The sequence below is a fragment of the Ictalurus furcatus genome, chromosome 6, assembly GCF_023375685.1.
Source record: "Ictalurus furcatus strain D&B chromosome 6, Billie_1.0, whole genome shotgun sequence".
Taxonomy (NCBI): Eukaryota; Metazoa; Chordata; class Actinopteri; order Siluriformes; family Ictaluridae; genus Ictalurus; species Ictalurus furcatus.
Window position 1 is genome coordinate 6952504 of NC_071260.1, and position 72089 is coordinate 7024592.

The 72089-nt window shown below is 40.0% G+C and overlaps 2 protein-coding genes and 1 non-coding gene across 7 annotated transcripts; 2 read left to right on the top strand and 1 right to left on the bottom strand.

Moving 5' to 3' along the window:
- The first annotated feature begins 5598 nt into the window (after positions 1-5598).
- Positions 5599-17043, top strand: LOC128608563 (integral membrane protein 2B). Its single transcript, XM_053626377.1, has 6 exons — positions 5599-5782; positions 10648-10779; positions 12230-12445; positions 14081-14191; positions 14643-14793; positions 16229-17043. The coding sequence occupies exons 1-6, from the start codon at positions 5702-5704 to the stop codon at positions 16315-16317; spliced, it is 780 nt and encodes a 259-aa protein (XP_053482352.1). The 5' UTR covers positions 5599-5701; the 3' UTR covers positions 16318-17043.
- A 1055-nt stretch (positions 17044-18098) lies between these two features.
- LOC128608562 (serine/threonine-protein kinase Nek3) lies at positions 18099-59041 on the top strand. 5 transcript variants are annotated; one of them, XM_053626374.1, is made up of 23 exons: positions 18741-18755; positions 19162-19285; positions 21020-21075; positions 21671-21767; positions 29073-29170; positions 29293-29376; positions 29719-29789; positions 30971-31057; positions 32399-32453; positions 34151-34351; positions 35192-35267; positions 40603-40712; positions 49611-49852; positions 50045-50123; positions 50279-50380; positions 50495-50575; positions 50895-50975; positions 51077-51163; positions 51248-51337; positions 52598-52826; positions 53165-53287; positions 56559-56718; positions 58685-59041. In XM_053626374.1, the coding sequence occupies exons 4-23, from the start codon at positions 21671-21673 to the stop codon at positions 58848-58850; spliced, it is 2319 nt and encodes a 772-aa protein (XP_053482349.1). In that variant the 5' UTR covers positions 18741-18755; positions 19162-19285; positions 21020-21075; the 3' UTR covers positions 58851-59041. The 5 variants fall into 5 exon arrangements, with proteins under 5 accessions (XP_053482346.1, XP_053482348.1, XP_053482349.1 ...); XM_053626371.1 differs by lacking the exon at positions 21020-21075 and having other exon boundaries at positions 18099-18755; XM_053626376.1 differs by lacking the exons at positions 18741-18755; positions 19162-19285; positions 21020-21075; positions 21671-21767 and adding exons at positions 25042-27211; positions 27560-27636; positions 27756-28034.
- trnal-caa (transfer RNA leucine (anticodon CAA)) lies at positions 47027-47139 on the bottom strand. The gene is made up of 2 exons: positions 47102-47139; positions 47027-47072 (listed from the first exon to the last, which is right to left on the bottom strand). It is a non-coding gene; the product is annotated as a tRNA-Leu (tRNA).
- Positions 59042-72089: the final 13048 nt, after the last annotated feature.

Below are 72089 nucleotides of genomic sequence, written 5' to 3' on the forward strand. Positions count from 1 at the left end.
TTTTACTTTCACACTATCCATTGTTACCCAGATGAGGATGGGTTCCTCTCTGAGTAAGATTCCTCTCAAGGTTTCTTCCTTATTTCATCTTAGGGAGTTATTCCTTGACACCATCTTGCACAATAGGGATAAACTCACACATTTAAAATCTGTATCCTGTGTTTATATGTTTCTGTAAAGCTGCTTTGAGACAATGTCCATTGTTAAAAGCGCTATACAAATAAAATTGAATTGAATTAAATTTAATATATAATTGTAACAGCTATATGAGCTTAATCAATATTGTATTCTACATAATCATGACAATCACGGGCAAGTGCTGAACCAAATGCATGCTCATGATTATGAACACAATATTTGATTTTTTGATGTCAGGGAAAGGGACACAGAATCTTTTACTCCATCCACTGTTAATGTGGAGGGAGCTGTTTGGTTCTGTAGTCTGTAGGAGAGTGTTTCAGGATTTGATCATTGGCAAATGAATGGAGTGATCATACAGAGATCACTAGTTAGTGTAGATTGAAGGGACTGAATTGTGAAACATCTCTCTTGAGGCAGGTAGGACTTAGTAAGTCCCAGAGGATGGAGATATATATTTTCAAATATATAGAGTATTTTCTAATCAAGTAAATGATATAAGTATGTACTGAGTTAGAATATCCTGTATATTCCAGTTGGGTAATGTTCAAAAATCCTGTATCTTCCATTAGAGGAATGTTCAAAAATCCTGTATCTTCCAGTAGAGGAATGTTTTCATCAGCATTTAACCTTTTTGGTTAAAAACAGCCAAGTAATAAACCAGCATTTAGACATATTAAGTGTATACTCATGTATGAAATGTTTGACTCAGTAAGTGCATTAACCATCTCATATGTAACCAATGGATAAGATAATTAAAGAAATATTCACAGAAGCGTATTAGTCTGGAATGTCTATGCTTATGCTTAAGCCCTATGACCGGCTTGGCCTAAGAATGACTTGAGGTGAAAAAGTTAATGTTATCAAGGTAAAGGGTTAAGGATGCTGAAACAGCTCAATATGGAAGCCAAAAACAGCATTTAGACATAGGATCATGTTGTAAGAGTGAATTTTGTAAGAATAAAACCTTTTAAAAAAAAAACCTGACTGGACCACGATTATAAACAACATATGGCCAGAAGGAATTAATTGTGGCAAAAATGTCAGGTTGTTTCCAAAGAAAAAAGGGGTAAACACCATCTAACTGAGCTCAGTTTCAGGATAGTATAAAAGCCTGTGCCATGATTGTATGATTCAGACTGTCTGCAGACGGATCAGCTTTATTTGACCTAAATAAAGTTTGATTTCTTTTGACATCTCTAACCCCTTGTCTCTGGACATTTTTTGATTTAGACTGGAGAGATGTTCCACAACAATACGCTTACATTTAATGTTGCAATGGAACACAAACAATCACTGGGGTGAGAGAGAGAGAGAGAGAGAGAGAGAGAGAGAGAGAGAGAGAGAACTCTCTTATTGCAGTAGTGCCACAAAAGTCACTACAGAGAAAGTTTCTCTACCTCTTTTTTTTTTAGGAAATGGTGGAACCATCACCTCCAGGGTCCGGTTCCCGCCGGGGCCATGTGTGTGCGGAGTTTGCATGTTCTCCCCGTGCTGTGGGGGTTTCCTCCGGGTACTCCGGTTTCCTCCCCCAGTCCAAAGACATGCATGGTAGGCTGATTGGCGTGTCTAAAGTGTCCGTAGTGTATGAGTGGGTGTGTGTGTGTGAGTGTGTATGTCATTGTGCCCTGTGATGGACTGGCACCCTGTCCAGGGTGTACCCCACCTTGTGCCCGATGCTCCCTGGGATTGGCTCCAGGTTTCCCCGTGACCCTGAAGAAAGAGTAAGCAGTCGAAGATGGATGGATGGATGGATGGTGGAACCATTTTACATTTCTTCTACCTAAAGTTCACTTTAATTTCTTTAATCCAAGTTCTTTCTCTGTTATTTTAAAGTTTTTTAACATATAGTTCAATAATGTAACAACAGTTAACACAAGCTAATTATGTTCCCTCCTTGTGTCACTATGGTAACTTAGAAGACCATCATGAGTTAATGATTCCACCACAAAATTAGCTAGAATTGACCACTCCAAAATTCTTCAAATTCTTTTGTCTGTTTTTATTAGTGGGTCAACAGTAAAGTACATACAGTAGCGACAGGATTTTCATTGGATGAACTATTATTTTAAATTATCAAATCTGTTTATGGAAATATTAAGAAAACCTTGTCTTATGTGATTGTATTTATACTTGTTTAAGTATGTGACTAAAGTGTGTTTAGCCAGATATAGAAGACTTTCATCAATATGGGGATGCTATGTGATGACTTCAGGTGCTTCCGATTGTATTTAGATTGTCCTTTGGGTAACATTTTGTTATATAGTATATATATAGTGTGTTAGATAGACACACTGATAGACCATCAATTTACTAACCCAGCTGATATTAATTTGCACAGATAGGAGGTACAATTACTTACAGATTTCAGCTGGTTCCTTGCCTTACCTTGCCTTGGAGAACTGCTTTTTCTTAGCATGTTCAATACTTTTTTTCTGTGTCATTCCACTTTATTACACATAACTTTATTTATAGACTTTAATGTTGTGAATTCTTTATATTTCTGGATATCTTGAGTTAATACTGATGTCTGGTGAAAATTTCATGTGAATAACCTAATTGGAAATATATTTATGTATTATTTATTTATTTATTTATTTTTCTTCCAGATAGCCTTTAAGAATGCTTTTGACAAAAGAAGTACATACTGAAATCACTCGTGGCTTGATCAGCAAGCTGACGCAAGGTTGCGATGGAAAAATGCAAGCACATTACACACGACACTGTTGCCAAACTTATTAACAAATTCAAAAAGACTGGAAGTGCTGCGGACCAACCAACGTCCATGAACATCCAATGATGAAAGCACATCCGACGTGGTGCTGGCAAACATACTCCCCTATGTATGGAGACTTTTGGGACACCATGTATTAATATTTTACTATATAAGGAAAAAATATACAGTATGTATATGGAAAGATACCAATAAAATATATTTTAAAATACAAATTTATTTGAATGAACCTTTTTCATAAAAAAACAAAACAATTTAACAGCAATAATATGGTTATATATTACAGTAATTTTTTTTTTTACTCTACAGGACAATTACAGCTTGTTACTGTATTTTTTTTTTTTTACAGTAATATATTCCAGTCACCAATTACAGTAATTAGTACATAACTGTAAACAGCCATTGCAATAGCTTATGCAAGCTTTTACAGTAACTTATTGGTAACAGTGTTGGCAGTAAGTTACTGTAAAAAAAAAAAATAAAAATCCTGGTAAGAACTCTAACACTCTAACAGTGTGCCAGAGTCATTAGGTTCCTTATCACTGGCAATAAGACCAACAGTATAATGCTCAGCAAAACCAATACCTAATGAATTAATTATATATGCCACACTGTGTTAAAATACATTACAAAATGCAATCTAGACCATAAAGGTCTATATAAGTGATTAATTGCACTAAAATGAAGTACACTTAAACATCTCTAAACATCCTCTAGGTGCCTACTTACCATCTGTGATGTAAAATTATTGCACACTAATCATATAATGAATAAAACATGCTGATGTGCTCAGGCCTTTATTCTGTGTCTGGGGTTGTCAAGTGATGGACTATAGTCATAGATGTTCGAGCTAAGAACACAACAAACTGTTTGGAAGAATACCATAGAGGAAGTTGTACTACACATGAACCATGTTTGAATGCTAACTTGCTATTACTGTAAAGTGATTTGTCCTGTCCAGTTTGTTTACAGGGATGGGATAAATGTGTTCTGGAGAGCAAATTTGAGGAATAAAAAAAAAAGAATCCTTTTTCTACATAAATGAAAAATAGTCAAATTAAAATAAGAATATATACTGTACAAAACATGTTTGTGCTATTTGTGTATTTGTGTCTACAGTGTAAAGAGTCTCATACAAAAAGTTCTAAAACACCAATTTTGATTTTATGAGCACTTGAAATAACAACTTTAAACAAGTCTTTATTATTCTATACACCTTCATGGGAAAACAATTATATTAATTATTAGTAATAATATTATATATAATTATACATAATATATTAATTATTATTATTTGTAATGTGTCATTTTCTTATTATCTAAGTACACTAAGCAAGTGGCCAAACATTTGTAGACCCCTGACCATCACACCCATATGTGGTGTACTGGTAAAACACCGTTTGTTTCAATGGTGTCCTGTGTATACATTACGTATATGCTGATACTGTAGGTCTTGACACGCAAGAATGAGATGCAGTCACTTTGATGAATATTTGACATTCGTTTTCTAATAATAAATTTAAAAGAAATAAAAGAAAGTATTGCAAGTCCCACAAGCATGCCATTCCATGCTGCAGAGACATCTTGCAGTCAATGTCGGTTGTGCAGGTATCAGCCCCCCCTTCTGGTTTGGAATAGAGAAAATAAGAAAACTTACCCCATTGCCTATAGGAGGAGCACACACTAGCAAAACATAAATGAACCTAACCAAGAAACTTTGATAATACTTAAAACATTTATTAAAGAAACAAAAAAATTTATATATGGTGCCCACATGTGGTTTTTCCCCAAAATGTTGCCACAAAGTTGGAAGCAAACAACTGTATAGAATGTCTCTGTATGCTGTAGCGTTACAATTTCCCTTCACTGGAACTAAGAGGCCCAAACCTGCTCCAGCATGACAATGCACAAAGGGACCTCCATGCAGACATGGTGTGTAAAGATTGGAAGAAGGTTGAAGAACTGGAGTGTCCTGCGCAGAGCCCTGACCTCAACCCCCCTGAGCCTCCCTACACAACATCAGTGCCTTAACTCAACCTAACTAATGCTCTTGTAGCTGAATGAACACAAGTCCCCACAGTCACGCTCCAAAATCTAGTGGAAAGCCGTCCCAGAAGAGTGGAGCTTATTATAACAGAAAAAGGGGGAATAAATCTGTAATGGGATGTTCAGCAATGTTGAAATGCCATGCAGCTGGTGGGCTAGTTACAAAATTAAGGTGTTTTTTTTTTTTGGAGGAAATTTGACATATATCCAACAAAGTTAAAATGGTGTGCTACTTAAGCAAATGCGAGACACGTACACCACTGAGAATACTGGAGTAAAGGGTTTAATCTATGGAATATTCACAGCATGCCTTTTATGGTTGGGGACCCTCAGGGGTCTCTGAAGCACAGTCAGAGGGTCCCTGAATTGGAAATCACGACTCTTCATATTCCTATTTATTATATTTATTACTGACTTCTTGTAGCTATTAGCTGATTTGACTGGACGCTAAAAAATAAAAGATAAGTGGACATGTGTTCAGTCAGTGGATAGTTCAGGAATAGAAGGGTTTATGGCTCTAATAAATATAATTAAAAAAAATCATATATATATATATATATATATATATAATAAATATGAATTTAGACATTTAAATAACCTTAAATAAACTCTGCTGCACAGCCATAAGCTACTGTCACTTTAATCTTCAACTTCCGTGTGTGTGTGTGTGTGTGTGTATGTGTGTGTGTTCATATCTGCGTCACAGCAGAACCTTGTTGCTGGCCGGGGAGTGAAGAGTAGACGCGGTGTTTCTTGTGTTTGATCTTTTCCAAATCATCCATCATGGTCAAAGTGACCTTTAATTCGGCTCTTGCCCAAAAGGAGGTGAAGAAGGACAGCGAGACGCTTATTCCCGATGACAAGGTAACGATTTTTTCCACAACAAACATCTTCATCAGACAGAGACGTAGACTAAATACACACATGGTGTTTTCATGTCTTTTCTCCGCCACACTTTGATCAGTGGATGACGGAGAGTGTCTAAGCTTTTACTTGAACATTTGTACTTTGATCCTGCCGCATGTCCGTGTGATCTCACACGGCTCTCTGTAGGGTGCAGAATGCTTTCATTTCATAGCCCATGTAGTGCACTTGTGCAGGGAGTAGGGACTGATTTGAGATTCTTCCTGTCAGGCTTCTCTTTTTTGGTTCACTAATTGTAGGCTGAATTGTTATACAGTTAAAATGGCAACCAGGAAGACTGATGGAGGCCGGTTTTCTTCTCAAAGCACACTCCCTCATACACTCTCTATAAAATAAATAAAAGTGTACTAAACGGTACCATTCCTTGTTGCTATTGTGTATCTTTTACAAGAGATATGGGTTCCACCCCAGCAACAAAGAAAGGTACAGTCTAGTACCATTTTTTCCTGATAGTGTAGGGAGGGAAAACCCAGAACTCTTTCTGGTTTGTCCCTGTGAGGAACCTTTTTTTCTTCTTTAAATTGTATGTGCTGTCAATAGTAAACCCTTTCAGACAGGTAGAACCGATTCAGGAAGCTAAGAAACCTGAATTGTCCCCTGAGGAACAATTCCCTCTAAGAGTGAATATTAATCACAGGTTTGTACAAAGCTAATGTTTCTTATTTAACACGTAGTGAGCTATGCAAGGTGTGGGATTCATTATGCTGTACATTATATCATAAATAGAGTGAGTTCCACAAGGGTTCTAGCTTTCTGAAGGTTTCTTTCTTGAGAATTGAAAAGAAAGCTGCTTTCTAGTAGAACCTTTAAACCTAACCATTTTAATAAGAGCTTTTAAACCCAACCTTAACTTTTAAAAAAAAATAAATACATTTAGGCTTAACCATTTTAAAGAGTCTTTAGACTTGACCTTTTTTAATGAGCTATTAAACCTAAATTTAAAAATATTTTTAAAACTTTTTTTTTTTTTGCTATGTAAAAGAGTGTAAACGTGTGCTAGGTAAAAAAAAAAAAGGTTCTAGTACTCTAAAGGTTCTAAGCAGAAACCATTTGGTCATTAGTGCTACTAGACACGGTGTAAAAGCTGTTATTCTATTGCTTTTATTATTGCATTGTTTATATATTAGGCTGTAAATTAAGCAAAAAAAAAATCTAGGTTGATCATTCAGTCAGTCACTTACCACACACACACACACACACACACACACACACACACAAAGTTGTTGAGAAAGGCTGATTTGTCTGATTTGGCTTTCGCTTATCTGGGTGTTAATGTTTAACACATTCCAGCAGGAAGTTATTGGATTGAGTCATGTTATAAATTAGGAATCTTTTTTTTTCTCCAGCTGTGTGTATAAGAACATTTATTTCTTTGCAATTGTGTGTGTGTGCGTGTGTGTTTGTGAGTGTGTCCAGGTCATTATGTGAAAAGCAAGAGTTGTATTTAGTCCTAATTGAACTTGTGAATCCGTCATTTTGTCGTGTGTCTGCGAGAGCGGTTCTCTCTCTCTCTCTACCTCACTCACACACAAAAAGAATCAGCAGTTTCAGTTACATGCAAACAGTTTTCATGACTCGTCTCAGAAATGCCAGACGCTTTTGAAATGCAAAACTTGTTAGGGCAAGTTTTTGCATGCATCTCTCTCTCTCTCTCTCTCTCTCTCTCTCTCTCTCTCTCACACACACACACACACACACACTCACTCACTCACTCATTCTCACACACACACACACACACACACAGTGTGTGAATAGTGTTAGTCAGAAACATAGTAGAAAATAATGCTGATGGATATATTTCTGTCAAAAATTTCAAGTGTAATTAATCATATAAATAAATACTCTATAAAAATGTGAAGTATAGCTTCAAATTCTCCAAGGTAAAGTATATAAGGCTACAAGTTGCTAAAAGTAGCCTAGGAAAGTAAAATGGCAAGAAAGTTTCACAAAATAAAAATATGTCTTCTTCTCTTCACACTGATTTTGGTAACTGATGGTCAATCACCGTTTTCCTTCAGAAAGAAACAAAGGAACATGGGGGAACATTAGCTAAGTAATAATTCACAACAGCTTTGTTAGCATAACATTTATAATAATATCTATCTGAATAATTCATACCTATCTGCCTTGATCAATATAAAGTGTGTGTAACAGCAGATAGATTACACCAGTGTGTATTAGGTCTCATTCATGTTGTCACCTATTTGTCCAATTTAGATTTATTAGAAGTTTACATCTACTTGAAGAAGCCTGATGCTTAAAAGTCACCATGTGAATTTATTAATATATGATTATAGACAAATGAGAGATTTTCCTTTTAAATTTGTGAGACTCAAACAAAAACTCAAGTGTACAGATACTTAAAATCCAGACTTTAGTAAATATGCTTAGTCACTTCCACTTCCCCCACCCCCCCACCCCCCCCGGCATGTGACATTAGCATTAAATTATTATTCTATTGTTTTTAAATCGCGTATACTTTCAATGTTGCACTAAAGTTACCTTAGTTTTTAATGATGACATGGTGAGGAGGATTTATTCTTTTACTACTATTTAATGGTCAATCATATCCAGTGTTTCTTCTTTATATGGCTATTAAGTAGTAATCAAAAATATTAAAATAATCTGGAAAAAAAAATCAGGGGTTGAAATACAGACTATATTTATAATAAAAATAATAAGAATTAATAATAAAATGAATAATAGAAATTTGCTTTGACATTAATTTGTTTTTTTTTCATGATTACAAATTTACTTCCTTAAAAGAAAGCTATAGAATCTTGTTTATTTGAATAATTAAAATGTTATTTGTTTAAAACAATGAGAGGGTTTTTTTTTTTATTTTTTAAAATGGCCATTTCTGTGATTAATATTATACATGTAGTTAATATGTTGGATATTAAATACTTTAGTTGCAGTGTAATTGGCATTGGATTGTACAATGTTTTAATGTTTTATGTAATGTTTATATAATGAATAAAACACAACGTGGCATATTGTTTTGGATATTCAAGTAATCAACAAGGGGGTGGTGTTTTATTCTTCTTCTACCATATTTACCACTATTACAGTTTGTAATTAAGTTGTTAATATATTGCACTTTTAGCCATTTGTTATGTTGTGGGACTTTTGAGATACAAGTTAATTCCTGTTCTCATTTGTGTTATCGCAAATGTATACAGTCGTTTCCTCACCAGCTTCCCCTTTTTCTTACTTTTGAAGTTAATAAGAGTAATAATAATAAGGGGACGAATGTTCAGGACGTGGAGCCCTTTTCCAGTTGCTGTGTACCATGGTGAAGTCTGCACTTGTTGCACTTGACTGTAAATTGTAAGAGTTAATGTTGTCTACGCTGTCTAAAACTAAAGATTTTGGTGAATTGAGGTACATATTATCCACATTACTAATATAGACACTGCAGAATTTACTAATAGTTTTAGAATCATATCTTTTATATAGTATATGTTAAATGGGAGCTTATCCTTTTTAACAGTTTTACACATAAACACATGAGTAATACGCTGATTTAAAATAAATTAAGCCCTGACCTACTCGAATTTATGCTATTTAATTCAATTTATTTGTGACTGACTTTCTGCTGTTGTGGATGGTCCCACATTCATGACCTAAGGATTTACACTTCCCAAACACAGTTTAACACTCACCCGTTCTTCAGTAGATAACTGAACTAGACACTGTAGACTTAAGTACCTGTAGTACCACTGTAGTACCTAAGATCTACTGCTGTACTCATAAAGACTGTGATGCTCATAATGGACGTACTTTCAACACATTTACAACTATTTCCAATTATATACAATTGTAGAAGAGTAATGATTTATAATCGCACTATCCGGTGTCACCCTCAGAAAGAAGGACTCCCATTTCAGCCTGGTTCCTTATAAGATTTCTTCCTCATGTAGTCTTGGAGTTTTTCCTTACCGTTGTCACCTCTGGTTTGTTCCTTAAGGATCTAAATCTAGTCATTTACTTTACAATATCTATTGTGAAAGCGCTATACAAATACAATGGAATTTAATTAATCCAGTACAAGAAAATACCTGAAACATCTTGTTTCCTTTAATAAAATAAATGCACTTTGGTTTTAATCCAAGTCTAATCTAGCAACATATTCAAATGATCCTGAAAAACTATTATTATGTACATTAGGTGTGTTAGATAATAAGTGGACCATGAATTTAACTGGTTTTATTATGTCAAAGAGAAGGCCAAATATGTATAGTGATGCACACATGATACCAAAAATCAAGACATTTTTGTAATAAACAAAAAAATGCATATAAGTTACTATTAAGCTCACAGACACCACAGATAAAGACATTTAAGAAATCCTCTGGGATCTGATTGGAGAGAGAGAGAGATTGGGTTGGGTTGGGTTGGGTTGGGTTTTTTAAAGACTGGGCTTGGTTGTCATTCCCATGTACAGGCATGCTTTCTGAACGGATTATTGCAACATGATCAGGAGCCTATACTTGAAGGCTTTAATGCAGACTCCACATGCACACATAATTGGTCGTTGTTTTTAATCTGGTCTCTTTGCATACGGGTGTGTCACCCTGTTCTGCCAAACAAAGCTTCCATTTTTCAGCCTCTGGTCATGGACCAGGAACAGACAGACACTCAGCCACGGCATTATATAAACACTAGAATATTGTTATTGTACATACTTCTTGTGTTCTGTTGAATGAATAGATTAATTTCACAACTTCAGTGACTTTCTGATGTGAATGTGTTCTACACAATGAGACCTGACCTACAGGAATATGTTTGGTTTTTGTCTCTAGGACCCTGAGGCGGCGCAGGTTGTGGGTCATCCGTCAAGGGTGTGGTGCTGGTGCTTCTACCTGGGACTGGCCCTCATGCTGTCAGGTGTGGTCGTGGGCGGAGCTTACCTGTACAAGTACTACGTGCTGGAGGTGAGGTCACTGCGTGAGAATTTTCTCATGTGTGTTTGATATCCTCAGAGAAGAGAGTATATGTTTTCTATCACAAATTTGGAAATAAGTGTATATCTACATCTACAAAAGAAATACATTTTATTCACAACTGTGAATGGAAAAGATCACTTACAGAACAGTTAACATGATGAAATGGTAGACTTTTTCTCCTTATGTACTGGTTTTATCATGAAGACGCTTTAGGTTGCTATGGGAGAAGAAAAAATACACCTCATAGCACACTTAAGCAGGATTTTCTTGAGAATCAGTTGCATTAGTCACTAACATGAAGATCCACCACTCCTACTGAACTTTATTTTCTACTAAGACAAATTGCTTTTTAGCTATTAGAGGACATCGCTGTATGAAATTTTGAAATACTTTTAAATGTCCTTTTGACACATTGTTTGTTATTTTGCTTTGTATTCAATTCAAATGGGAACCACTTCTAACCCACTCTTACAAGAGTGAGGAATGTAGATTAAGAAGTTAATTGTTATTGACTTCCACAGGTAATATTAAGTGACTTATTACACCATATTATACCACAGTGTTGTTGAAGTCTTGATTTCAAGTGTTGATTAATTTTCTATAACGTCAGCTCTGACAGTAATTCTGGCTATAATTCAAGTTCGGGTTTGTTTTATTGTCAATATGTTTCCAGAATACAAAGTAAATGAGAAACAGTGAAATTCTTGTACTATAGTGGCGCATGTATGGTTAACATGACACACGTACAATAGACAGCAGCATAAAGTGACAAAACACAAGTGAGATTTCATGTGGAACAAATAGTGCAAATTGAATAATAAGAAAAGAAAACAGTGTATAATACAGTGCTATGAGGATGAGTGTAAACAACACTGAATTGTGCAAAAATATTAATAATTGGTCATTTTAAAGAGAAGTATTATGATTAATAATCAAATATTAATACCCTCATTCTAATTTTGTTACTGATTCTATAGTAATAACTTACACAGCGACTTAATCAGCTAAGAATAATAATAAAATGATTAGAATTGTGTTATTAAACGTAAAATCGTTGAAGTTTTCTGCAAAGAGACATTTATTTAACATTTATCGAAGGAGTCTCCAGTGTCAGCGCTTTGCCACGGGAAAGTCTTTAGGATAGAGGAATTTACGCATTGGGGTTTTTTGGTAACGTGACAAGATGTTGACAAGCTGTGTTTTATTGTCTTAGTAACTTCAAGAGGGAGAAAAAAGACAACTGTTTATAGCTGTGATAATTTGGGGGCATGCTGTTATAGTAAAATAGTCAGAGTAACAGTCTCATACCGCCAAGTCAGTGACTATTTTATATTACAACAGCATGCCCCCAAATTTTTATTCCTTTCTTATGTTTTATCATCAAGATATCAGAGTCATGTGTTCATTCCCGTGTTTGTGTGTGTGTGTGTGAGTGTAGGAAGGGCAGGTGTTTGTGTGCGGCATAAAGTACCGTGAGGAGAACTACAGGATCCAGGAGGAGAATGATGATTTATTGCAGGAATGTGACCTGAGCTTGCGTAGGATTGACGAGATCGTGCGAGTGCTGCAGGACGAAGAGGTGGAGCTCATCAACGTCCAGGTGCCCAATTTCAGCGACAGTGACCCGGCCATCATTGTGCACGACTTCAAACGGGTGAGGAACATTTGCACACACAACATATTATTCAAATTGTTTTGATTACTTTTCATTTATTATTATTATTATTATTATTATTATTATTATTATAATTATTATTATCAGGCTGGGGGAGTAACGGAATGCTTTTAATGGCATTACATAATTAGGATACAAAAAACTGGTAACTGTAATCTGTTACAGTTATGTCAAAAACAAAGTAATCAGGTTACAGGTACATTTAGTAAAAAATGGGAATACTATCAGGATTACATTTTTTTGTCATTTAAAAGCAAAGAAATTAACCTTTTGACATAACACAATGTAGACAGCTGCTTGATTATAGGTCTGATTCTCTCTTGCCAGTTGTGGCTTACATGAGCAACGTCCTGGTGCATGTGCAAATTTGTTGTTCTCTGACATGCTTTTGTTAGAGTGACCGTACGTCCTCTTTTTCAGACCTTAAAAAAGCGTCCAGCCGGGATTAGTTTCATTATGATGTGCTTATGGTCTAACACTACGTGTGCTTTAACCCCTCTCTGTAATTCCCGTCTTCTCGCACACCAATTGGTCGATTATAAAAGGCTTGCAACAACTATTGGCCAAATTCCTGCCCCTCAACCATCAGTCTACTCTCAGCGAACGCACGAAGGCGAAGCGCTGTTGTATACAGTGTCAAACAGTTGCTTGATGATAGCAGCAAATGACAGCTGTTCTGAGTCGAAACAGTGCCCATGGCCATATAAGGTCATATTTAATTAATTTTTTTATCATATTGCTTCGTATTGCATGGCCATTCAAATGTGTAAATGATGGCAGAAGGTACATTTGTGACTTCTAATATTTTATTCCATGGACATTCAAAAGAATGTAATAAAATAAAATTTTATGGCGAGGCCTGTTCTGAGTGGAACCTGTCCTGTTAAACCGCTGTATGGTCTGGGCCACCATGCTTCAGCTCAGTGTCAGGGTCTTGGCAATCTTCTTATAGCCTAGGCCATCTTTATGTAGAGCAACAATTCTTTTTTTCAGATCCTCAGAGAGTTCTTTGTCATGAGGTGCCATGTTGAACTTCCAGTGACGAGTATGAGGGAGTGTGAGAGCGATGACACCAAATTTAACACACCTGCTCCCCATTCACACCTGAGACCTTGTAACACTAACAAGTCACATGACACTGAGGAGGGAAAATGGCTAATTGGGCCCAATTTGGACATTTTCACTTAGAGGTGTACTCACTTTTGTTGCCAGCGGTATAGACAGTAATGGCTGTGTGTTGAGTTATTTTGAGCAAATTTACACTATTACACAAGCTGTACACTCACTACTTTACATTGTAGCAAAGTGTCATTTCTTCAGTGTTGTCACATTAAAAGATGTAATCAAATATTTATTATATAAATGAGGAGGTACTCACTTTTGTGAGATACTGTATATACTATATAATATAGTGTGTGTTTGTGTGTGTATGTGCATATATATATATATATATATATATATATATATATATATGTATATATATATATGTATATATATATATATATATATATATATATATATATATATATGTATATATATATATATATGTATATATATATATATTTATAATAGGCTGTATATATGTGTGTTTGTGTTGTGTTGTGTGATTCTCAGAGGCTGACAGCGTATTTGGATTTGACTCTGGATAAATGCTATGTGATTCCCCTGAACACGTCCGTGGTCATGCCTCCTCACGACTTGATGGATCTGCTGGCCAAGCTCAAGGTGAAAGAATAATTACTGTTTATTTACATTCTTTATTAGTTACTGGACTGATTATCTCAATCACATCTGAGAATAAGGTACTAAAAGGTACTAAAAGATAAACATACACTGTACGCCTGATTTACTAAAGAGGTGGACATGTACATGTGCAAACTACTAACATGCTCTCTGTAGGATTTTGCTTGTGTATCATAACGAATATGCAGTTTGGTGTGATTTCACCGAAAAGTGCAAATGATGTCAGGGCAAAGTGGGTACCTGGAGTGTGATTTAGTGCAGCCTGAAAGAATTACTTTTGTGTGTAAATTAATGTACCACCAGAGTGCAGGAACTAAATTTATATTTAATTATATTAATATTATAATTCTATTTAATATATGCAGTAGTGAATCTGGGCTTGAAAACCCAAGTATAAATTTGTGCTCTATTTTTTTTTTGTGTGTGTTTCCAGGCCGGCACCTACCTGCCACAGACATATCTGGTGCATGAGCAGATGATTGTGACTGAGAAGCTGGATGACATCGAGCCCCTGGGTACCTACATCTATAAAGTGTGCCAAAACAAAGACACGTACAGACTGCAACGCCGAGACACCATACTTGGTAGGAACACAGACACACACACAAAATGACTGGGCCATTCCAAAATGTTGCTCTTCTTCTTCTGAAGCCATTCCTCTGTTGACTTTGGGTTGTTATCAGGCTAAGTAAAATTAGCATGTAAATAGCATGAGAGTAAATTTTACCCCATCTTTAGCTGTCTAACAGAGGCCTGCAGGTTTTGTAGATTGGTATTTGGAGCTATCCATAATCCCCTCAGCCACATAGAATGATGCTACCAACACCATGCTTCACCGTGGGTATGGTGTTCTTTGGGTGATAAGCTGTCTTGTTTTTGTGGCAAATATTTAAATCTTTTAGAATTATGCCCAAAAAGTTCTACTTTTATGACAGAAGCACATTGCAAGAAAAACGACAAAAACATCTTGGAGAAAAACAAGGAAAAAAAAAAAACTGTTACAATGATCTAGACTGCTCACTGACATTCTGTCTTAAGCCAAGTGTGACGTAAAATTTGACTAATACTGTCAACACCATTTGTCAGAATCTTGTTGGTAATCATGTAGGCTATATTGTAAAAAAAAAAAATAGATCAGTTATGTGTTTTTATAAAATAAAATTTAATAAAATTTATCTCATATTCACAAGATGGTTTTCTAACAATAAAGAGATGTTTTTAGTAATGAGATGTTTTTTTCTTGTAGTACCGCAATGTTTTTTTTCTCATTTTTCTCGTAATCATGAGAGGTGTTTTGCATAGTAACACAAAGTTTTTTGTAACAGGATGTTTTTCTTGTAGTAACGCAAAAAAAAAAAATTCTCATAGTAACGAGATGGTTTTTTTGCAGTAAGGAAATGTTTTTTCTCGTAGTAACATGATTTATTTATTTTTTTATAATAATGAGATCTTTAATCGTGTAATGACATGCTGATGGGGATTTTTTTTTTCTTGAATGGCAGCTGCGCGTCTCTGTATTAATTCCTTAATTTTCTCTCTATATAATATATAATATTATCAGCCATCCAAGCCACTTCATTTATTCAAGATGGTTTAGTTTCACATTTCCTTCCTAATAGTAATTACAATGACGCATGGTTGTCAACCAAAATTCGACAAAATAATTTTATTTCAACCTTGGGCTTGAATTCCAGAGAAATGTGTTCTGATGTTTATTTACTGGCATACATAAACTACTCATAAAAGAAACCCACTTGGTTTTACTACATTGTATTTGTCAAATGTAGTGACCAAACCTTGATGTGTGTTACTAATACGCACCAGCATTATCAGTGAGTTAGGTCACAGCACAGCAAGCAACGAGCTGAATTCATGTCTCTTGCGGTAAATACTGAAAGGTTCCATCATAGAATGATAATCAAATAAAGTTATTTACATATCTTTTTCTGGCAGAAATACACACACCCACACACACAAACACACACACATGATATCCTGTTTCTGTATCTGAATAAACAGGTCTGCAGAAACGTGAAGCTCTGAACTGTCACAAGATCCGGCATTTCGAGAACCACTTCGCTGTGGAGACATTGATCTGTGAGCTGTGAGGAGAAACGTAATGAAAAGAAGATGAATTGAAAGAAAGAGAGAGAGAGAGAGAGAGAGAGAAAGCAAGAGAAAGAAAATGATTTTTTGGTTTTATTTTCAGTTTTGTCACTTTTCTGTTGCACAGTACTCATGTTAATGTTGTGAGTCATTTAACGATTGCATTAATTTCCATTATGCTTTAAGCTTTTCTAATTCTTCTTCATGGGTAACATGTTATAAAATTGTGTGTGTGTGTGTGTGTGTGTGTGTGTGTGTGTGTGTGTGTGTGTGTGTAAAGAGAGATAGAGAGAGAGAGAGAAAGAGAGTGCATGTTTCATCAGGATGATATAAGCTTTATATAGTTTATTTTTTATTGTTGATTTCTTCTTTTGGTATTGGATGCTATTCAGTAACATTTAGATATGAATTAGTGAAAAATAAACATTTGAGAAATTTTAGGATATTCAAATATATCTTGAATGTATATGTATATTTTCAAATTAACAGAGGATATTCTGGCATGAAGGTAAAAATGAAAGTAATTTTTATACCACTGAACCATGTTGTGCCTGTGGCTTTAACGGTTGAGAATAAATTACTTCTAAATTTCTCACATCCTAATATAACATTCATAATCAGATAAATGTGTGTAGAATCACACAGTAAGTGTAATTCTAATTTATATTAATAGCATTTCTGTAAAAATAATAATAACAACAACAATAATAATAAAGTCTTAAACTGTCTTCATGGTGTGTTGTTCTTTTCTGATGATGCTGACTCTTGACGTGTGTGTGTGTGTGTGTGTGAGAGAGAGAGAGAGAGAGAGAGAGAGAGAGAGAGATAAGTTTATCATACAGTGTGCACATGTTCACATATTTACGCAGTAAAGTCTCCAACACACACAAACATGCAGTCATGTAGGCAGTTATGAGACTGTGATGTGTAGCATATATACACTCATGGGCCACTTTATAAGGAACACTCACTCATTGATGCAATTCTCCAATCAGTAAATCGTCTCACAGCAGAGCATTGTGAGACGATGGGGGGGGTTATTTCATAAACTGCTGATCTCCCGGGATTTTCAAAACAACACTCAATGTTCAGAGCTCAAACCTTGAGGCGGGTGAGCTACAACAGCAGAAGATGACATCGGGTTCCACTACTGTTATCCAAAAACAAGAATCTAAGACTATCATGGGCACAGGCTCACCCAAAACTCAACAGTTGAAGTCTGCAGAAATGTCACCTTTCCTGTCACCATTAATTGTGAGCAAAAATTAATGTATGAATCCTGAGCAGAACTGATGTTTCTTGGCTTTGGAGCTTCAAAACCAACTTTAATTAGCTGCCACAAAGCATCATTATAACTACTATTGGCACCATGTGTTCTGGTAAGATGTGACCAAACATTTTGGCCATTTTGGCATGTTTGGTGACAAAGTAGGACTGCATTTAAGGAAAAGCACCTGATACCCAGTGTAAAATACAGAGGTGAGTCAGTGATACTTTGGAGATGTTTTGTGCCTCTTGTGAAGATTAATAGCATCATGAATTCTTCTATGCACCAGGATATTTCAGCCCAAATCTGGTTGCTTCTGCCAGGAGGTTAGGACTTTACCACAGATACAGGTTTCAACAAGGTGATGAACCAAGCAGACTTCCAAACAACACATAAATGGTTAAAAACAATTGATATGTACACTATAGACTGAAGCTACATAGCCCACTAGTTTTTTTGTTTGTTTGTTTGTTTTTTTGTTTGTAGCCACTATTTCAGTGTCAAAAAAAAAAGAATGCTTAATTTAGTTTTGTTAAAAAGAGGGGAAACAAAAGACAACATAAGCTTAAAGAATAGGAATATTATTAACAATACATTTTATATTGAATTTTAATTATGTCCATTACACATATCTCTAGCCAATGTTCCTGTCTCACTCGTTACTTTGTCCCCAGAAAACTATTTATGTTTGGAAAAAAAACCCCATATAGCGTTAAAATAAAACGGTGTCTGAATATGTTTATCACCCACTGCATGTTTTTATCTTGAATCCACACTGCCTGCATCGCTTATACACTAGAGTCAGTGCAACATGGCGGATGACTGAAACTGTTTTTTTTAAAAATAAAAACAAAAAAACCCCACTTCTGATGATTAACCTTTATTCGTTTTATATTGGCCCATTACATTAAACTAAAAAATAATGATTAAGAATAATAACAGTAAGCTTTGTTTTGTTTTTATATTGCTGAGCTGTTTCCGGCTGAAACTACAAGTCCCATAGAGCCGGTTAGTCACGTGCGGTCTGTACGCCCCGCTCACGCGCACGCACGCGTCATCACGTAGCCAGCTGCTCTGTGCGTGTCTTTAGTCTCTTATTTGTCATGAATTTCACGATATTTTTGGCATTTCACATTGAAAATGAACCAGGAGTCTGAGCTCCTCGTCAGCTCGGTGAGTAACCGCTTTTGTTCCGCTCAAATAAAGATGTAATTTGTTGAATTTTTAAATACTTCAACGAAACTGTTGCCCCGTTGCTATGGTTACGCACCAGCCACGCTCAACTTCCGTCCATTTTTAATCTTAATTTTTTTTACATAACTTTTTTTTTTATTATAATTTACTGCTTCTGTCGATGACTATTTGTAGCAAATGCATTTAAATTATTATTTAATATTATTATTTAATATATTTAATATTTAATATTATTATTATTATTATTATTATTATTATTATTATTATTATTATTATTAGTATTATTATTATTATTAGTAGTAGTAGTTGTAGTATTTATATTTTTTACTTTTATTATTATTATTATTATTATTATTATTATTATTATTATTATCATTATTATCAGGACGATGGAGGAGTACATGGTTTTGGGTCAGGTTGGAGAGGGCGCGTTTGGGAAAGCGCTGCTGGTCAGAGAGAAGATGGGTTCAGGACGCCAATGTGTGGTGAAGCAGGTCAGCCTGTCCCGGGTGAGAACTTCTATTCCCTTTTGTGTCACACTTCTCCATTTCTTTATTAACTTCATTAACTTTAGTAACTTCATTAACGTTTACCTTATTGTAATATTTTTTACCATAATATTTTACGTTAATATTTAATATTTACACAATTACACAATTATTTATGGTGTATATTTCTAATTTTGGTGTCTGTGGACTACCTAAATGCACTACTATGCACTTATTTACTGTCTCATATAGGCTACAACCAAAGTTTTATTTCTCTTGAAAATCACTAATCATACCCTTGTTTGTATTATGTGTTTGTCTTTATGTGTTACACAATGCATATTTTGCAATGTGAAATAATCAGACACTAAAATCTCTCCACAGCACCTGTCCCTAGACCTGACAATATTAAAATTAAATTTGAACAAACACACAGCATCCCTGACCAGGATGAAGCGGTAACTGAAGATGAACGAAAGACAGAAAGATATAGCAACTGCAAAAAAGGAAGTGTAATGACACCAGTGTAGTGAACTGTAAAAACAAAGGTGGTTTATTAACAGTGTACAGTTTTAGCACTCACTTTCACATGCTTTCACTTGCTTTCGCACTTTCGCACTAAAATATTATAGCTATATTATAGAAAAATTATAGCTACATTTATACATGCTGCAATTAACCTAAAGCTATTTTTGCTCAAAAACTGTAATTTAATGACAAACATGCAAACGCATGTAGAACCTGTTCAGGATCACCTTCCAACAAGACATAGACACTACAGATATTGCCATAGCTACAATGAATTATAGTTCCTTTTTATTAAGTTTGTATACTGTGTCTTTCTTTGTAATTAACACTTTTATTGATTCACAAGTTGACACAAAGAGACAAACAACATATATAATGAATCAAACTATTTTAACATAAATCCCCACTATAACCCCTCCCCCTACCAACCTCCCACCCCACCCTGGTCCCCCCACGAACACCCCTGTGGTCAATAGAATATAAACTCACATATCCAATAAAATAAAATAATAATAATAAAAAAAAATACACACAATTTAAAAAAAAAGAAAGGAAAATACAGTAATCATGTATAATCATAGACTAAACTCTAAATTATACTCTCCACTGCCCCTCATACTGTGTCTTTCTTTCATTCATTCAACTTCAGTTACTGCTTCAACCTGGTCAAAGCCCAGACCTCAGTCTTATTAAGAATCTGTGTCAAGACTGGAAAATATTTCTGTTCACTGAAAGCCCAATTTGACAGGTCTTGTGGAATTGTGCTAAGCTGAATGGCCAAAAAATATCAGGATGAAAATGTGCAAACCTGATAAAGCCATATCCCAGAAGACTTGCCGATGTAATTGCAGCCAAAGCTGCTTACTGGCACAGGAGGGTTAATACTTATGAAAGTGAGAGATTTAATTAAACTTTCACAGTAAATAATATTTTGCACCTCAAAATATTCTGTAAATTGAATTGTAAAAATCAGATTCCTAGGACGTGAATCACTGATCTATATATATATATAAACTGGATAACTAATGACATCACCAACAGTGATGCTACTGTGCCGCCATCTTTGTATTCCCTAACATTCTGAACTCACTATGGGTCATAATCACTAATCTATATATATAAGATCAGTGGTCAGAGCTCTGAAGCATAAAACAAATATAAAAATAGAGCAGATATTTGCATACAGAGAATATTTAACCACATGGGATGATGTGTGTTTCATTTCAGTGTTTTTATAGAGATTTCACTCCGTGCTGTTAGAATATCAGCTTTGTGGTCAAAAGGTAAGAACAGAGAGCTTAGCAACAACCGGAGGCTAAACACTAAAACAGTCACACTTAAACACCAACACTTCAACACAACTGTAATCTACGGAGGGAAAAGATACAAAAAAATAATTACTTTATTATACGAATGGTCATTAAATGATTAGGTATTTTGTACAGTGTTTGTGTGTGTGTATGGGGGGGGGGGGGGGATTCCCCACTCTACATGGGGATAACGACGCATTTGAGCTTAATAGGTACATGGTCTGTATAAATTACAACCTGTGGGCACTTCTGTCACATCCTATAGCAACATTGTTTTGTAGTTAAAAGCAGCACATCAGGTCATCTTGTCTGCTGATGGTGCCCTCTGTCTGTAGGGAATCGTAAAATGGCCGCCAGAGCATTTCTGGTGGCTTCACCTACTGCTGGTAGTTTAGAATTCTATGAGCCATCCATATATATATATATATATATATATATATATAAAATCTGTGGGGTGAATACTTGTTCAAGGCAGTGTAAATAATAACTTATTTTAGTACTTATTGGAAATCTCTCTCTCTCTCTCTCTCTCCCTCTCTCTCTCTCTCTCTCTCTCTCCCTCCTGTAGATGTCCACTCGAGAAAGAGAAGCAGCCATAAAGGAAGTGACTTTACTGTCCAAAATGAAACATCCTAACATTGTGGCTTTCTTCCATTCATTTAATGGTTAGTGCAGTGCAGTGAAGTGATATGTCACTCAGCTTTAATTAAACACAGATCTGTTTAACTTAAACAGACACACACCTTGCTCTCTGTGTTTATTTGCCAAACGTGAATCATTTGTACAATCAGAAGACAAATACTTCTATATATAGGGCATTTATTATAAAATCTTTCACATGTAGGCCTTCACATACATACATAAGATAAATAAAGGCACATTATTTAAGTGTTTGAGGCTATATTTGAAAAGAGGAAGCAGTAATGTTTTTGGGAGTGCGTAACATGGTTTTTTCACAGTAGAGGAAAAAAAAAACCCCTCCTAACTTTTGCACTAACAGTCACTGTCATATACTGAATAGTAATAATAGTAATGAGCTTTAAAATTTTAACAGTTCAATTCAGTTTCACAAGCTTTATTTGTAACTGTATTTGTAACACTTCTCCTGGGGGGGGAGGCAGGCTTGCGACAACTCAAAAGGCCCTTTATTCTTTATCTTTTACTTTCTCTTTTAAGTGGCTTTATTTTCTAAACACACACACGCACACACACACACACACACACACACAGCTCTGTGCTGATTGGGTCTCTCTGTTCTCTCTCTCACTCTGCTTCTGTTGGAGACAACTGAAAGCAAAAAGAGACACAAACAAATCAACTCTCACAGGTGGAAGCTCAGATATTGTACTTCCACCCGTCCAACTGTCCAGTTGTGAGTACTGCTCATCTCAAGGATATCAGGATAGCCCTCAGATGTAGGTGCCATTGCCAATAATTACTATAAATGATTATATCACTGAAAAGGGTGCAGCATGAAAGGAGAGAGCGGAAGCAGGGAGATTTTTTGTGGGTTTATTTTAATGATATAAACAAGATTCCAACAATCAAACATGAATAGGGAGATTGCTTCTGGAGTTGACCAGGCCAGAATATCAAACAAAAAGTCACTACCGATTTCAACCCTTATTTTCCTAAAACAAAAGAAAAGAAAAGAAAAATACAATCACCTTCCCTGACAGCCTATCCCAAAACAAAGATCAAAAGTGGGTAAACAAAAATGGCATCAAACTCCTTACTTTTCCCGAGTTTATATTCAATATTTTACAAGCTATTTACAGACCAGAGCAAACTAATTAAGAGGGCAAACCAAACACAGCGTCATTAATCAGACAATGGGGTCGAAATACCAAACAGTTTCTTACTTACAATATCTAACTCCCAATCAGAGCTTTAAATATCCAAACTTTGTCTTAACAAACAGTCAAACCAACGATACTCCTGAAGGAATTAACAACAGGGCTTATGATGCATGCCTGGAATCAACTGCACCAATCAGGACGGACCATTCATTAATTAGCCTGCAGGAGCCAACCAGCACTGTACCTGGACACAAACACGTCCGAAATAGAGTGAAAGAGAGGAAAAAAGACAAAAATAAAGGGTCGTAATAATCATCTAAATATGCAGCAGCATATTGTGACAGCAGGCCTGCAGACTACACACACACCGGCTCCTCCATACGCAACTGCCAGCCGGGTGCTGAATGGAGACCACTTGTTTGTTTGGGACAGCAAAAGAGCGCGCGGCTACAAGGTGGGGTGGCAGAAACACACGGCTGGCAACTGATGAGTGGAGCGGCTGTTCCTTACCCTCCTGCAGAAGACAGGCAGCTATAAAAGGGAGCAGCAGGCAGAGAGGACAAACAATGGGAAGAAGAATGCTGGGCTAACATCTTCACCCCCTTTCTGTTGTGGGAGGTCCAGTGCACTTACCACGGCCTTTTGCCCGACCAAGCTTCCCATTACCCGACACTAAAAGCTGAGATTCTGAGCCACTGTGGTCTCTCCCCAACAATGCAGCGGAGGGACAACCTGCTACAGCTTGGCCAGGGCCAAGCTCCAAGATGGCTGGGGCATGGTCTGCACTGGGAGAGAAGACTTCAGGATAGCCACCCCGCCTATGGGACACCCCCATGCCTACCAAGCCAGACTTGGCCCCATCCCAGCAAGATCTGGATCTGACGAAGGACTATTGGCAAGTCACCCTGGCCTCAGAAGCAAAACCTAAGACCGCCTTCAGCACTGCCAGCAGCCACTGGCAGTACCGGGTTCTCACCTTCGGCCTACATGGGATGCCAGCGACCTTCCAGCATCTGATGGAGATCGTCTTAAGGCTGCACTGCCAGTTCGCTGCTGCCTACTTGGACGATGTCATCATCTACTTCTCCACCTGGGCCGACCACCTCTACCACCTCAGGGAAGTACTCGGAGGCCTCCGGAAGGCCTGGCTGATGGTTAACCCAAAAAAATGCCATCTGGGGCTGACGGAGGCTCAGTACCTGGGGTACTGCATCGGCCAGGGCCTGCTGAAGCTTCTCTAGCTGATATATATATATATATATATATATATATATATATATATATATATATATATATATATAAAATGCATCTGAAACAGGACTGGGGGCTGTCCTGTCCCAGACTTTTGATGGGGAAGAGCACCTGGTCCTCTATGTCAGCAGTAAGCTCACCCCTACCGAGCAGAAGTACGCCGCCATGGAACATGAAGCCCTTGCAATAAAGTGGGCCATGGAAGAGCTCTGGTACTACCTGGCAGGACATCACTTCACCCTGGTCACTGACTATGCCCCCCTACAGTGGATGGCCCAGAGTAACCCAGTGGTTCCTCTTATTGCAGGAATTCTTGTTCGAGGTCCAGCACTGAGCAGGGGCCCAGCAAGGAAACACCAACAGCCTCTCGAGAAGACATGCCCTCTGGACTCAACTCTCGCCATCAGTAAGCTTGCAGCTGGGGGTAGGAACTGTGACTGCGGGCCTGTAGCCCACACACACAACACAAACCATGCTCCTTGTGTAACTGCCATCCGAGTGCTGAACTACAACCCCATTTAAACACCCAGTTTAATTTGGACAGCAAAAGAGCAGAAATATTTAAATTCTGAATATAGATTTTAAATGTATGCATTTATCCCTAATGAGCAAGACAGAGGCGATGGTGGCAAGGAAAAACTCCCTAAGATGATGTGAGGAAGAAACCTTGAGAGGAACCAGACTCAAAAGGGAACCCATCCTCATCTGCTTGACATCAGTACAATTATATATATATATATATATATGTGTGTATATATATATATATATATATATGTGTATATATATATATATATATATATATATATATATATATATATATATATATAAAAATCCCTTCTATAAATGTGCTAATACTACATGGTGAAATAGTTCATTTATGTAACCAGGAAATTCATTACAGGTTTTACATGAAGTCTGTTTTGTTGAACTTATCCACTGTTCACTGATGGAGATCTGAGTGCAAAACTGTTTGTGGTAGTTGCAGTCCTAAGCCATTGTAGCATAACTGTTCATGTGAATTGAGGTCCAAAGCCATCGTTATGGTTTTTAAGAGGTACCATCAGTAATCTCAATGATCTTTAGGCTGCACCATGCGGGTTTGGATCTGGTTTTGGGGGAATTGGTCCCTGTTTCCATGGTGCAGGGATGGGGAATGGGTGAGGTGAATTTTGAGAGAGAGAGAGAGATGGAGAGAGAGACAGGAGATAGGGACTCACCTCCCTTTGGATATGCCGCCAGGTGATCCTATGCCAGCTGGACCTCCTCATCAATCTACGCCGGCTGGTGGCACTGGTCCCACCTCGCCATTCCCTATAGTAGGTTGGTCGAAGAACTGCTCCAGTACCACAATGTTGATCTCTTCCTCAGCACCGTATCCTGGAGATGCAAATGTTTGGCTGAGCTCACGGAGGGTCCTCGCGTGGAATTGTTGACGGTGCTGTTCAGGGGTGCGGCCAACCCTTGCAGAATTGCCCATTTCAGGTCGGGTACTCCAGGATGTTGGCAACCAGCAGCTGCTGGGATGTGAGCTGGGCTTCTCCAGTCAGGAGCAACAATAGGTGGGCAGTGCACTGGGCATCAGGTCAGCCCCACGGTTCCATGGAGCGCTCAAAGAGCTCTAAGAACGCTTCCGGGTTGACCTGCAATCTCATCTTGGCGAGGGCAACATGTGGCATGAGACCGCAGCTGGAATACTTGCTTGTCTGCTGCTTGGGCCTCAAGCAGATCCTGGATGTGCTGCTCTTGGTCTTGTCTCCAATGGAGGAAGGCCTGATGCTGGGTCTTGTTGAGGCTGGTGAGGGACCTCACAATCTTGGCCAGTGGTGGTGAGGACTCCATGTCACTCTTCCTCAATTTATCCTGGGTTTCAGCACCTGTGTGACACTTTCCCAGGTTCAGGCAGAAATGAGGAAGGTGGAGGCAGGCTTGGAATAACTCAAAAAGGTGCTTTATTCTCTGCTCTTTACTTTCACTTTTCAGCTGTTTTATTTTATCAACACACATGCACCCAGACACATAGCTTTGTGCTGGTTTTCTCGAGGTGCCTGTCTCTCTCCTTTTTATCCTTGCCTTGGCTCACTGCAAGAGAACACACACTCATTAGTAGAATTCCCTGCAGGTGTGCATTCCTTACCACTGGGTTCCTTCCTGTCTCTAGTGTGTTGCTTTTGCATTGTGCACATTCACTGCGCTGTATTGAGCCATGATTTCTTATAGCGGCCCGTCTCCATGGTCAGTGTATGTGCTGAGTCTGTACTTATAGCATCCTGTCTTAATGGCCAGTGTGTGTGCGCCGAGTCTGTACTTATAGCAGCCTATCTCTAACAGTGACAGCTCTTGTGTGTGTGCTGAGTCTGTACTTTGTCAGCATGGTTCTGTGTTGGTGTTCAGACACTGTGTTCAGATAGTCAGCTACAGTTTACTGTCGATTCAGGCCCAGATAGCGCTGCACTTTACTTTGTGCTTGTGTTTGTTTGTTCCAATGGGTGATGTAGTTTTGATTTTGTAGTGTTATAATTTGGTGAGATCTGATTTTTCTTGTGTTTGACTGCTCCTGATGTAGAACTGTTTAGTGTGTATTAGTGAGCTGAGGTTCAGGCCCAGCCAGGTGAGGAGACCCTTCTTTCTGTTCAGCTCTTGGCATTGCAGGGCTTTGTAGTGATAAGTTTGGGGGTCACTGTGTTTAAGGTGGAGCCGATATTTGATAGATCTTTTCTGAATTTTGAGCAGTAGTGGGAATTAGCCTAATTGGAACAGCACACTCCTACCTCAACCCTCTCCTGAAGGCTTACGTTCCCTCATGCAATCTGCGATCAATCAACGACCGACGCTTAGTAGTACCTACTCGGTGTGGCTCAAGGTCCTTTTCGAGAACATTCAAACTAACTGCTCCTCAGTGGTGGAATGAACTTCCAACCTCAATCCGGACTGCAGGATCTCTCACCATCTTCAAAAAACAGCTAAACACCCACCTCTTCAGTGAACACCTTCCCAAACCCATTAAAAAATCTCACTCTGGCACTTTGCTTCTTCTGGAACTCAATTAAAGAACTTGTATGGTAGCACTACTTGTATTGTTCTCTGCTTGATATATCGCTTTGCTTGTATTTTCTCATTTGTAAGTTGCTTTTGATAAAAGTGTCTGTTAAATTAATAAATGTAAATGTAAATGTAATTCAGCTTTGCAGCCATTCTTTGTCAAACTTGTAGAATGGATTTGCATAAAGGGTGTTTGCCCCTTTCTGTAAAGTTTTGATTTGTAAGTGGCCCCTAGACCTCACTACTGTACAGCAGAATTGGTTCAATTTGAGCCAGATTCAAATTGGAATTTGATTCCAAAAAAATTGCTTTGATTAAAAAAAACCTATTTTTTTTTTTTTTTTTTTTTTTTTTTTTAAACTGTGTAGAATGCCCTGCATGCTTTCTCTGTCTGGTCATTCACTGCTGGAATGAAATTTCTTGTGGAATTAATTTTCAATCCTGGGTAATTGTATTCTTTAGAATTTCTATATTGTGTGTCCATACAGTGATGTGTGATGTGTTTCCTTGACATCTGAATCTTTTTTTGAAAAATAATAGTTTTGGTCTTGTTGGTACTGTTAGGGCCCAGGTCTGACAGTACTGCTGCAGCACGTCCAGGTTCTGTTGTAGACTCTGAAAACTGGGGAACAGGAGGACCAGGTCATCTGCATACAGCAGGAATTTGACCGCTGAGTCATGTAGAGTGCGACCGTGAGCATCTAAAATGAAGGCCAATTCATTTATATGTATATTAAATAGTGTTGGGCTTATTCTTTATACTCCCACACATTGCTTGTCTTTTGAGTGGTCATTTCTGAGCCCGCTGCAACTGACACGGAGAAAATGCACGCAAGATCTGAGGTAAAATAAAAAGATTTTGTTTCTGCTCCAGATACACTTTTAAAAATAATGTATTTTTTTATGCATTATTTTAATGTGTTATTTAAAATCTTTTGTGTATAATTGACTATTGTTTGGCGACTAGTAGCAGCTGTACCGTTTAGTCGACTAGTCGAATAGTCTCGCACATAGTCTCCCTAGTTCAAATAATACTAGGGTCACAGTACAGGCAAACAGGGTAATCATCAGAATCTATAATCATAAAGATCTCAACACAGAAGTAAAACTGGTAACAGGGACCACAGGAAACTAAGGCTCAGATACGTACACTACAGTGAGAGAGACTTTGCAACAAGATAAAGAAACATGAGGGTATATAAAAACAAACTAACCCTAGGGATGAACTGAAAACAGGTGCACACATTGGGTAACAGACCAATGATGGCACAAGGGTGGAGACACCATAACACTTTCATAATGTAAGGATAAACAAAAGCACATGAAGTGAACTCAAAACTACACAAAAATGCAGCACACACCACACTTTGAACCGTGTCATTTGCTGAGATGGCGAATTTGTACAAAAGTTATATAGTAGAAAACAATAAATGTAGCAACACTGATTTAAGAAATCTAAATAATCAGGATCTCTGTAGGTATTTCTGCCCACTCTGTGGCTATACAATTAGGAGACTGTAATTACACTCTATTGACAATTAAACTAGACATTTACCTTTAATTGTGATGAAGCAGAGTTACTGTTGCAATCCTGAAGTTGATTATTTTACTTACATTTAATGTTGTGGTAAGTCAGTGGCTGTAAATCCCAGGTTTTAATTGTCTGGGTCAATCGCCATGAGCATAAAAAGCGCGTGATGTTTTATTCTGGGCAAATCTGCGATGGCTTTGATTACTGAAGAACAATTAGGAGGATATTTTCAACGTGGATTTTGACTATAAATCAGAAATAAGCTGGAGTATAATGCAAAAAGGATGGTTATTACCTGTGTGTGTGTGTGTGTGTGTGTGTGTGTGTGTGTGTGTGTGTGTGTGTTTCAGAAAGAAATACTCTCTATATAGTGATGGAGTACTGTGATGGTGGGGATCTCATGAAGAAAATCACTTTGCAAAGAGGACAGCCATTCACAGAGGAACAGGTATATGTCTTACACTCTCTCTCTCTCTCTCTCTCACACTCATTCTCTCTCTCACTCGTAATAATTGTCTGTAATTAGTTTGAATGAATTCTTAAATAATTACTCCTGTCTCCTCTTTACAGATAATAGACTGGTTTGTTCAGATCTGTTTGGGTCTGAAGCACATTCATGACAGAAAAGTTCTGCACAGAGACATCAAAGCTCAGGTACACACTTCTTACATTTAATTTTTAAGGTGGGCGAAATATCACAATAATAAGGATCACAATATATTTCACGATACATGATATATGGTATTCAAATAGGCAGCAAAACCGTTCAAAACACTACATTTAAATCACTTGGGGACATGCAGTTTTAGGAAAATAATTAGTGACAGGGTGGTGTGATGTGCGATGACACAAAGTGGAGTTACTGTTACCACCACGGGGTTGATAATTTTCCTATAACAGGATGTCATGAAGTGATTTATAAGCTTTACATTGATAGAAATTATTGTTCATTAATATAAAAAAATTTTCTTGTATTGTTTTTATGAAACCTGGTAGAACATCTTTCTCACTCAAGGAGGGACAAAAGTCAAACTCGGAGATTTTGGCATCGCAAGAATGTTAAACAAGTGAGTGTGTGTAATATGTTATTCTGTGTGTGTGTGTGTGTGTGTGTGTGTGTGTGTGTGTGTGTGTGTGTGTGTGGGGGGGGGGGGGGGTTATAGGTGTTTTTTATAATTGAATTAGGAGTGGTGGCTTAGTGGTTAACATGTTTGCCTCGCATCTCCAGGGTTGGGGGTTCAAATTCTGCCTCCACCTTGTGTGCGCGGTGCTTGCATGTTCTCCCCTTGCCGTGGGTGTTTCCTTCTGGTACTCCGGTTTCCTCCCCTAGTCCAAAGACATGTGATGTAGGTCAGTTGACATCTCTAAATTGTCTGTAGTGTGTGATTGTGCCCTGCGATTGGTTGGCACGCCATCGAGGGTGTCCCCCGCTTTGTACCCTGAATACCCTGGGATGGGCTCCAGTCTCCCCTGCAACCCTGTATAGGATAGGCAGTATGAAGATTGGATAGATGGATGTGAATGATACACTATTAATCATGTTTAAATGAATCCTATTTGAATTATTATTACGTTTTTGGATTTCCTTAATTAATTTCATATAGTGGACTATGATATTTGTGATCTTAAAGTAATTCTGGATTTTACTTAAACATTAAGAATGTTACTCATTCTAATAAGGTTTTTGATTTCCCTCAGTCACAGACTGATTGTAACAAGTTCATGTTGTTTAGAGCTACAAGGAAATGGAAGAGGTGTACTTTGGAGACAGCTGATTGGCCACATAGAAATTCACTGTAATTGATTTTATTATTAATTTATGTTACTTCTTTTTCCTGCTTGTCTCTGAGTACTGTATATTTAATCTGTGAAGCCCTCAGTGAGCTTCTGCACCATTCCAAACCTTTCTGAATGACTAAATATTTTACATGTGCATTTATCAGTATTTTAAGATGTAGGGGTATACCCTGGAGTCCTGCCGAAATTCCCCCATTGGCCTTTCTCTATCATGGTCTCCTAATAATCCCCATCCCTGAATTGGCTACATCACTCTCTCCTCTCCACTAATAGCTGGTGTGTAGTGGGCATTCTGGTGCACTGTGGCTGCCGTTGCATCATCCAGGTGGATGCTACACAGTAGTGGTGGTTGAGGAGACCCCACCCCCCATACTATGTAAAGCACTTTGAGTGTCTAGAAAAGCACTATATAAATGAAACTGTAACTAACTCATGTCTTTTGCTGGTGCAGCACAACAGAGCTGGCAAGAACATGTGTTGGGACACCATACTATATTTCTCCAGAAATCTGTGAGAATAAGCCTTATAACAACAAAACGTATGTACTGTGACACATTGCATGTTGTGTGTGTGTGTGTGTGTGTGTGTGTGTGTGTGGGTGGGTGTGTCCGTCCATCCATATAAGGGCGGATCTAAAATTTACCTAAAAGAAAATGTGCCTGATCTGTCATTTAGTTCTTTACAGATCACTGTATAATAATTATGGAATAAAACACTTGGGGCATGCAGTTGTAGGAAGCGAATTAACGATGAAGTAGTGTGATGACAAGTTTACAAGTTAGTTTACAAGTTTGACGCATACTGTATCTTAGCTCTTGTCTTCAAATTGAAATACTCACAACCCTGTCCATGGAATATCCTTAGTCTTTCTTTATTCTTCAAACTCAAACTTTCTTTCAATTGTTGTACAGTATAATCCACTTGTTTTATCACATCTTCTCAACAATCTGTTTGTTGTCTAACATACTGTAATCCCTTACAGTCAAAAGCTTGTTTTCTCCCAAACGTGTACATCTTAATAGCCTTTTTTTTTTTTACGTGCGTTACTTAACGCTGAACTAGCATACCATTACTGAGCATGCACAGTAAGAACCAGTGAGAACAAAGGAAAGATAAACAATGTTAAATGTCTGCTTAACACAAGTAAAATATATCAATGAATTTAAACAATGGAAACCTGAAATAAGACTATAAAATATTATAATGAATTTAAACAGTAGAAACCTGAAATAAGGCCACTACACTAATTATTTTCCTATGTTCCAAAGTGTTTTATTCCGCTTACACCACAGGAATTTGCCAACCATTACAACTGTTCATTTAATAAAGAGACATCTTACTTTTTATCTGTTTATAGTTACGTTTATTTTTGTAGTTACTGTTAAATATTTAAATTACAGTTGTTCTCTTGCCAGCCTATCATTTTTTTCTGTCTTTTGTTGTTAATACGAAAAAAGGATCACATTTAATATAAACCTTTGATATGAATTATATGCTGTTTGAGCTACTGTTATAGAAAATTCTTCACCTTCAACACCTTCTGACCTGTATAGGTCTCTGTATATTCTATCAAAATAAGACCCTGTACAAGTCTTGATAAACAAGCTGTAAAGTGTTAAACATACAGTGTGTGTTTGTGTGTGTGTGTACGGTTTCTCATACACAGACGCCACGTAGTGCTTAGAAAGGAAGCTGGCAAAGTTGAGAAACCACAGGAACTTTTAGCAGCTAAGATGAAAAACTAGCTCTGTGGTTCTCTCTCTCTCTCTCTCTCTCTCTCTCTCTCTCTCTATATATATATATGTATATCTTTCTCTCTCCTGCTCTCTCTCTCTTGCTCTCTCGCTCCTCTGTATTTATATATGTCTTTGTTCTACAGAGATATCTGGTCTCTCGCCTGTGTCCTCTATGAGCTCTGCACACTAAGACACCCAGTGAGTGCTAGAACAAACCACTATTTGCAGTCGCATACAATACACACACACACACACACACTCTCACACACACAGAGACACACACACACACACACACACACACACACACACAGACACACGTGCACACACACACACACACACACACACACATCCTCATCCTCCAATCTCACACACAAAGCCACACACAAAGCCACACACAAAATATGACAAACATATTATAAATTATTTATAATCCCACTATCCAGTGTCACCCAGAAGAGGATGGGTTCTGTTTTGACTCTGGTTCCTCTCAAGGTTTCTTCCTCATGTCATCTCAGGAGGTTTTTTTTTTTGCTTCTAGTTTTTTCATTAGGGATTTAAATCTAAATCTGATTTCTAAATTTCAGTATTGTAACAATAAATAAAATATGCAAATAAAATGTAATTGAATTAAATCAATATCATTCAGGAGCACATGTACACCAAAGAATTAGACACACTAGATTAAACATATATTTTTCATTGCCTTAAAGAGGTTTTCTTAAACACTTCTGGGCGAAATTTATTTCCAAGACAAATATAAATAGTGAAGTTAATGACCACGTGTAAATTTATTTCTGAATCAAAATGCACATTTTCTCCCCCTTAAAGAGAAATTTTGATTTCTCTTTAAATTTTCATTAACATAACTTAATCTCTTTAACATAACTTTTGATTTCTTTAACACTTTTTGAGGTGATTGTATAATTACTTGCGACTTGACTTGGACTCGTGAAAAAATTACTCAAGACTTGACTTGGACTTGAAGATAGAGACTCATGAAAAACACAAGTCATTTTGGTTTGGCATTCCCGATTGCGTTCTTTCTTTACTACCCCACATGATAGCATCAAATTTTTCTATTCATTCCTCAGTCATTCATTCTCTATCAGTATGTGCTACAGCAGCAAATATCCCAACAATTAATCTCTAAACACACCAAGCCAGGATTATTATATACACGTGTGATGCATCTGAAGGCGCGTGTTCATCACCCATTGGAAAAGTGCTGTTATATACATGAACAACAAACAATAACAATATAGCCAAGCCTTACCTTGTGATGATCTTCTTGTGATTTAATTTGAAAAGCGATCAATTAATCCAATGGGAAGTTGTGGTGTTACACAGCTATCAGGGGCTTGCTTGCTGTCCCTTTTCAACAAGTACAAATGTTTCCATGTCCTTTTCATGTTTAGTTTTATGTTTTCATATTTCAGTTTTAATATTTCAAAATTGATTTAGCCTCATACACTGTTAATTACAATAACTAGCTGAAAGAACCATTGCTAAAAATAGAACAAAGACTTGAGACTTGACCTGGACTCCACCACAAAGACTTGAGACTTGACTTGTACTCCACCACAGAGACTTGAGTCTTGCCTTTGACTTGGACCTCAGGGACTTGTGAAAATGTCTGACACACACACACACACACATAAACCCATACACATAGAAACTTATGAACACTTACATTTACTGTACTTTCATTCATTCATTTATATTATATATTTATATTATATTATACCCAAACTATAATAATCCATAATAATAATAATAGAATGTCAGTAATTTCCTGCATATCATATCAGATTTTTTAAAGATTGTGTTTCTGATTATTGGATCAGTGTGGGTGCATTTGCTTGTCTGTGATACTGCGTATGTGTGTGTGTTAACAGTTTGAAGGCAGCAGTTTGAGGCAGCTGATCATGAGGATATGTAGGGGGCACTACACTCCAATATCACAGCGTTACAGTGCTGAACTCAGGCTGCTGCTCTCACAGCTGTTTAAGGTCAGTCCCCGAGACCGGCCCTCGGTCAACTCGCTGCTGAAACGCCCACTTCTGGTCAAACACATCAGCAAGCACCTGGACCCACAGGTAACACACAAATACACACACAGACATAGTGTTGTTGTGCTATATGAGTGTTAGTTTTAAAGTGCTGATATCTTGGTGACCTATGACCTGTTCATTTGAAAATGCAGTTTTATATTAACCTTTTTTTTAAATTCCTTACAATCGGTCCAAATAACCTGGAAGATATATATATATAGAACCTGGCAAAAAAAAAATTCTTAAAAAGCAAGGCATTAAGCCATTGCCTTAGTGTATTAATTCGCTGATAAATCTCGTTTGGAAAAATGACTTCTGTTCCTGAAGGCTTGTGTTTAGATCCGCCTCCTGTCAGTCATTTTATAGACACTTTATGGGCCACTGTAGATCCTGGGGCGGAGCTTCATGAACATGGGTGGAAATCATTCAAATATGGAACCCACCTAAACGTTGAAGACCTAATCTATAAAAAAGAAACTTACCTAATGCGCCTTTAATTCTAAATACACAAAAGACACATTAACATATAGAAGTTGATTAAAAGTAATAAAATACAAGTAGTCCATGTAATGAACCAGAATCAGTAGAAGAGGGAGGATGTGTCTGTTGTTAGGCAGGCAATGGTCAAAATGCAAAATGGTCAGAACACAGAAATAGGCTACCAAAAAAAACATGACACAACTTGAGAATGGCAAGACTCAATGGCAAATATAAACTGAAGAGCATGTGCCCAACCCAGGAAGTAAACAGGAAATGAACAGCTCATTATTTTACCTCTGCTGGCAGGGAGGGGTACTGTCTTGGGTTGTTGTGACAGACACATGATTTTCTTTTACACTGTGTGTGTGTGTGTGTTGTGGGTTTCTGTCTCTGGCTGTGTTGCAGTTCATAGAGGATGAATTTAGTCACACAGTTCTGCACAGAGAACCTGTAGCACAGCATGTGAACAAACATACTGCAGGTACCCAACACTGTCCTACACACAGCACACATACTCTACCCCAAGGGTGTCTAACCTACTTAATTACAGTACAACGAGGATTAAAATTTAGAACACGGATTAAGTTAAATCTAAAAATGAGCTATTGTCTGCCCCACTAGGGGGCAAAATAGAGTAGTAAACTCATAGCTATAAACCTGGCTACTAACAAAATGTGCTAATGATGGGTAATTGTTTATTAGCAAGTTTCCAGAAACAGTTACTAGATTGTAACACTACAAAATGTGGAAAAGTACAAGAGAGTGAATACTTATAAGGAATGTATATGGACTTAATCTGCTAAATGCATTTTTTTGGTCCAACCTACTTGGAATAAGTCTAATGTGGCCTGTTAACTAAAATGAGTTTGACCCCTGCTCTACACTGCAAAAACAGTATTTTTGTTGTAGTCCAGATTTTTAAAAATTTATTTATTTGTACTATTTGTACTATTTGTGACGATGGGCCGGAAGCCGGCGCACAAGAGACAAAGATTGTTCCTCCTGCGACTGCCGTGGTGGTGCTGAAGAGACAGCTCTGCTTCAGCACCACCAATGTTTTGGACGGCCGGAGAGCACATGGCGGCTGGGCGGGGTCGCCGACACACACACGGCCGGTGAATGGCGCGCAGCACGGAAGAATTCCACCATCCAGCAGGTGAGGGGTGAGTATAAAAGGGTGATATTCCGCTCGCAAAGGGAGAGAAGGCTCTCAGTACACACGACTCTGACGCGAGCGAAGACTCTGCCCCCTGGCTGCTACCGCGGCGTTGCCTGAAAGCTGAACGGAACCCCCATCACTCCCGAAAACCCCAGCGCAACCCCGGCAACCCCGCGCACACACGCGCGGGCGCACCCACACCCCCCTTCACAGACTATCTTGAATAAAGATTCTCCATGGGCAACACTAAAATGGCCTCCTGTGTGTCTGCACTCCGCCCACCGCTGGCTAAGTTCCCTACACTGGTGGAGGATGTGGGCATGAGCACAGACCCACCCACCTGAAGAAGAAAAAAAATTTAATAGATAATGTCCTTTTTCCCCCCTTCTTTCCTCTTTCCCTTCTTGGTAAAGCCTCACACTTCACACAACACACAAAAAAAAATTGGATCCCACACTGCAGCATCTTATGGAGTTGAATCTCCAGCAGCAAGCCATGACACAGCAGCTCGCTCAAAGTCTGCAGGTCGCAACCCGGGAACTGGTGGCCCTGAAAGCAACGACCCCCGCAGCCACCACACCTCTACACGATCCCAGCCGTGAGGTCCGATGCCTGCTTCCCCCACTGACCCCCGAGGATGACATCGAGGTCTACCTAGAGGCCTTTGAATGACTCGCCCACCGCGAAGACTGGGGCAGCAGCGAGTGGCCATGCATCCTCGGCCCGCTGCTCTCCGGAGAGGCGCGCACGGCCTACTACGCCCTCTCTCCGGAGGAAGCAGCAGACTATGAGGAAGTGAAGAAGGAGATCCTGGGGTGGTGTGGGCAAACCCCCCACCAAGAGGCGGTGGAGTTCCACCGGTGGAGCTATCGGCTGGAGGTCAAGCCACACGGGCAGATGGACACCCTCCTACGCATAACCAAGAGGTGGCTCCAACCCGACCTATATACTGCCACCGAGGTGGCAGAAAAGGTGGCCATGAATCGATTCCTAAGGGATTTCCTGCCCACAGAACGCCAGGTAGTGGGAATGCAGGCGCCGGGGACGCCCAAGGAACTCCTAACCACCTTGAAGCGCGCCTTGGCCACCCTTGAACTCGGCAGGGAAGGACGGCGGTCCCGCAGCCTGCTCAGAATATTCCCACCACACCGGCCCGAACGCCAGCACTACCCTGGTGGTGGTGGGGAAACACCGAAGCCAGCCCGCCTACGGGACACCCAGGGACGAGCCCATGCCGACGGAGCCAGACCTGGAGACACCAAAGAAGGCCCAGAAACCCTGGCTGGCTGGGTGCGCCCTCCACACGCCGAACCCACCAAGAGCCCCTACCCTGACTGTGTGGGTCGAAGGGAGCCCGATCACCGCCCTCCTGGACTCCGGGAGTACAGTGACCCTCGCCCGGCCGACAATCCTGCCAAAAGAAATCAGCCATAACGGGACTATCACTGTAACCTGCATCCATGGGGATGCCCGGGAAGTCCCCACGGTTGAGGTCCAGATACCAGGTAAAACATGCACCTGGACACTCCTAGTCGGCATCATCCCCGACCTCCCTGTGCCGCTGCTTCTGGAAAGAGACTGGCCAAGGTTCCCGGCCAGCCCAACTCCCAAATCCAGGAGGGCGCCCCAGCGAGCGAAAGAGACACGAGCCCGGCATGCCTGCTTGGCGCAAGATGAGGGGGACCCCACAGTAAGCCGCACACACACTCAAACCCAATCTCGTCTGTGTTCCAACAGGTAAACCGGCAGGGGAACTTTGGGCGGGAGCAGAAGGAGGACGACCGCCTGAAACACTGCTGGGCCCAGATGCGGCAGATAGAAGGGGTCGACCAGAATCCAAACCAGAGGCTCCCCTCCTCCTACTTCCTCGTCAGGGGAGGCCTCCTGTATCAACGGGCCAGCCGCCGAGGGGAAATTGTGGACCTCCTGGTAGTCCCCAAGACCTACACGCAGACGCTGATGCATGAAACACCCTAGAAAAGCTAAAAGACTGCTTTGTCTGGCTGGGGATGGATGCAGAGGTCCGGAACTTCTGCCAACAGTGCCCCCAGTGCCAGCGCACCGCCCCACGGAGGCCCCCGCCAGCTCCCCTTATCCCTCTGCCCATCATAGGCATCCCCTTTGAGAGGGTCAGCATGGACCTCATGGGACCACTCCCCAAATCCGCCCGGGGCCACGAGTACATACTCATCATCCTGGATTACGCCACCTGATACCCCAAGGTGGTGACGCTCCGCAAAGCCACCTCCCGTAACATCACAAAAGAACTGATGCTTCTGTTCAGCTGCGTGGGGATACCAAAGGACATCTTGACCGACCAAGGTACGCCTTTCGTCTCCAAACTAATGTCTGATCTGTGTTGGCTGTTGCAGGTTAAGCACCTAAAGGCGTCCGTCTACCACCCACAGACAGACGGGCTCGTCGAGAGGTTCAACCAGACCTTGAAGCAGATGCTATGATGGGTGGTAGATGAAGAGGGAGAAATTTGGACCTCCTCCTACCCTATGTCCTCTTCGCCATCCAGGAGTGCCCCCAAGCCTCCACGGGCTTCACCTCCTTCGAACTCCTCTTCGGACGGCAACCTCGATGACTGCTGGACGTGACCCGGGAAGTCTGGGAGGAACAGCCCTCCCCGTTTCGCTTGGTTGTCGAGTACATGCAGGAGATGCAGGGGAGGATTGACTGAGTGGCCCCATTCGTCCAGGAGCATATGAGAGCCGCCCAGGAGGAGCAGAAACGAGTGGACGACTGCCCGGCACAACCCCTGAAGTTCCAACCTGGCGATCAGGTGCTCCTACTGGTGCCGAACAGCTCCTGCAAGTTCCTAGCCCGGTGACAAGGGCCATACACAGTCCTCGAGCGGAAGGGGGCCATAAAGTATCACCTGCAACAGCCCGGTAAGCGAGCGAAGACACAAACATACCACGTGAACCTGCAAAATAAATGGGTAGAGCCGGCGCCAGTAGTGTCTGCGTTTGCGGCACAGGACACAGGTCATGACGAGGGTACCTTGGTCCCGCTGGGTGAAGACCTCACTCCCGGGCAAAGACAGGAGCTATACGAGTTGGTGGGTCAATTCACGGATGTGTTCTCTACCTCCTCAGGGATGACGCAGATGGTCCACCATGAGATCAAGACCCGGACGGGAGTGGTGGTGCGGCAGCGGCCCTATCGGGTCCCGGAGGCCCGCCGCAAGGCTATCAAGGAGGTGATCGGCTGAATGCTGCGGGACAACATCATCGAGGAATCCAACAGCCCCTGGTCCAGCCCCATCATTGTCGTGCCGAAGCCCGATGGAAGTATGCGCCTAGGCAATGACTTCTGGAAGCTGAACCAGGTCTCGGAGTTCGACAGCTATCCCCTCCCCCGAGTGGACGATCTAGTGGAGCGATTGGGGAGGGCCCGGTTCATATCCACCCTGGATCTAACCAAAGTATACTGGCAAGTGGCCCTGGCCCCAGAGGTGAGACCAAACATGGCCTTCAGCACGGTGAACGGCCACACGCAATACTGGGTCAAAACATTCGGGCTCCACGGGGCACCCGCAGCGTTCCAGCGACTGATGGATATTGTCCTGCGCCCCATCGGGCCTTTGCAGCTGCCTACCTGGACGATGTGGTCATCCACTCCTCCACTTGGTCGGAACACCTGTTCTACCTGGGGGAGGTCCTGAAAGAGCTCCGGAAGGCTGGGCTGACACCCAAAAAGTGCCACCTGGGGCTGACTGAGGCACAGTATCTTGGGTACCGTATTGACCGGGGCCTAATAAAGCCCCAGATGAAGAAAATTGAGGCAGTAAGGGACTATCCCCGGCCTACATAAAAAAAAAAAAAAAAACAGGTACCTGCCTTCTTGGGGTTGGCGGGGTACTACCGCAGATTTGTGCCTAACTTCTTCTCTGTAGCCTCCCCCCTCTCAGATCTCACGAAGAAGGGCCAGCCGGACCGGGTGAAGTGGTCGGCAGAAGCAGAGCGGGCCTTCCAAGCCCTGAAAGAAGCCCTCAGCAGCGCCCCAGTGCTGAAAGCCGAACGGAAGCCCCGTCACTCGGGAAAACCCCAGCGCGACCCCGGCAACCCCGCAGACGACTGAGACCCTCACCGCATGATCGCACTCCAACACACACACGCACACCCCCCTTCACAAACTATCTTGAATAAAGATTCTCCACGGGCAACACTAAAACGGTCTCCTGTGTGTCTGTGCTCCGCCCACCGCTGGCTAAGTTCCCTACATATTTTATGTCAGCAATATTTTCCATAAGTATATGGCATATTTTTATGAGTATATTTTATGAAGTCTAAAAATGTTCCTGTGGTAGAAAAGTGCCTATAAGTTTCCAAGTAGCAGTATTATAGCACATACATATGAGACAAATTAAAACAATACTTGTACTAAGTAAAATGTGAAGTGAAGTAAATGTTACAAAACGAAAGTTGATTTTCCTATAACGACATATTCTGAAATGGTTTATTTATCTTACTGAAATACAGATTATATATATATTTTTAAATTAAAGAACAACACTATCCATTTTTTGTTTATAGTTATATTTAATGGGGTTAAGTTAGGTCTCACTCATGCTATAGCAGCTATAAACAGGCATTCTCTCACCAGAATCTTTTTGCACTTCCTTGAATCTTTCTCTCTCTGTCCAAAGTTACACCAAGGCCTGGTCCAGCAGTAAAGCCTAAGCATCCACCGAGCAAGCTGCCTCCCAGACCAGAGCGAAGATGTGCAGTAACCAAGCCTTGCATCACACAGAATAAAGTATTGTTCTTCTTCTTCCTCCATGTTTTCACTTTATGGTTAATATCCCGTCTAATATTAGGGAATTGTGTGAGGATATGACCAGTGTGTCAGTTTTAGCCCCTTGAACTGAAAATGTTGGGTTTTTTGTCATACATGTTTAACTTATACATTTGAGCACACTGGCCAGGTCCCAGTTGACTTTAGTGAAAGATTACTGTAAGCAGCAGGTAGACATCTTGTCTGGTGACCATGTAAAGTAGAGCTGGCATTTTCTGAACAGTTTTTACAAACTAGACCAGTCTCTTGCATTTAGTATCATACTGTAGCTACATTGTTTATTTTAATGTAAGTCATATTCACATCTGAAACTTTTTGATAGTGGTAGAGTGTCAGTGATTTTTTTTTTTACTTAACATGATACAAATAGGGGGCACACTATTTGTTTTGCTCTCATCCCTGGTTTGTGCCAGTAACCCAACATATACCAATACTGCCTTACTGAGCTCCAAAATAAAACCATATTTCTACCATATTTCTGTACAAACTGCCATACAATTCACAGATCCTTTCTTAAACTTTTACCTGGTTAAGCCATTTGACTACTGATCGGAAGGTTGTGATTTCAAATCCCAGAAAAGGTCAACTTCCCTTAACTTCTCGATTGTATAAATGAGCTAAAATTCAATGTCCTTTAACTTCTGTAAGTCCCTCTGGAATAGGGTATCTGTTCAATGCTGTAAGTATAAATGTAATGTAACTCGCAGCAACACTATGTCCCGCGTTTGTAGTAGATTCTGATAGTGTATCCAGTAAACTAGAATTTTCACAGAATGGTGCAAAAAGCAAAAACATCCAACAAGCTGCAGTTATGACAGCAGAAATGCCTTGCTGGTGAGAGCAGGCAGAGGAGAATGGCCAAATGACCACTTTTTACAACCGATGTGAGCAGAAAACCTCTCAGAATGCACAACATATTCAACCTCGAGGGGGACTGGCGACAAGAGCAGAAGACCACATGAGGTTAACCAAGAACAGGAATCTGAGGCTACAGAAGACAATAGCATCCAGTACTGTTCAAAAATATAAAAATATAAAATGCAATATGGTATTTGCTGTATATTTGGAAATAAATGAGCAGATTATTATGACTAGGGGTAGTCATGGTGCAAGGTGTAGAGGCACTGCCAGCTCTCCCTTGTGTAGTATTTGTTACAGTTTATTCCAGGTAGTGGGAAATGCCATATTAGACTGATAATTCAATTGCATACTATATCTAGTTCAGGGAGTATTCACTATTACAGTGAATTTTCAAAGTCAAAATGAATTATTGGTCAACAAGTATTTTGAAGAAAAGCAAAAACTGAAAAATGCTGCTTCTTACATAAGTATTATATTTAAGAGGTTGGACATCACAGTAAGCACTGTTGGATCAATATTGAGGAAGTGGAAGCTGCATCACACCACCCAAGCACTACCTAGCCAAGGCTCTCCCACAAAACAAGACAGAGACTTAAAGATCTGCTGATATTATAATGAAATTTGGTAAATGGCACCGACGCGAGCAGCAGCTGGTCACAGCAGCTCCTGCAGCTATTAATTTTAACTTATTTTTTTCACCTCTTTCCGACTTTCTATCGTTCTGGTTTTATGCCAGACTTTTTATTTCACCTTATTGTCTATATTTGTGCCTGAATTTGTCATTTTAAACGTTTTTCTTGCCGTATTTTGGACCCACCAAGATTACTCGGACAATGCTTGTTTATTCAAGGGAGCAGCTCCTGATGTATCAGATTAGAGCAACGGCCTTGCCGACGGACATACCAGCGGCGCTACAGAGGCACAGGTGAGGGATGAGAGCAAGCACGAAGGTTAGAGAGAAGCGGGAGAGAAAAAGGAGACTCAAACCTTGCCTTCCATCAGTTGTTATGGGGAATGTAAGATCGGCCAACAAGACAGATGAGATTGCACTGCCGTGAGCACAGGGAGGCCAGTTTGTTGTGCTTCATGGAGACATGGCTAACAGGGAACATTCCTGATTCTTTGGTAGAGCTAGCTGGCTTCACACTAGTGCAAGCTGACCGAGGAAAACAGAGCGGTATGAAGAAGGGAGGAGGTATAGCTGTCTTTGTTAACTCAAATTGGTGCCACGCTAGACACATAATGGTGAAGGAGAGCATGTGTACGCCAGATGTAGAACTACTGGCTGTGGGACTGAGACCATACTATTCGTCCAGGGAGTTCTCTCACGCCATTGTTGTGACTGCGTACATTCCACCATCGGCAGTAGTGGCATGCGCCTGTAACATCATCCACTCCACCACTGCAAAATTTCAGACACAACACCCGAGCGCACTCATGATAATTAACAGGGACTTCAACCATGTCCCCCTCTCTAAAACCCTTACAAACTTCACACAATATTTAAAATGCAAAACAAGGGAGAATAAAATCTTGGACCAGCTGTATGCCAATGTGAAGGGGGCATACAGCTCCACTGCCCTTACCCCTCTGGGCAGATCAGACCACAACTTGATCTACCTTGCATCTGTGTACAAGCCTGTAGTCAAACAGCAGCCTGTCACCACCAAGTTCGTAAAGGTGTGGCCAGTGAGGCCGAAAAGGTCCTGCAGGACTGCTTCGACACCACAGACTGGGACCTGTTCCTTGAGGATCACGCAGAGGACACTGAGGGACTCTCCCAGTGTATTATGGACCACATACGCTTTTGTGAGGACAGCATTGTACCCACAAAGAAGGTCCGCTGTTTTTCAAACATCAAGCCATGGATCAACAAAGACATTAAAGCCCTCTTAAACAGGAAAAAGAGAGCATTCATGGAAGGAGACAATATGGAGGTCAGGTCCAAAAGGAGCTAAGGAGGGAGCTGAGGAAAGCAAAAACACAGCTACCGGGAGAGGCTAGAGTGCAAGCTGGAAGAAAAAAAAAACAGCACCAAAGAGGTATGGGAGGGCATGAACAGGATTACTGGGCTTAAAAATTCCAGACCAGCCATGGAGGGCAGCATGGAACATGCAAATGAGCTAATCCGGTTTTTCAACAGGTTTGACTCAGCCCCCACCCCTGAGAGCTCAAATGGACATTCGCACACTCCTGATGATGTGGACAATACAGGAATAATCACAAACACAGGCACCCCAATGACCCCCTCCCCCTCCACCTCATTAATAACATCAAGCCAGGTGAGATGGGAGCTATCCAAGCTCCCAATCAACAAATCTATGGGCCCAGACAACATCAACCACAGGCTGCTCAAGGTGTGTGCCACACAGCTTGCAGGTGTGTTTCAACACCTCTTCAATCTTTCTCTAAGGCTGAAAAAGGTGCCCCAACTGTGGAAGACCTCCTGCATTGTTCCGGTGCCCAAGAAAAGTCATCCCAGTACCTCAAATGACTACAGACCTGTGGTGCTGACCTCACATGTCATGAAGACCTTTGAGAGACTGGTCCTGAGGCACCTGAAGCTGATCAAAAGTGACTCCCTTGATCCGCTGCAGTTTGCATACCAGATTGGCGTGGACGATGCAATCATCTACCTACTGCATAGGGCTTACTCACACCTGGAGAGGATGGGAAGCACATTGAGAATCATGTTTTTCGATTTTTCAAATGCATTTAACACCATCCGGCCCCCCCCTACTTGCAGAAAAGCTCTGGGACATGCGGGAAGACCACAACATGGTGGCCTGGATCATGGACTATCTCACCAGCAGACCACAGTACGTCCGACTGCAGGGCAACCTGTCAGATGTGGCGATGTGCAACACCGGCACACCTCAAGGAACTGTGCTTTCACCCTTTCTATTCACCATATACACCTCTGACTTTAGCTACAACTCTGGTACATACCACCTCCAGAGATTCTCTGATGACTCCTCCATCGTGGGTTGCATCAGTGAAGATAAGGAGGAGGAGTACAGAGGCGTAGTGGAGAGCTTTGTCAGATGGTCTGAGGATAACCACCTTCAGCTGAACATCTGGACTGGTAGGAAAACACTGAAGCTCTCTACCGGAAGGGACAGAGCAGACTGTTATTTCTAAGGAGGCTCAGGTCATTTGACGTGAGCAGCAAGCTACTGCAGATGTTCAATGAGTCTGTAGTAGCCAGTGCCATGTTCTTTGCTGTGACATGCTGGGGAGGTGGAATTAAGGCAGGGGAGGCTGACAAACTCAACAAGTTAGTAAAGAAGTCCAGCTCTGTCCTGGCAGAATTGCTTTAGCTCTGTCATATTCTTTGGACGTCTCATGTGTATGGCTTTCTTCAAGTCATTCCATAGGATCTCTATTAGGATGAGGTCTGGGCTCTGACTTGGCCACTCCAAAAGGTGGATTTTGTTTTTCTGAAGCCATTCTGTTGTGGACTTGCTCTGGTGTTTTGGGTCGTTGTCCTGTTGCATCACCCAACTTCTACATAGTTTCAGCTGACGTACAGACATTCTCACATTATCCTGAAGAATTGTCTGATATACTTGGGAATTCATCTTCCCCTCAATGATTGCAAGCTGGGCAGGCCCTGATGCAGCAAAGCAGGCCCAAATCATGATGTTTCCTCCATCATACTTTACGGTTGGGATGATGTTTTCATGATGATATGCCGTGCCCTTTCTACACCAGATGTAGTGCTGTGTGGTTTTTCCAAATAGTTCAATCTTAGTTTCATCAGTGCAGCAATGTTCTTTTTAGTAAGCAGTGGCTTCCTTCGTGGTGTCGTGCCATAGATACCCTGCTTGTTCAATGTTTTACGTATTGTACACTCATGAACAGAGATGTTAGTCAGTTCCAATGATGCCTTCAAATCTTCGGCTGTCATTCGGGATTGTTTCTTTACCTCATTGATGAGTCTTCGTTCTGCCTTTGGTGTTATTTTGACTGGGTGTCCACTTCTTGGTAGAGTAGCAACAGTCCCAAAGTGTCTCCATTTGTAGAATGTTTACCTATCTGTAGACTGGTTAATTTCTAAAGTCTTTGAAATCACTTTGTAACCCTTGCCAGCTTTATGTAAATCAACAATTCTTGATCGTAGATCCTCTGAAAGCTCTTTTTGGAGAGGCATGGCTCACATAAGCGTGTGCTTCTTGTGCAGCGCAAACTCCAAAAGTTTGAGGGGTTTTTATCAGTCAAAGTAGCTGTAGTCCACACCTCCAAACTCATTTTCTTAACGAGACTCCAATTAGCTTTTTTGAGGTCATTAACTCAGGGGTTCACATATTTTTTCCACAAGCACTATGAGGTTTTTTGGTTGTTCTCAATATAGACATGAGGGATCAGAATTTGAAAGTGGAAGGTGCATCACACCACCCAAGCACTACCTCTACAAGGTTACAGATTACAGTGGTTGAGAGTGGATTGAAAGTACACCAGACAACCCTTTCAAGAGCTCTGCATAATTGAGGACTGTGTGGGAGGGTGGTGAGAAAGAAACCATTGCTCAAGAGCCACATGAAAGCAGAATAGTGAACCAGTGAACGTGTTTTTTGTGGGTTTTGGTGTGATGAGACCAAGATCGAGATACTGTATTTGGGCAGGTTTCGAAACACCATGTGTGGTGCAAACATATATAACACACCTAACACAGGCCATACCTCAATTAACACCATCCCAGCAATGATATGGTGTGGGGAAAAATATGATCACGCTCTGGGGATGCTTTTCATCTTCAGAACTGGTGGATATTACAAGAGAACCTGCTGCAGTCTGCTAAAAAACAAAAATAAACTAAAAGCATGGAAGAAATTTTACCTTTCAGCAGGGCAATGATCCCAAACACTAAGGCCAATGCAATGCAGGAGTGGTTAAAAACAAAAAGGTGAATGTTCTACAATGGCCAAGTCAAAGTCCAGATCTGAATCCCTTTGAGAATCTTTGGCACTATTTGAACATTGAAGTCTACAAACAACGTCCAACCAACCAGAAGAACCTGTAGCAAATCTGCCAGGAAGAATGGGCAGAAATCACTCTCAAACAGTGTGCAAAGCTGGTTTGCACTTACTCCAACAAACTTAAAGCTATTTTTCCAGGAACAAGTTTGTTCTACCAGTCTAAGTACTAGTCTGAAGGTTTGCTTTAAGATCATATTGGTTTGCAATAAAAAAAAAATACTGGTTGGAACAATCTGTGAAAGTGTCATTTGTAATCCACAAAAATCTGATTATTTTTCTTTTTCAAGGCACTGAATAGAAGTATTCACCCCACATGAACTTTTCCAGTGTTGGATGTCATCTTCAATTTAATACATAAATATAAAACTATAGTCATGTTAAAATCCTTATATTTATATTCAAAAACAGGGTTTAAAATTTTTTTAAAAAATCTCATGTCAGAAGTGGGATTCGAACCCACGCCTCCAGTTGGAGACCAGAATCCTCCATTAACCAGGGGAAGGGTTGAACCTTGAGTCTGGCGCCTTAGACCGCTCGGCCATCCTGACACTGGAGAACAGGTTGGTGGTGCTCGGACTTGAACTCAAAACCTTCAATCAGATGCACAAATATATATACGGTGGTAAGAAAACGTGTGAACCATTTGGGCCCTTAGACCGCTCGGCCATCCTGACACTGGAGAACAGTTTGGTGGTGCTCGGACTTGAACTCAAAACCTTCAATCAGATGCACAAATATATATACAGTGGTAAGAAAAAGTGTGAACCTTTTGGAATTTGAATGAATGAATGAATGAATGCCTTTTTTCTGAATAAATTTGTCATAAAATGTGATCTGATCTTCATCTAAGTCAAGGGTATTGAGAAATATAATGTGCCTAAAACAATAACACAAAATAAATTCTGATCCCTCATCCCTTTATTGAACACTCTCATTGAACATTCAAAATGGCAGTGGAAAAAGTAAGTGAAACCCCCCCCCCCCCGGCAGCAATAACCTCAAACAGGCGCTTCCTGTAGCTGTGGATCAGACCTGCACATCGTTCAGGAGGAATTTTAGCCCATTCTTCCTGGCAGAACTGCTTTAGCTTGGTCATATTCTTTGGACATCTCATGTGTATGGCCCTCTTCAAGTCATTCCATAGCATCTCTATTGGGTTGAGGTCTGGGCTCTGACTTGGCCACTCCAAAGGCGGATTTTGTTTTTCTGAAGCCATTCTGTTGTGGACTTGCTCTGGTGTTTTGGGACATTGTCCTGTTGCATCACCCAACTTCTACACAGTTTCAACTGACGTACAGACATTCTCACATTATCCTGAAGAATTGTATGATATACTTGGGAATTCATCTTCCGTTCAATGATTGCAAGCTGGCCAGGCCCTGATACAGCAAAGCAGGCCCAAATCATGATGTTTCCTTCACCATACTTTACGGTTGGGATGATGTTTTCATGATGATATGCCATGCCCTTTCTACGCTAGATGTAGTGCTGTGTGGTTTTTCCAAATAGTTCAATCTTAGTTTCATCAGTCCACAAAACATTTTGCCAATACCGCTGTGGAGTGTCAATGTGCTCTTTTGCAAACTTCAGGCATGCAGCAATGTTCTTTTTAGTAAGCAGTGGCTTCCTTCGTGATGTTCTTCCATAGAACGCTGCTTGTTCAATGTTTTACGTATTGTACACTCATGAACAGAGATGTTAGCCAGTTCCAATGATGCCTTCAAATCTTTGGCTGTCATTCGGGGTTGTTTCTTTACCTCATTGATGAGTCTTCATTGTGCTCTTGGTGTCATTTTGACTGGGCGCCCACTTCATGGTAGAGTAGCAACAGTCCAAAAGTGTCTCCATTTGTAGAATGCTTGCCTAACTGTAGACTGGTGAATTTCTAAAGTCTTTGAAATCACTTTGTAACCCTTGCCAGCTTTATGTAAATCAACAATTCTTGATCGTAGATCCTCTGAAAGCTCTTTTTGGCGAGGCATGGCTCACATAAGCGTGTGCTTCTTGTGCAGGGCAAACACCAAAAGTCTGAGGAGTTTTTATCAGTCAAAGTAGCTGTAGTCCAAACTCATTTTTCTTAACGAGACTCCAGGCGTGCTAAAACCTGACTCCAATTAGCTTTTTTGAGGTCATTAACTCAAGGTTACACATACTTTTCCCACAAGCACTATGAGGTTTTTTTGGTTGTTCACAATAAAGACATGAAAGATCAGAATTTATTTTGTGTTATTATTTTAGACATATTATATTTGTCAAAATTTTATGACAAATTTATTCAGAAAACCATGAAATTCCAAAAGGTTCACATACTTTTTCTTGCCACTGTATACAGGTGATGGAATGGGAAAGTGTGAGCAAAATAATCATCACATGTCATTTGTGAAACAAAAGTAGTGTATTAACTTGACATTTTATAAGAAATGGCACAGTGTACAGTAACTGACTGATGAGTATTTTTTAGATGGCGCATACAGTGCCTTCTGCGAAACCCCTGAATTAGTTCTGGTGCAACCAGGTGCCATAAGAAGTCACAATTAGTTGAATGGAGTCAACCAGTGTGCAATTAAAACGTCACATCACCTCAATATAAATACACTGGTTCCTGGAAGATCCTATACTTTGTTAGAGAACATACCTAAACAGACGGCATCATGAAGATCAAGGAACCATAAAAACAAGTCTATACAAACATCTAAACAAAATAACCCAAACTTTGAATATCCCAAAGAGTGACACAGAAGCCATTATTTAAAACTACCATAACAGGCTAGTGACCTAGCCCTGATATTCCTACAATACCAGTGTATATACCCTTTAAACTCAATGTAAAGTTTTTCAATTTAAGCTTACAGTTGTACTGTCACTGTCCAGTAACATACAAATGTGTGTGTGTGATTTCATAACACAATGGAAATTGTGTGTGTGTGTGTGTGTGTGTGTGTGTGTGTGTGTGTGTGTGTTTTATATAAAACTCATAAAGTAACATGAAATTTAAAGTCCTATTTTGTCTCATTCCAAGAAAGTGGCAGGCCAAGCAGCAGTGGTAGAAGTGGGAAAGGCACGAGCAGGAGCACCCGCTCAGTTTGAGACCAAGCCTAATGCACATCTGCAGCATTACAGGCAGCACTGTAACCATCGGGACCAACTGCAGCACCAGCCATGTGTTCATCAACCTCCTTTTCCACCTCGTCTTGCTGCACAAGAACCCATGGAGCTGGAGAGGCCGGCCAATAGACTGAATGCTCTGGAGCCATACCAGCTGTGAGTGTGTGTGTGTATGAGAGAACTGAAAAATGTGTTTTATTATTTTAGTGGACAACAGATGCATTTGGATGGAGATGGGAGGATTAGAGTTATGTCTGTATGTTAATATGTAAGACAGATGATAATGGATGGAAAAGGGATTGACAGATAGCAGATGGCTCTCTTGTTTCTTTATGTCTCTTTTTCTAGTGTGGCAGCAGCAAGGGAGGAATACCTACAGAGAAGACAAGAAGCCAGCCAGTACAAACTCAGAGCCGAAAAACAGCTGGTAAGATGCGTGCAGGCACACACACATGCACACACACAAACACACAAACGCACACACACACACACACACACACACAGACGTTCACACGCACACACACAATAGTTTCACTGTTAGTCTTAAAACTCTTACGTAGCCTTATATCGTACTGTATGCAGGGGCTGAGGCCAAGTACAGCAGATGCTGAACGGTACAAATGCCTTGATGAGAGAGCCACTCCACCTCAGCAAGGACCACATGACAAAATACAGGGACAACAGGTCTCTAGGACTGCCATTTGGTTGTCTTTTGAAATTATAGATTAATGAATTGTTCATGCAGTGTGTGTGAGTATATGGTTTTGTGTGTGTGTGTGTGTGTGTGTGTGTGTGCAGGAGTATCTCAGGCAGTTACAGCAAATCAGGCAACATTATCATGATGAGATCAGAGAGATGAGGCAGAGAGCCTATGTTGAGGTAACACACACACACACACACACACACACTAACTACAGAACAGTGGACCCTCCAAAAAAAAAAAAAAAAAAAACACCGGCAGGAAAGGCACTCACTCGAACAGTAATTTGTTTCTACCCACCAACAATAATTCTGAATTAACCCAGATAGATCAATTCAATAATTCAGTCACTTGAATAACGGAGCCCACATGAATGGCTTGGAAGCCCAAGCCAATAGAAAACAAAAGAGAAATTAGTCTCTGTTTAGGGAAATGTTAGCTACATAAGTTTCATAAACAACCTGATTAATTTCCTGCTTTCATTGTACGTCTCCTCAGGTCCAGCCAAATGTAGCAGGTGCATACTTGTTGGAGCGGCCTACAGAAAATCACACACATCCACCCAGTGAAGAGCAAAAGGTAAGCACACACACACACACGCACGCACATATGCATGCACACACACGCACACACGCACACACACAAACAGAGACACATAAGCTTATTGCTTTTCTCTTTAGCCCACAGATATGGAAAAAGCTCTGAGGCAGATTCTCAAGCAGAATCAGAAAGAGAGGAGAGAGCTGCAGAAAAAATATAATGACAAGGTAGCTACATTCTTCAAACTGTAGATGTACACATGGGAGCCTTCACTGTTCATCAGCACTGAAGGTCTCCCCTCTGTTACGCAGAAAGGAGTCATGTTTGAGATCAAGCTGCAAGGTGACATAATGCAGGGTGAAGGAGACAAAGAACCACAGGAAATGAATGAAAAGAATGAGGTAAAATACTACTTACAGTAAAATACCCTATAACGTATTACGTTATATATGATGAACAGCCATAACATTAAAACCACCTGCCTAATATTGTGTAGGTCTCCCTTGGGCCACCAAAACAGCTCTGACCCATCAAGGCATGGACTTTGCAAGACCACTGAAAGTGTACTGTGGTATCTGGCACCAAGACATTAGCAGCAGATCCTTTAAGTCCTGTAAGTTGCGAGGTGGGGCCTCCATTGATCAGACTTGTCCATCACATCCCACAGATGCTCAATTGGATTTAGATTTTGGAGAATTTGGAGGCCAAGTCAACACCTTCCACTCTTTGTCACGTTCCTCAAACCATATCGGAACAATTTTTCCAATGTGGCAGGGCGCATTATTCTGCTGAAAGAGGCCACTGACATTAGGGAATACTATTTCCATGAAGAGGTGTACTTGGTCTGCAACAATGTTTAGGTAGGTGGTACATGTCAAAGTAACATCCACATTAATGCCACATTAATGCCCAAGGTTTCCCAGCAGAACATTGCACAGAGCATCACACTGCCTCTGCTGACTTGCCCATAGTGCATCCTGGTATGCACATGCACACATGATGTAAAAGAAAACGTGACTCATCAGACCAGACCACATTCTTCCACTGCTCCATCTGCGTGCTTTTCATGTTGGACAGGGGTCAGCATTGGCACTCTGACTTGCCTGCAGCTACGCAGCCCCATACGCAGCAAGCTGAGATGCCCTGTGTGTTCTGACACCTTTCTATCATAGCCAGCATTATTTTTTTCAGCATCAGTGAGCCTTAGGCACCCATGACCCTGTCACTGGTTCACCAGTTATCCTTCCTTGGACCAATTTTGGTAGGTACTAACCACTGCATACGGGGAACACCCCACAAGACCTGTTGTTTGGAGATGCTCTGACCCAGTCATCTAGCCATCACAATTTGGCCCTTGTCGCTTGCCCATTTTCCCTGCTTTCCCTGCTTACCCATAATCCTGAGCATATTCCTAGTACCTCCTGATTAAAAGCAACCTCAAACCTGATGCTGCCACCACCATGCTTCAAGTCTACATAAGTGTTATGATTTATTTGTGTGATAGAAAATCACAGGAAACTTTACCAGTCTTTTATTAAACTAACAAGTAAAATGTTTTTTTGTTTTGTTACAGAGGTTGATTTAGATGTGAGAAAACCATTTTTGCTATAATACATTTAAATAATAATACATTTAAATGTGTCTATGTGGCTGCTTGCCAGGAGGATCCTCTGAATCAAACACTGAAATTTGATGCAAAGCTCAAATTCTGGAGACCTGCAGGTGAGACTGAAATCAAGCATGAAGAAAGATTCGAGGAAGGTAGGAGTGAAAAAGGAGAGAAGCATGTGAAAAGAGGGATGTGGCGACATGAAGCTCCTAAAACTCTTCTGAATGCTCTGGCAAACATGGAGGTCTCATCCATTTGCTCCACATATTCATCTACACAGGGTAAGTGGCACATGAAGAACATGCACACATATACAATAAACAATGAGCATGTAAAGTCATAGAGCAGTAGGAAGTATTTGCAGGAGCGCATTAACTGCACTTATTGGAAAACATGTGCTTAGAGAAACCCTCGACTGGCCAGTGTTGCTCTATTTCCCACCTAGAGAATATGGTGAATTATGGTCCTCTCAGCCACAGATGTCAATATCAGAATTCAAATTAACAACATCTAGCAGTTCCCCACTCAAGAGTCACAGTATTAATGATATTGGGAAGACCAGGTCCTGGAGTCCAGAATTCATATAAACACCTGCTTATTTACATTTTTTTAATTGTAGCCAGACCTACTGATCAGGAAGAGAAGGAGCAATGTTCAGAAGGGCGGCGAAAATGGACAGACTGCCCACCTGATACACTCCTTAATGCTCTGGCTAAGGCACAGCTCACCAACTCTACACTGGGTAACATGGCCAAGTATACAGTAGAAGCTGATGAATGTAAAAGTTTTTCTGTCACATTATTATAGAAGCTTATTCAGTATACATTGTACATATTGATGATGACTCTTTATTGGTCACACTTTATTGGGGTATTCTTTGTGTACCCCAGCATGTCAGGAAGCTGAGCACCTGACATGCTCAGAGCACAGGGTCAGCCATGATAGAGCACCCCTGGAGCAGAGAGGGTTAAGGGTCTTGCTCAGAGGCCCAACAGTGGCAGCTTGGCAGAACCGGGACTTGAACCCCCAACCTTCTGATCAGTAACCCAGCACCTTAACTGCCAAGCCACCACTGTCCCCATATTCTATCCTTTTATAGGAAAAAAAATCAACAATGACTTGGTGTGATTCAGCCTGACACAAACCATAGTTACTCTTTCCACCCTGAAGTTGATTATTTTCCTATAACAGCATGTGCTGAATAGTTTTATTCCTCTTACACCACAGCAAACAATGTTTCATTAATAAACAGATAAAACATTATTTTTTTATCCATTGATAGTTGCATTTAACGTTTTCAAATGTCAGTGAAACAAGTTAGTTTATTTCCTCTCTCTCTTTCAGTTAATGAGACAAAAAAACGTACCTTGTTATGTTAGCGAGCAACCAAAAAGCATTCTCTGAATTCAATTCAGCTCAACTCAATTTTATTTGTATGGAAAGCTGTCACAAAACAGTTTTATAGAAACATATAAATTAATAATATACAACAAATTTATAAATTTTTCCCTTGCACCATCAAGTCCTCTGTTCTGAAGACTTTCTTGTGGTGTATAAGTTAATGATAATGATAAATAATATGAGTCCCTGAGATTGAGGTCTTATTATAGAAACAGTAAGACATTCGAGCGAGCACATGAACATGGGGAAATCAGAAAAGTACTTTTTTTACAGCACTGTATTCAGTTAGCCAATGCTTTTACCCAAAAGTGTTAAGTGAGATTTAATCCGATCCAAGCTTAGAACTGAGTAGCGAAGGGTTAAGCACCAAGTTTAAGGGCCCAACATGGACACTTTGGCAGAACCCACTATCATTTTGTTGCTAGCACAGAACCACTGTGGTAGCATGTAACAAGTTTACTAAACTTACTGATGGTTACAAAGTGCTGAAAGTGGAGACTTTTTCCATAAAAGATACGGTGCCCTCCACTAATATTGGTACCCTTGGTGAAGATGAGCAAAGAAAGCTGTGAGATTTAGTTTTTATTGTTTATCTTTTGTTATATTTTTGATTTTTTGTTAAAAAAAAGTCCCAAAAATACTCTGCTCTCATGGATAGCAAACAATCGCAAACACAACACATGTTTGTTAAATGTCTTTGTTATATATAGATATGCAATAATTATTGGCACCCCTGTGAATTAATATGAGGAAAAATATATTTGAAGTATATTCCCAATTATATTTTACATTTTATTTTTAGTACACCTGGGTGACTAGGAACAGGAAATTGTTCAACCATGACTTTCTGTTTCACAGGGGTATAAATATGTGTTAACACTTAGGCCAAATTCCCTTAGTCGTTCATAACAATGGGTTAGACCAAGAAATATAGCTATGCAACAAAAGGTTGTTGAGCTTCACAAAATGCGAAGTGGCTATAAGAATATAGCAAAAGCATTGAAAATGGCCATTTCCACCATCAGGGCAATAATTAAGTTCCAGTCAACTGGAAATGCTATGAATTAACCTGGAATTGGGCATGTGTCTATATTGTCTCAACCCTCTGTGAAGAGGATGGTTCGAGTGGTCAGAAAAATCTCCAAGAATCACAGCTGAAGAACTGCAGAAGTTAGTTGCGTCTTGGGGTCAGAAAGTCTCCAAAACTACAATCCGACGTCAGCTACATCACCAAGTTGTTTGGAAGGGTTTCATGAAAAAAGCCTCTACTCTCATCCAAAAACAAACTCAAGTGTCTTCAGTTTGCCAGACACTACTGGAACTTCAAATGGGATCATGTTCTATGGTCAGATGAAACCAAAATGTTGAAACCAGAGGTAGTTTTGGTGCACACAGAGTGGTAGCCATATGAAAAAGTTTCTCATGCCCACGTTTAATTATGGTGGTGGCTCTTTAATGTTTTGGGGCTGTTTTTCTGCCAGAGGACCTGGACAATTTGTTAGGATACATTGCATCATGGACTCTATCAAATATCAACAGATATTAAATGAAAACCTGACTGCCTCTGCTAGAAAGCTTAAAATGGACTGTGGTTGGATCTTCCAGCAGGACAATGATCCAACACATCCATCAAAATGAACACAAAAATGGTTTACTGACCACAAAATCAAGGTCCTGCCATGACCATACCAGTCCCCTGACTTGAAACCCATAGAAGACCTGTGGGGTGAACTGAAAAAGAGAGTCCACCGGCATGGACCTCAAAATTTGAAGGATCTGGAGAGATTCTGTATGGAGGAATGGTCTCAGATCCCTTGCTATGTATTTCCCAACCTCATCAGGCATTATAGGAGAAGACTCAGAGCTGTTATCTTGGCACAAGATAATGGCTGAAATGATGCCAATAATTGTTGCACAACTATATTTAACAAAGATATATATTTTTTATAAACATGTGTTTTGTTTGCAATTGTTTTATATCCATGAGAGCAGAGTATTTTTGTGAATTTTTGGGATAAAAGATCAAAAGGTTAAACAATAAAGATAATTTTTCACAGCCTTCTTTGGTCATATTACGAAGGGTGCCAGTATTACTGGAGGGCACTGTAAATAAACATCTCCTCACAAAAAACTTTACTATATCAAGGATTAACTGAGCATTTGACCTTCCAGTCAGGAATCCAACATCTTAACCCCTGAGCTACTGCCCATTATTTTTTTTTATACACACATTATATATATATATATATATATATATATATATATATATATATATATATATATATATATATATATATATATATATATATATATACATATATATATATATATATATATATATAAATTTTAAGTTGAGTCTGAAACTGTGAAACTGTGTTTACACAGGTTTTCTTTGTCTGATGGTGCATTTTGTCTAAAGATATAAAACCATTAATTTGTAACAAATTCTTAATAATAGAATAAATCAGAAAATGAGGAAATACTTTTTTATAGCACTGTAATTCATTTGGCTGATGCACTCCAAACCTAGAACTGTTTAAGGGCCCAACATTGGTTCTTTGGGAGGACTCTCTACAGTCTTACTTTTTTGCCTTTCTCTACTTCTTTGTCAGGAACAGTCCTACCATTGAATGAAGACAGTGAACTGGAGGAAGGGAGTGAAAAGATTGTGGAAGATAAAAAAACAGACAACACTGACGATGAAGGAGAGGACGACTCTGACGTGGAGGTGGACAAGGAGCGCTTGGAGCCCAGATCAGATGATGATGACACGTGAGCCTTGGCAAAAAAAAAATCAAAGCAGCAAAGCAAAGGCTTCTCAAACTTTCAGTTCAGGTCAAAACCATGCAGTTAGATTGTTGTGTTAAAAATGCTTGGCTTAATAAGAAAAATACAAGAACCAAATGTTGTTTCTAAAAGACCATGGTGCAACACATAAAAGTACATAAAGAGTACATAAAGTGTAAATACACAACAGTGTAAGATGAATGTAGGACAATAAATACACAGAACAGTATGTGCAGAACAATAAATATACAGGACAATAAATACACAGAACATGGACTGTAAATTATTGAGTAATGTAGCAACAATAAGTGTAGCAGCCATATTGGCAGTTGTAGAACCTGGTCTGTGAGGAAGACATGGGAGACAGGTGGAATTTTAGCCAAGCTCCGGGCTTGCGTTTATTCAGTGTGTGCTTTTCAGCGCACTTTGAAAAACTTAACAACACATCACAACTCATGGCTCTAGCTATGTCAAGGCATGTGTATGGCGTGTGTACGGGTATGTGTGCATGTGTGTTTGGCAAGCTCTGCCAGCTACAGTTTAAAACCTTAAAATTTACTATATATCTGCATATATATATGACCTAAATCATCATCAGATTTTCACACAAGTCCTAAAAGTAGATAAAGAGAACCTAATTAAACAAATGAGACAAAATATTATATATAATATACTTTAATATACTTGGTCATTTATTTATTGAGGGAAATGATCCAATATTACATATCTGTGAGTGGCAAAAGTATGTGAACCTTTGCTTTCAGCATCTGGTGTGACCCCTTTGTGCAGCAATAACTGCAATTAAGTGTTTCCGGTAACTGTTGATCAGTCCTGCACATTGGCTTGTAGGAATTTTAGCCCATTCCTCATTATAGAACAGCTTCAATTCTGGGATGTTGGTGGGTTTCCTCACATGAACTGCTTGCTTCAGGGACTTTCACAATATTTCCATTGGATTAATGAGCAAGTATAATATTTTTTCTCATTTGTTTAATTAGGTTCTCTTTATCTACTTTTAGGACTTGTTTAGGACTGATTACACGCACCTGGTCTCAATCACAATCAACACTATATAAGCACACAGAAAACTTCACAACTTTATGAAGTAATGCTCAATGTATTATTTCCTGACTTACAGTACCATGCCTTTGTTGTGCTTCTTGCTATTCTGGTCTAGAATTTCTTTTGTTACCTTCTTTTCCAATTTCTGGATTTCTGACCTTGATTTTGCTTCATGTTTTGGATTGTTTGCAAGCATCACCTGCAACTGTAACTATTTCCACTGCTTGACACATGTGCATAACCCTACTCTAAATACCAGTCCCTCCAGGATTTTGTGATTTTGCGATCGCAGAAATTAATGCAAAACCAAGGAAACAGAACAATAATCGCAAGCGCTTGCAATTTTTCAAAATTACCGCAGATTTGGGCCAAGACGCATCATGTGATGTCATCACAACGCGCCATGTGATATCACCACAACACGCATTCAGCCAAAGCCCCCTTGAAATCACGGGCGTCGAACATGAGTACAGCTATAAAGTCTCATTCACCAAGAAACATCACTGCGAAAGGCAGTGTAAAACAATTTCGTGCAATTAGAATTTCACAGATTCAAGTAGTTTTCGGCAAAAAAGCACAAAAATCTCCACAAATTGCATCGCAAATATTGAAAAAAGCTGCAGCAAAATCAAGCTTTTTTGGCCACAACAATCACAAAAAAACTCCAAACATCCTGTATGGACTGAAACACAAGTAACTTTCCCAATTTAAATACTGACATAACTTTTGGACTTAAGTTACTAAGAATACAGCCCTAACTATGAGAGTGAGAAACCACAGGTTCATGAGTTGTTTCACATTTAAAAATGTCATTGCCTGTTATTTGCCCTTCTACCAACGAAAAGTAGGGTTAAACAGTCTAATGCCTCCTTCTCCCATGTCTTCTCAGGAACTTTGAGGAGTCAGAGGATGAGCTTAGGGAGGAGGTGAAGGATTCCATGAGAAACCTCTTTATTTCGGTGGAGGATGAGGAGGTACAGAGCGCTAAGGAGATAGAGGAGGGTAGGAATACAGAGACTCACATACCAGCGGCCCTGGAACAGAGCCACTCCTAGACTGAGCAAAAAAATTTTTTAAAAGACCCTGAACCCAGAGGAGCACCAAATGTATTTTAATGCAAGTTTAAGAGAGCGCTGAAGTGTATTTACATGTTTTGATATGTATAGGTTTCTGTGTAATAGAAAAAATCAGTAATGGGTATATACTAATAGTTTGAAATAAACATTTAATTACTCCTTTCTTTGCAGTATGGACTCTTGTGACATGACTTTGTCATTGCAATTTCTTAGCTCTGCTCACAACCACACACACATACTCATCTCACTACGTTCTTCCCCAAATGCTTTAGTTTAGTGCTCCTGTAGTTTTGACAAGGACTGGACAACTTGGGCACTGGTGCCCTGGGTTTAATGTTAGTCATTACTCTGCTAGCTCATCTATAAACACCTCTCTCCCAGTACTTACCCATTTTAAAACATGCCCCCACCTGTGACAACATTTTCCTCTGAATTCTCACTACTGTAATGTGTTAAGATAAATTTTTTAGTGTTTGATTTTTTTCCTAAAAAACAAAATAAAATACTAATATTTTACATTATTACTCTAAAATATTATTATATAATATTTTGTAAATAAAATGTAAATAGTATGAAGTTTTGTGCAGTCCCCTCTAAAACTATCGGAATGGCTAGGCCAATTCATTTGTTTGTGCTCTACACCAAAGACATTTGGGCTTGAGATCAAAAGATGGATATGGGACGAGAGTTTAGAATTTCAGCTTTTACTTCCTGGTATTTACATCTAGATGTGTTAAACAAACTTAACACATAGAACCTTTTGTATCAATCCACACAATTTTTAGGCGAGCAAAAGTATAGGAACAGATACAATCCAATACAACTGAACAAGATTTAAAGACAATATGTTTAGAAGAATGGGCCAAAATCACACCTGAAAACTGCAGCCGATTCATTTCTTCATACAGGAAGCGTCTTGAAGCTGTCATTACAAACAAAGGCTTCTCCACTAAGTTTTAAATAAATTTCAGTTAGCGTGTTCAATAATTTTTTCTTGTGTCATTCCACTTTATTACACGTTATAAATGTGAAATACGTCTGTATCTGATTCCATCAATATGTTTTGCAACCATAAGGTTCCGAAGGTTTTGGGAGAGCTCTTTGCTTGTACCCATCGTGAGATGTTTCTTGTGTGAAATCTTGGTAACGAAAAGACTTTTTATAGATCATCAATTTACTAACCCAGCTGATATAAATTTGCACAGATAGGGGCTATAATTACTTACAGATTACAGCTGGTTCCTTGCCTTGGAGAACTGCTTCTTCTTAGCATGTTCAATACTTTTTTCCTGTATCATTCCACTTTATTACACTTAACTTTATTTATGGATTTTAATGTTGTGAATTCTTTATTTTTCCAGATTTCTTGACTTAATACTGATGTCTGGCGAAAATTTCATGTGAATAGCCTCATTGGAAATATATTTACTGAAAAAAATGTTGACACATCCAATACTTATTTCCCCCACTGTAGCTCGATGAGGAGCACAGTCCTGATGCCGCTGGTCCACATCATTAAATCAGGGTGGAGACTTCTGTTGGTGCTCTTACTAGGGAACTGGAGCTTCCTGTCCAGATGGACTCTCATTCTCTGGTCCTGGGTGAAGGGTACTATCCTTTATGGAACTCTTGGCATGGCACTTGTGTTGCCCCCATCTTCTCTGATGAATTGGATGTGCTGACACTCTGGTGGAGAATGACCTCTACTTATGGCAAGTTCAGTAGGCAGGGAATGTGTTGTATGTTGCCCTTTTAAGAAATCTAAACCTTGCCTTTGGGATTTTCCACAGGTCTGCCATGCTGATGTTTCTGCCAACAATGCCTTCCCACATTGTCCAGTCCCCCTGTTGTCCCTGTGCTACTGCCTTGATCTTATAGCCCTCGTCCTCCATCCTCATCACCTCAGACACCACCAGTTCCTTCCTCTCTTTCCTGCTGGCCTTAGACCAGACCTGCAGAGCTTCTCCACACCCAAGACCTGACCTTCCTGTCTGGACTCAGATGATCACTTTGTGCTGCAGTCTGTTAATTGCCAGATCGGCTTTTGCATGGGCTTTCCACTTGTGGCCCATGTGGAGCTGGACGTTTGTACTCCTCACTTCCTGGTCAGAGGACTCCCACCGCTCCAACACTAGCCTGGTCTTCTCCTGCTTCTAGCAACAGCAGCTGTAAGATGTTCTTTCCAAATAGACCAATTTCAGATAGGCATCGCAGCAAGCCCAAGCACTTTTGGATGAAAGATTTGGCTTTCCCATCCATCTTGCTTACTGGAGATAAGGGGATTTCACACAATTTCAACAGCCACATTATTCTCTGATACTGTGTGGTAGCACCACACCTTGTACGTTCCTGGAAGCTGGCTTTGGTCAATCCTTGCCAGCCTGTCAGAAAGCTGTTTCAGCATGCTCTTCCCCATGTGCTTATCAGAGAGCTTAGCCATGTATTGTCTCCCAAGGCTTTTGATGGACAGTTCAGCCAGCAATGGGGTTTTCTCACCACAGACAACAAAGATGGTGCTGTTGTTCCTAACCCCTTTCCTGACAGAGAGACTTCAGGACTTAGCAGGCTTGATCTTTATCCTTGACCAGGACATCAGTTTATCCATCCTTTTCAGCAGCCAAACTGCACATGACACTGTCAGCAGGAGGCTAGTAACATCATCCATGTAGCTTCTCCTCTCCCCATTTGTCTTGTAGCTTCTCTCTCCCCATCTGTCCAATGAGTATTACCTCGAAGGTGGCCACAAACAAGATGGGGGAGACTGAGCATCCCATGGTGATTCCTACCTCCAAATGCTGCCATCTAGTAGTGAAATCCTGGAGGGCAAAGCCCATCTGCAGGTCCTTGAAGTAATTTGAGAACAGGCTCCTGATGTTGTCGGCTTGTGGAAGAACTCAGTGACATAGTTGATGAGCTGATGTGGAACTGATCCATACGCATTTGTGAGGTCAAGCCAAACAGCATGCAGATCTTTCTTTTCGTGCTTGGCCAGTTGGATCTGCTCCCACATCACCGATGAGTGCTCCACACACGGAAGCCTGAGACCACTTCCTTCTGGCAACTGGTGTCTCTGTGAGGTAGTTGGTTATTGTGCCAAAACAGAGAAGATCTTTCCTTCAAGGAGACACTTCTGAATTGGCTGGTCATTCTAGAGTTCTTTTCCTTCGGGATGAATACCATCACTGTTCTTCGCCACTCCGATGGGATGCACTGTTTTTTCCAGGTGGCTTGCATGAGGGTCCACAGCAGTTTCAGCAATGCAGAGCAGTTCTTATAGGGATTGTAGTGTTTTGCAGTGGGGCCTGGAGCTGCTGATGATCTGGCTTTTCTTATAACCTCTCTAACTTCTTTAAGCTTATGGGGGAAGATGTGAAACTGGGACATAGGTAAGGCTGGACGAGGTACATGCCTTAGCGAACCTAATGGCTCATTCCTTGCTGGTCACTATACTGCCTTCTGATGTATTCTTCCAGCTCTTCCTTGGTCATTTCCACCTTCCCACTCTTTGCTTCCCCCAACAGCTGCCTGGCATGCTTGAAGGGATTCTTGTAGAAGTTCCCTCTCCTTCCTCTTCCTCTACTTTTGGATGCATTCAGCTCTCCCCAGGCTAGCTAGCCTCTGCTTGATATCCTTCCAGAGCAACTTGAGACCTTATTTACACTTGTAACACTTCTGGGTTGGGTTTGGAATGAGAAGGTGGGAGGCAGACTGAGGACAACTCAAAAAGGCTCTTTATTCTCTTTATTTTTGCTTTTGCTTTTCAGCAGACTAATTCAAAGACACACACTAGGGATCGCTCAATACCACAGTTTTGGCTTCAGTACAATACCAGAATCTAATACCTCGGTATCAAAACTAAATCGATACCATAGGTGACAAATAACCAGCTTCTAAAAATAAGTGAATTGAAAGCAGTTTTATTAAAAACACTGCTTGAAACTCTGCAGTAACAAATGGCAAACAAAATGTATCAAAATGTAACAAAAAAACATACAGGGAACATTGGTTAAGTTTTGATTTTGGAAAAATTTATTAATCTTGGTTATTGTTAGGTTTGTGTTTGGGTTCATATTAGTTTAATGCATAAAGTAATGTTAACATGCTAAACAATATATTAATGCTAAATTAGTATATTTGTCAATAATTACTGATTGACCTAGATTAATAAATGCTATAATACTCTTAGGTCAGGTTACCTAATGAATGTTGACAAATGTAGCTTTATTGTAAAGTGTTATTCTAACATTTATATTAGTAATATTCATACTACTCTCTCTCTCTCTCTCTCTCTCTCTCAGCTGCTTCCTCTAGGGGTTGTAGTTCATATTACTATTACCAATACTAAAATTAAATTAATTAAATCAAATTTAATTAATATAAGTGCAAATATTTTGGGACCTAAACTTCATTGGTTCTAGCATGCCACGCACACATGTTTGAGTAAATTGTGTTTACCGTATCATATTTAACTGATACGCTCTTATGTATGTGCGTTGATCAGTGTTGTGAATAAAAGTCTAAATGAATTCAGTTGAATGATGGACTCACCTGTCAATCTCTGAACTCTTTGAACAAGTCAGGATGAGCAAGCGACAAATGCTTAGCAAGATTTGATGTGTTGCCTCCTGTGGGAACACATGATTTGTAGATTGGTGCATTAAATCTGTTGCTTCACCTTTTTCATCATTTTTGTAGGCAAAGTACTGCCATATTTCACTCCTACTGTGCTCTTCATTTATTAGTTTCAGGCATGTAGAATGAGTTTTATCTGTTTGATCCATTGTATTCTTCCGTTGTCACACTTGCCGGTTTCGCGTCAGTTTGGATAGCCCACTGTGAACTTCAGAACAGCAGCGCATCAAATACAGAATTGAGCAAAATTATGATATTGTACCGTTTGAAATATAATATATACTGGTATTTTTCCAGTACCGGTATACCACACATCCCTCACACACACACACACACACACACACACAAGCAAATATCAAAAATAACAGTCAGTGTCTGGTGTCCACCAGCTGCTTTAAGTACTACAGCGCATCTCATCCTCATGGACTGCACCAGATTTGTCAGTTCTTGCTGTGAGATGTTACTCCACTCTTCGACCAAGGCATTTGCACTTGCAAAATCACATCACAGCTGTCCTTCCTGTCTCCCTGTAGCACTGTCTTAGGCATCTTACATTACAGACATTGCAGTTTATTTCTCTGGCCACGTCTACAGTCCTCATGCCTCCCTGCAGCAGGCCTATGGCATGTTCACGCAGGTGAGCAGTAACACTAGGCATCTTTCTTCTGGTGTTTTTCAGAGTCAGTAGAAAGGTCTCTTTAGTGTCCTAAGTTATTGTAACTGTGACCTTAATTGCCTACCTCCTGTACACTGTTAATGTCTTAAGGTCTGTTCCACAGGTGCAATAATTTGCAATAATTGTTTATGGTTCATTGAACAAGCATGAAAAACATTGTTTAAACCCTTTCCAATAAAGATCTGTAAAGCTTATTTGGACTTTACAAAATTATCTTTAAAATACAGTCTCCTGAAAAAAAGGATGTTTCTTTTTTTTTTTTTTTTTTGCTGAGTTTATATTAGCAGAATCAGGTTCCACCTCAGTCAGCCAAGAACAAGAACCTGAGGCTATCATGAGCACAGATTCACAAAAACTGGACAGGTCAAGACTAGAAAAAGACCAGGTGATTTTTCCCCCCCTAATACACAGCAGACCTAAAAAGCTTACATGACCGTGTTAAAATGGCAGGTTTTTGTGATGTAATTTTTTTTTTTTAAACCATGTAAGAACATTTTTATCTGTATGAAATTGCAACATGTACAATTCAAGTAACAAGCAACCAGAAATGTTTTTGGGGAAAAAAAGAAAAACAAAAAATTTCCAATAGCCACCTTGCATAAGTGTGAGCACCACTTTTATAATTGGGAAGTTCAGAATCAACTAATCAAACTAATGTTAAATACTAATTCGTATACACCTGCCATCAATTAAAGTGGGTGATTAACCCCAAATAAAATATAGCTTTTCATATAGGATTTTCCTGACATCATCTTGATAACATCCAAGTGGAAAAGCCATATGCCACAAAGAGCTTATAAAGCAAGCATGGAAGAGATTAATTTGAGCCAGATCCTGCCGGAAAAGGATCTGGCACTTCTAAAATGTATCACACCTGTGTTCTGGAACCTTTTTATGTGGATCCGTCAACTCGGCAGCAGATGTTTAAAGTCTCATTCATCAATATTATCAAGACAAATAGTCTTAGTTTTTAATTCACCAAAAGTCAAATAGAACAACAAAAAAAAAACAGCAACAGAAATGCTAACCATTTCTCAAATATTGCTAATAGACAATCAATAGCCTCTCACATAAGCAACGATTGCAAGTTCAATATTCACCTGAATTCGTTGTCATGAAGTGAATCCTACAGTCACATAGCATGCGTTGTAGAGTATCATGGCAAAAAGAAAGCAGTTATCATTATCAGCATTTTTTTAAGAACAGAATGACAGTGAGAAAACAGAACAAAATACAAAAAGGCAAGAGTCCAAGAGAGTGAGTGACAGCAGGTCACTGATGAAGCCTTTTGGTGACTAGCATGACTAGCAGTGATAATGCTTGTCTTATTGTGGAAAGTTTTTAGAACCGCTTACAAGGAGGATGGCAAAAAATGTTGTCAATTGCATGGCTTTAAAAGTGAGATTAACTGCCAGGATTAACTGCCATTGCATGGCTTTAAAAGTGAGATTAACTGCCAGGAATTAAATGGAATTAAATAATAACCCACTTACAGTAATTCGGGCTTTTATTGAGTAAAGGGACTCAAATACACAATAGTTCCAGAAGGACTGAGGCAGTTGTTGGCTACTGTGATTACCATACCAATCATGAGTGGAGTGTGAGTGGGGATTCTCCAAAATGAATCTCATTTGTAGTTCGCAGCATGTATTCCTTCTCATCCCCACCCTCTCGTCTGATGTTTGTGGGCCCACTGCTTACAAATTCAATCCTGAGCCATTTGTGCACTCATGGATACGTAAGGGACATGGGACTGCTACAGATATTCAAAGCTAAACACGACACAGGGAACAGGAGGAGGACACTGACATGACAGCTTTGTGGAATATTTTGTGTAGGAAAGATGATTTTTCTTGATATTGTGGTGCAGTTAATGTTAGTTTATTGTAAATAGGCCTGCTGTATGAAACATACAGTGCATTCTACAAAATTCTGATCATTCTACAAACAATACCCCATAATGACAACGTGAAAGAAGTTTGTTTGAAATCTTTGCAAATTTATTAAAAATAAAAAACAATAAAAGCACATGTACATAAGTATTCACAGTGAATACTTTCCGGATGCACTGTATGGTTTTGAACATCATATCATATATAATGCTAGTAAGAGTGTTGTTACGATTTGCAGAACTAAAGAGAATAATGTCTAAACTTTCCTGTTTTTAAATTGTCTGAAAAGAATCTTAATGTTTGTGTGAAGGTAAAATATCATGGACATTTTATTACCGAGTAGATGACAGATGATGACATTGAAAGGCAACTCCGTATGATGTATACACAGGCTAACATACTTTTATGCAAGTTTAGTGCAAATACAGATGGAGTGAAGATGTCTTTGTTTAAAGCATATTGTACGCCACTCTACACTGCACATTTGTGGTCAAACTATAGGATAGCAAGTTTACAGAGACTTCAAGTAGCTTATAATTATGCAATGAGAATTTTATTAAAGAAACCTAGATGGTATAGTGCGAGAGAAATGTTTGTGGCTGCAGGAGTTAATACTTTTCATGCTGTTTTAAGAAATTTTATGTATAACTCCATTTGTCAGCTCAGCAAGTCTGAAAATGAAATTATTGTGGCCTTATCGAATATAAGGGTCAGTATTACACACTACCAATCCAAGCTGGGGAGACACTGGTACCACTGCATCTTTGTAACACACTGATTTGGATTATAATTATCTTTTCTTTTTAATATTATTATTATGTATGCTATCATTTTATGCATTGTCTTGTATTTTAATTGGACCCGAGTCTGTCATAAAAGTTTTGACTTGACTTGCCCTTTCTGTGTAAATAAAGTTGAGTATGAAAATGTGGATAAATATGAGTTAGTTTATATATATATATATATATATATATATATATATATATATATATATATATATATATATATATATATATATATATATCCACACTGTTATGCAAGCTGTACACTCACTACTTAACATTGTAACAAAGTGTCATATATATATATATATATATATATATATATATATATATATATATATATATATATATAAAAGGGGCAACCGCAGTGGAAACAACACAGCGGTTAAAAAGAACTAAGGTTTCACTGCAGATTTTTAGTCTTGCATGATAGGACACATCATAGAATTGGCATAACATCAGTAAGCTTATTTAAGTGAAAAAAGCATTTCTTAACAGTAGTATTTTTCAAACATGAAACCTCTGTGATCACAGACAGACAACTATCTGCAACAAATGGCTTTTCGTCCCAAACCGCGCATGATCGTTGACCTATGCAGATTCTCAAATTAGGCCACGCCTACCAGATGACACAATATCTGTTACGCCGTCCTGAAATTATTTTCCTCAAAATTCACAGAGTTGTCCTGTAGCCACTCCTTTGTTATCTTGGCTGTGTGCTTAGGGTCGTTGTCCTGTTGGAAGATGAACCTTCGCCCCAGTCTGAGGTCCAGAGCGTTCTGGAGCAGGTTTTCATCAAGGATGTCTCTGAACATTGCTGCATTCATCTTTCCCTCGATCCTGACTAGTTTCCCAGTTCCTGCCACTGAAAAACATCCCCACAGCATGATGCTGCCACCAACATGCTTCACTGTAGGGATGGTATTGGCCAGGTGATAACTGATGCCTGGTTTCCTCCAGACATGACGCTTGCCATTCAGGCCAAAGAGTTCAATCTTTGTCTTGGTTTTGGTCTGAGAGTCCTTCAGGTGCCGTTTGGCAAACTCCAGGTGGGCTGTCATGTGCCTTTTACTGAGGAGTGGCTTCCGTCTGGCCACTCTACCATACAGGCCTGATTGGTGGAGTGCTGCAGACATGGTTGTTCTTCTGGAAGGTTCTCCTCTCTCCACAGAGACACGCTGGAGCTCTGTCAGAGTGACCATCGGGTTTTTGGTCACCTCCCTGACTAAGGCCCTTCTCCCCCGATCGCTCAGTTTGGCCGGGCAGCCAGCTCTAGGAAGAGTCCTGGTGGTTCCAAACTTCCATTTACAGATGATGGTGCTCATTGGGACCTTCAATGCTGTAGAAATGTTTCTGTACCCTTCCCCAGATCTGTGCCTCGATACAATCCTGTCTCGGAGGTCTACGGACAATTCAATGGACTTCATGGCTTGGTTTGTGCTCTGACATGCATTGTTAACTGTGGGACCTTATATAGACAGGTGAGTGCCTTTCCAAATCATGTCCAATCAACTGAATTTACCACAGGTGGACTCCAATCAAGTTGTAGAAACATCTCAAGGATGATCAGTGGAAACAGAATGCACCAGAGCTCAATTTTCAGTGTCATGGCAAAGGCTGTGAATACTTATGTACGTGTGCTTTTTTTGTTTTTTATTTTTAATAAATTTGCAAAGATTTCAAACAAACTTCTTTCACGTTGTCATTATGGGGTATTGTTTGTAGAATTTTGAGGAAAATAATGAATTTAATCCATTTTGGAATAAGGCTGTGACATAACAAAATGTGGAAAAAGTGAAGCGCTGTGAATACTTTCCGGATGCACTGTAGGTTTGTTTTCAAAGTGTTTTGGGCAAATGGTTTTGTGGCTGAGATGACAAGACGGTAAGCCTAAGATTCTGTTTTGAAAAGCTTATAGAATGTGCAATTCATAAATGTTTCCCTTTGTGCTGAGAGTACTCATTATTATAAACTTATTCAGTCACCAGTGTGATCAATTACATAGGCCTACATATCATCATTGAATACAGTTGGCTATGCGAGATTCTAGAAGCAGTTTTATGTGTTTGTAAGTTCAGAGACCGGGAACTTTCATTTGCCTCCTGACTTGCTGGATCTCTACCCTCTTAGCCTACCTGCAGATTTACAAATTAAGCCCTGAGGTACAGGAGCTCATTGTTGAAAAATATCAATCAGGAGAGTTTTTCAATTTTTTTTTTGAAGGCATTGGACATGCCATGGAACACTGTATTCAGGATCCAGTTGCAGAGGGGGGTGGCCAGACCCAGCAGGCTCAGCTTCGTTATCAGTTGTTGTGGGATGATTGTACTACTAAATGCTGAACTAAAATCTATGCACACCATCATTACATAGTTGTCCTTTTTTGTCCAGATGAGTGAGAAAAAGGAGATATGGCGTCCTCTGTTAAACAGTTGCAATGGTAGGTGACCTGAAAAGGGGTCCAGTGTGGTGGGAAGACTTGTTTTTATGTTCTAGCTGCTCAAACACTTCAGAAGATTAGGTGTGAGTGCAACGGGCCAGTAGTCATTCAGGAAACACAGTAGTCATTCAGGCAACACTGAGGGTGGAGAAGGCTCTGCCCCTCCACATTTGGCAGAGATCTCCCTTGGAGATTTGGTCCGGTCGGGCAGTGAGGCCCTGAGGTATGCCTTTGACCAAGTGAGAATAATCAATGGTCAGCAAACTCAGCCTAATTTTGCTAACCGTATTTTGCAGCAATTAATGATACACCAACTGACACAGGACACTCAAACCCAAGAAGAAACGACCCAATTGTTGGTCCCAAAGAGCTGTCAGGAAATGTTATTCCAGGTGGCTCACGAAACTCAGATGACAGGGTACTTAGGACAGGAAAAAACACTAAATAGACTCATAGAGCATTTCTACTGGCAGGGCATTTGCGGCAATGTGCGCAATGTCAACTGCTAAATTTGCCAGCCACCCTAAAATCACCATTGTGCCCCATACCATTAATCAAAGTCCCCTTCAAAAGAATTGGTATGGACCTCATTGAACTATTGTGTTAGTTTTAGTGGAATACGCAACGCAACTATAGAATAAGTTGGAAGACACAACGCACCATTCTGTGTTATCTCCTGAATCGAGATCCCAAAAGACCAGGGCACTATGTTTATGTCACAGACACTTTGCGATCTTTATGAATTGTTGTGGAAAATCTCACTTAAATTTTTGCTCCAGGATGTACCATCCACAGACAGATGTGCTTTTCGAATGGTTTAATAAAACGCTTAAGAATATGATTAATAAATTTGTTCACAGTGATGCTCGGAATTGTTATTAGTGGCTCTAGCCTCTGTTGCTTGCAGTTTGACAGGTCCCGCAATGCTCCATTGGGTTTTCTACATTTTAATTAATGTACAGGTGCAAGCCTTGCGGCGTATTAGACATCATTAGCGAAATTTGGGAGGAGGAACTTTCTAACAGCAAAAGCAAAATGCAATACGTTCTGGACCTAAGGGTAAAACTCTTAAGTCTCATAACACAGGAGAATTTGCATCAGGCCCAAGAACAACATTCCTGACTGTATAACAGGGGTACTCAGCTTTGGGAATTTTACAGGGAGATAAAGTGCTCGTATTATTACCCACATTGTGCTCGAAATTGTTGACCAAGTGGCAAGGGCCTTTCGAGATCACACGGCGTGTCAGGGACGTCGATTATGAGGTAAGGCAAACAGATAAAGATGAGGAGAGAGGTGGTCCCTGTGGCTTTGCCGATGGTTGTTCCAGAGAGGGAGATGCTGGGACCAGATGTGAATCTAAAAATGGTAGCTCAATCCCCCGTCCATTATGAAGACCTTCTCTCAACACGTCTCAACTCCCTATCGTTTGCACAAACACAAAAAACAGATGGTTTGGGAGGAGCTCATGGAGAGGGAAGAGTGCCCCATGCTGTATATCAGCCACAAGCTCTCAGTGCGAGAGTAAGTACAGCATGATTAAGAAAGAGATCGAGTGTCTAGCTATCAAATGGGCAGTCCTCACCCTCCGATACTATCTGTTGGGACGAGCCTTCACCCTCAGTTCAGTCCACGTCCCGCTCCAGTGGCTCCACCACACGAAGGATGCCAATGCACAGATCAATCGTTGGTATCTGGCACTTCAGCTGTTTAAGTTTGAGATGGTTCACAGGCCCCCAGCCAGAGTTGGGTAGTGGGGATAACTGGAAGTGGGAGTGTGGTCGAGCGCTGGTTTGTGAATTGGAGGACAGAGTGCCTGAGGGCTGAAGAAAGTGAGCGGTAACAATCTCAGACCTGTGGGATAATTAGCTAACAAATGTTCCTCTGTTTCAATGAGTGGCAGAAAGGATAAGGAGGAGAGAGGCATACACGAGAGCACAGACCCGCCTATGCGCATGTGTATGTGTATGTGTGCTAGGGTTGTCATGATACCATAAACATATCTTACGATACTGTTCCAGCTGAAGTATCACAATACTAAGTAGTATCACTATACCATGCAATATTGTGCTAATTCATAATTAAAATCTACAAAATGAACCAAATTTAAAGAAATATATAGATATAAATGAGAACAGACAAACGTGGCTGTAATATTTCTTTAGACAATATGAACAGCACACGACATACACATGGTCAGGTAACTCAACTTATCTCTTTGCTCATTTTCTTAGTCTGTTCTCTTACAGACTAGCACCAAGTGAACAGGTACTGGAGCGCCATCTACAGAACCACTATACATCACATCTTCCTTTTTTTCTTTTTTTTTTTTCAAACAAATTACTTTTGTAATTGGTTAAAATGTTTTAACAGATCTATAAATATCATATTCTTAATGCAACTTAAAATGTCTGTAAATAAAAATCTTAGATAAACACAATTTCAGGAATTACTTTGCTTAAGTTAAAGTCCTTCAACAAGAATAATGCTTGGGTAGCCTGATCACTCAACGTGTCATCCAGTTTTCTGTAAAAAAAATCTTTGGGTGACAGAACTACTTTTACAGGAGATGCAACAGGTGTCTGCACTTGTTTTGCACTCACATCAGGAACACAGTCAGTGATAGGTGGATCCATTGAGTCTTGAATGTGTGAATCTGGGAAACTCATCTCTCTGGTCTTGAGGAGGTCTCTGATTTCTCCTGTAAACTCCACTATCTGATTTCATGACTTTTCAACACTACTGCAGGTTGCCATCTGTTCTCAACTCTAATTCTGACTTTTTCTACGTCACTTA

What these genes read in the sequence shown, in the direction of transcription:
- LOC128608563 (XM_053626377.1), top strand. Translation starts at nt 5,702, where the DNA reads ATGGTCAAAGTGACCTTTAATTCGGCTCTTGCCCAAAAGGAGGTGAAG. An exon ending in ATCTGCTGGCCAAGCTCAAG is followed by an intron (nt 14,192 to 14,642) that starts GTGAAAGAATAA and finishes GTGTGTTTCCAG; the next exon opens with GCCGGCACCTACCTGCCACA. An exon ending in ACGCCGAGACACCATACTTG is followed by an intron (nt 14,794 to 16,228) that starts GTAGGAACACAG and finishes CTGAATAAACAG; the next exon opens with GTCTGCAGAAACGTGAAGCT.
- LOC128608562 (XM_053626371.1), top strand. Translation starts at nt 19,166, where the DNA reads ATGGAGGAGTACATGGTTTTGGGTCAGGTTGGAGAGGGCGCGTTTGGG. An exon ending in TGTGAACAAACATACTGCAG is followed by an intron (nt 35,268 to 40,602) that starts GTACCCAACACT and finishes CTCTGTCCAAAG; the next exon opens with TTACACCAAGGCCTGGTCCA. An exon ending in GGCAGAGAGCCTATGTTGAG is followed by an intron (nt 50,576 to 50,894) that starts GTAACACACACA and finishes ACGTCTCCTCAG; the next exon opens with GTCCAGCCAAATGTAGCAGG.